General features: G+C 32.2%; 3 protein-coding genes across 3 annotated transcripts; 1 reads left to right on the forward strand and 2 right to left on the reverse strand.

The window, feature by feature from the left end:
- The first annotated feature begins 38,915 nt into the window (after positions 1–38,915).
- On the forward strand, positions 38,916–41,044 carry LOC112600315. The gene is made up of 2 exons (XM_025347512.1): positions 38,916–39,257; positions 40,463–41,044. The coding sequence occupies exons 1-2, from the start codon at positions 38,916–38,918 to the stop codon at positions 41,042–41,044; spliced, it is 924 nt and encodes a 307-aa protein (XP_025203297.1).
- A 4,475-nt stretch (positions 41,045–45,519) lies between these two features.
- Positions 45,520–45,945, reverse strand: LOC112600316. Its single transcript, XM_025347513.1, has one exon. The coding sequence runs from the start codon at positions 45,943–45,945 to the stop codon at positions 45,520–45,522; it is 426 nt and encodes a 141-aa protein (XP_025203298.1).
- A 6,376-nt stretch (positions 45,946–52,321) lies between these two features.
- LOC112600314 (zinc finger BED domain-containing protein 5-like) lies at positions 52,322–54,451 on the reverse strand. Its single transcript, XM_025347511.1, has 2 exons — positions 54,353–54,451; positions 52,322–54,271 (listed from the first exon to the last, which is right to left on the reverse strand). The coding sequence occupies exon 2, from the start codon at positions 54,268–54,270 to the stop codon at positions 52,357–52,359; it is 1,914 nt and encodes a 637-aa protein (XP_025203296.1). The 5' UTR covers position 54,271; positions 54,353–54,451; the 3' UTR covers positions 52,322–52,356.
- Between the last annotated feature and the right edge of the window lie 7,817 nt (positions 54,452–62,268).

Raw genomic sequence — 62,268 nt, forward strand, 5'->3', positions numbered from 1 at the left:
CCGATAACAAGTGTCGACGTAGAACGTGTGTTTTCGCAGTTAAAACACATATTAAGTGACAGAAGACATAATTTTAAAGAAAAAAATTTGGAAATGTACATGATTATAAATTTTAATCAAATATTGTAAAGTTAGTTATATACAAATTGTCAGTTTATTATTTTTTTAATTAAATATTGTAAAGTCAGTTACTTATTATAATTGAAATTAGAAGTACCTATAATGAAAATTTTGTTTTTTGCACGTTTTTGTACATTTTAACATTTTAATTGCACATTTTTTAGATTTTAGCTGCACAAAAATCCGGTCTTTAATGATGACTCTTAACTGATGGGATTGTATTTAGGTGGGGGTAAGTTTGTGTTTATAGCAGACCAGGCAGCAGTTTGTATTATTTTCGTTAAATTATTCACTGCGGAATCAATATCATCAGGCGTATTTAGTTTGATATTAAGTTTAATATTTTCATCAATAGATTCTTGGAATTTGACAATATCAGTGAAACAGTTGAAGAGATAAAGAGGAGCTTGGTGCAACGAAGGAGAAGCGTTAAGAGTAAATAAAACTGCTGAGTGATCAGAATTTAAGTCAAGAAGATTTGAAGCATGGCAGAGTATATGATTGGGTATTCTTGTTACAAAGATGTCCAGTATATCTGGGTTTTTTTGGGGGGAAGAGGGCCAGTATGTAGGCCCAGGAGGAGCAAATATTTTCAGTTTTTTTGTATTTATAAAATTATGCAGAGTGATACCACAGGGGTTATTTGTACGACAACGCCATGCTTGGTGCTTGGCGTTATAATCGCCGCCGATAATGAAATTGTTTTTGATTGTAATTAAGTATTCAGAGAACTTAGAAAATGTTATATCATGTTTTGGAGGAGCGTATACAGAAGCTATGGTAAAATGTTTATTATTTAACTTTATGTTAATTACACAAGATTGTATGAAGTCGTGAGAAAAACTAGGAAGGAGTTGGAAAGAAATAATTGACTTAATATAAATAGCTACATCTCCGTGAGCCGTGTTGTCAGGATGGTTAGTATGAACTAATTTATAATCAGAAATGAAGATTATAGAATATTTGGTGAAGTGGGTCTCTGTGATTAGTGCGATATCAATACGTTTATTATTTAAAAGTAATTCTAATTCATGATCATGATTTTTTATCCCATTCGTGTTAAACTGCAAGATTAAGAGAGAGCTGTTGGTGTCAGAGTTGGAATTTTTATGCGGGCTTATGAAAGATTCAAATTTTTCTAAGAAGATTGACAAGATTTTATTTACTTCAGATTCAAGAGATAGAGGAGTTGAAGGGTGCGGATGGGTATTGGATTGGTTTGATGTAGTATGAGCATAGGTTTTTGGTTGGACAGAGGATAGGTGTATGTTGGAAGAATAGTCATTTTGTGGGTGGCTACTTTGTACATTAGAAGACTTATATCTAGTATTATCAGCTACAATATTACTTTTTGAAGTTGGTTTTTTCCGACGTAGTAGATCTCTGTAGATTGAACAGCCTTTGTAATTCGCAGGATGGTTTTCAGAACAGAGTGCACATTTTGGTGGGGAGTTTCGTGAATTGGGACAGTCCGACGTTTGATGTCCAGCTCCACAGAATACGCAGCGAGGATGATAGCCACAATACGCACTTTTATGGTCGTATTTTTGGCAATTTAAACATTGACTGATTACTTCGGATTTGTAAGGTTTGTTACGTACCGTTTTATTTCAACACATATATATTATACGGAGAGGTGATGCGTATACCGATGGGATAATATATTCAAACAGTGTAGCACCAACGGATAGGGCGAACACCTGCATATCGTGATATTTAATATAATGAATAAGACATGATCACACGTCCTGGACTTCTCAGAAATGATGAGTAATTGATAGTGTTAACATTGTACTATTTAATATGACAATTAAGACTTGATCACACGTCTTGTAATTCTTAGAACCGATGAAATCGTAGGAAAGGCACCCAACTGAATAATAAATTTAATTTAGAGAGCTCCTTTAGGTCATCCGAAGTCGCCACCTCCCCAGTCACCACTCTTGACGGTTAACCATATATAAGGGAGACCAGGGCAAGAGCTCAGCAGACGGTTAGGGATATTCGAGACGCTCAGAGGCAGGTCGTAACACCACTCACACCATCTTGTGTTTATAAAATTGTATTCTTGTACGAGTTAATTGTATTAAATAAAGACTTAATCTTTTAACTTGAAAACATTTGTATTTCTATTTCTACGTTGATATATGAATCAACGTTGACATAAGGGACGCAACAGGTTCTTCAATTTTTATTTTTGTGTGAAAAAGAGACGATAATTCAAAGCTATCTTTAGATTTGGGTGTAGGTTCAAAATCAATGAAGAAAAGCGGAAGAGGATTTTTATTTATTTTATGAAGTACGTTTGTTACTTGTCTAACTTTAAAGAGTCAGACTTCTAATTCTTTCTTAATAATTTTAATTGGCGTTGAAGAGTGTAAGTTACGTATAATTATTCTTAAAAGTTTATTCTCTCTGAGTTGATAAGTGTGGTATACAGCATTCCCGTCTTTAAGAAAATTAATTAGAACTCTGTATGATTCCGGGTTTGAAATTTGTATTTTTAATTTGTCAGCAGACGATTTAAAAAAAAGTTGTCAACATCAATTAATTCGATTAATCTAGCGCACAGCTCAGGGAAATCAGCAACTCCTTTTACGAAAATTCCAGTAGGTTTTTTGTTTTGGACATTAACATTAGTATCAATGTCAATTTGCTTTGCAAGGAGAGTAGAGGAATTTTCTACTAGATTTTCGTCTTGAATGAGAACTTCTTAACGGTTTCTCGAAGTCAAAGTTTTTTTATTTTTACTTTTTTGAGCAGTTGTTTGAGAAGTAGGTGAGGTCGGAGGTTTAGAAGAAGAAGAGGTGGATAAATGTCTTTGATAATTAGATTTTGTAACATTCCAACCTGAATCGGATGAGTTGTTATTTTTTGCAAGTTTGATTAGAGTAATCGGAGTGACTTGACTGTTTTTATTATTATTCATTTCAATAACTAGTTAATGAGTTAGCGAGAGTAAGAAGATTTAGTCAAAGAAAAGGCGAGAATGAGAGCGGGCGATAGCGTGCGCAAGTAATTAGGCTTATCTTGACGACCCGCGGTCGCGGCGGCCAAGATAGGAGCAACGTAGATTACACCAGATATGTTTGGTGTGTAATAACAATAGTTAATGAAAATAGTTTAATTATTAAACCAGAGTAAATTATTTTTACAAGTTATTCACTATACTAAAAGCTTATTGTAGAACTGATTTTGAAACTGTTAAAAAACAAACAAAGATTTGAATATTGATCGTAATCGTACATATCATATATCTGGTGAGATAGGTAAAACAGTTAATTAGCGAGTTAATTAATTGGGAGAACAAAAACTCGTGCGTATTGAACGACACTGCTATCGCGAGACTGAAACTTTCATGAAGTAAAAATTAAAATAAAACAATTTCATAAATTGAACAGCAAAGAGATAGTGGTTTTGATGATTTAGGGCTGGAAATTTCAACTATGGCAAAGAAACTGATTATTAAGGAGTCAAATGATCAAAGACCTAACAAAACACCAAAAAGATTTATTCAACACAGCTAACAAGATTTACCTCCATCGGCTCTATCAGTTAAAGATAAATTTAAATTTATATATTATGAAATAATAGATGTTACTGCATGAACACTGAATGGTATATTTTAACAAAATGTAATCGATCACTAATGTACACTAGATAAATTTGTAATCGGCGAACACAGACATATCACTGTCGTAATTGAATTTTATGGAAATGTTTTTAACCGAGATAAATTGATATTATATCGAGATATGTACATAGATATTTCAAAATCTAGGGATGTATCTATATAAAGTTTACAAGACGTCGTAAATTTCATAAAATCTGATAATTTGTGTGATATGTTATTAGAATTTTCAAACAACTACAAATCATCTTAATTATTCCAGTACCTTCTTATATTGCAGAATAGTCTTTCTCAGCATTAGGAACGTTGAAGACATTTTTGAGATCAACTATTACACGGAATTGTCTCAATGATATCACTATTCCTCATGTTATCGAAACGAAGATGTGGAAATCGATAAAGTCACTAATACCTTTATAAATAAAGCCAAAGTTCATCAAAACACATTTGCGTTTAAAACATTTTTATTTTAATCGTTGGGCCTTATAGTATTTATGTTATTGAAAACTATTATTTTATTAAATACTCGTTTTTCATTATAAATTGTCTTATATTATATCATAAAATATATGTTTTTTTGTCAGCTTATAAACAATTTAGTATAGGTAATGAGAGGGAAAAAGCCTCTCACCAATACTTGACATCGGTAAGAGCACTCAATAGATTTTTGAAAATTTGGCGCCTATGGACACGACACTTTACGTTTCCATTAACATCGGATTTCTTCAAAACCACTAAGAACAGTGGGTTCGAAAGTGACTTGCTAGGCGTAACTACACCTTCCTCTTCAATGATTTCCACCTGTTCCCCGATTTCCTGACGATTTCGCCGTGGTAACGGTAAGGCTTCACGTGTATTGGTGTGGCAAACTCCGGCGTCTTGATCTCGAAGGCAACTACTGTCATTGCTATGAGTTTGTCGCCTTCTAAAAAGAATACGTCAGAATATTCATTACAGATCGTTTCCAATGACTCTTTTCTCTCAATGTTTAAGTGATCCCTGCGCAATGCTTTCACCAATTGATTTATTATTGCAGCGTCCATACGATTTTCTTCCTAAACTTCGTTGTATATTATATGTATCGACGCTTCCTGTAATTCTTCATGAATATGTTCCTTAAGATCCGACACCTTAATGTTAATTCAATTCTCTGTTGGTCTGATAAAAGATACCGAAAGGTTTCGAATTTTTACCTTCGTAACGGCATTACAACACATGAGCGAACTTATAATTTCTTGGTTTAATATTAGAATATTGTCCACTGCTCGATAGTCTGATTTAACTTCTACAAGAGTTTCTGCACAAAATTCTATAAAGATTTCTGGTTCGACTCGTCCGGAATATTAATTTTATTAGTCTGGTAATTCATAATAATTTCGATTTCAACCATGAACGGTTTCCCCAGAATTCTGTCTTTAGGAATTGGAGACTCAGTATGAACTAGTTGAAATTTTTATCTAATGGTGTTCTGCTCAAGAAAGTTACATATAGAAAGCCACACATTTGTTTTTTTTTATAAAAAAATTAGACGTTTCAATTATTAATGATATAAATAATAGCACTTACATTGTATACTAATTGGTTATGAAATTTAATGATGTACGTGTCAGTTCGTATATCAAGAGCTTCATCCCAAAGCTCTTCTATTGCTAAAAATAAAATAAAACACTGGTTTATATAATTGATAATTACATATTGAAAAAAGTGAAATTCGTTTTTCTATAGACTTTAAAAAAAAAAAACACAATAATTCATTTTTATTATTTTATTTTTAATTTTTTCGTTCATGTAAATGATGAATAAGATAACCGAATTAAAATTTCTTAAAAATCTCATTTTAAAAATTAAATAAATTAAAACAATAACTATAAGGTTTGGTAACAAAAAAAAAATTTATTTAATCATAGAACTAGTGTTATTATTCATCTTGACATTCAAGTTATATTCAAATAATATTTATTTATTGCTTCTTGATAAAACAGGCGTTAGCCTAAATTACATTAATGTTTTCAGCTTAGGCAGAGGAATTGTAAAGATCTCTCTGGAGATTGAGATAGTCACCGACAGTGTAAATCTTAAGAATGTCATTAGTCTAGATAACTTCCTTGAGGACATCAGAGGTAGAAAGAAATATATCAGACTTTAAGTTAATCATATCAAACCATTGTGATATATTTGATAAAAATGAATTCAACCAAGAAAGCATAGGATCGCCAAATTCAAAAGCACGGAATAAAAAATTGGTTTGCTTTCAAATTCAGTAATTGAAGCTCTTTATAATTTAGTAAAACCATTGAATATTGAATATAATTTAACGTGGTCCGTGGAAAGCATTAACAATGAAGTTCAAATAATCAGAACCTAAATAAAGTTGAGGCATAATTTCCAGATTTTGATCTGGCAGTCAGATTTAACTGTAGTAGTGCTACTAACACAAATATTGTTATAATGTGGACTAATAGTTTACATCAATAATTATTAAAAAAATGCACCAGTAAAATACCACCTAGAGAAATTTAATTAATTGTGTATTCCCAATGTATTTAAACCATTTTTATTTATTGCATCGAGATTTATACTACTGTCTCTCACCAATCCATGAATATACAAAAACACACATATGGAAATTCTAAAAACTCAAGTACATGGAAAGCATTGATTAGAATTGCTTCAAACTGAGTATTCACGTTTGTGAATAAATTATTCACTGGGTTAGTTTAGGTTAAGATTTCTGATAAAATGATAACATTAAAAGTTGGTCTTTTGGAACAATTAGTGCCAGATTATCTAATTCTGACACAAACACAGATAATTGAGCTTAGAGAACTCTTAGAGTGACGCGGGAACCCGTTTCGGCTTAGGCAGCATAATTTTAGTAGAAACTAGTTCGGGATATCTCCTAGTAATAGAAAGGAAAAGATTTCGAAGCAAGCCTGATGAACCTGGTAGAATTGATTCCGAGGTTGAGATGCGACAATCAGAGAATGACATCCTTTTTGCTGCTCTGTCCAGTAGGTGAAGTCGTAGCCCGACAATCCAGGATCTTTTCGAACTTTGAAAGATAGGAGAAACGACTATCTAAATTTCTCAAGTTTCATGTAACCCAGAAACTTACAGGACAGGGGTGTTTCAGGCAGTACCTGAACCGGATTAAGCGCGCCCCGACGTGGCATGGCTGTACTGTTTACATCCCTTGGATATCGCGTAACACACAATATTCGATTTTACGTATTGGGATCCACTCTAGATGAAAGTTAAAACGTTTGTCAGCAACATTAATGTAATCTCTAGGGAGTTTAAGATTGAATGTGTGCAATGTGGTCCAACCGATATCCCCAATCACGAAAATGACCTAGGAAGATTTATAGCTATACCATCCAACGTTCCTCTTGGTCTTTTTATGATATGGTCCAGTTCATATAAGGATATAAATTGCAAGGATCAAAGGACGGCTGAGGCGGATGAAATTTTATTATACCGATTCTTAAACTTAATGAATAAGATGAACTAATATTTTAAGAATTAAATTTCTCTGTAAATAATGCAGTTTTTTCTATAACAAATAAGTAAAATTAACGAAAAAGTTCTTTATGTTATAGATTTTTTTATAAAGTATGCAATCATAAAAATACTTACAAGCATTATCATCTAAGATTAAAGATTTTCCTGTAAGCACAAAAAAAAATTATTTAATCATCTTTAACTATATATTTTTTTTTTGTGTAGTTTTAGTATATTGTTAATTAGTTGTAATATTTTTCAGAGTAACTACGAAGTTATAGGCTCAACGATACATTAATTTTAGTCTCTCCAATATGTAATTTATACCAAGTTTTTGAGATAAAAGTCTTTTTTAAGCATTAAAGATAAATTATAATTAAATATTTTATTAATTAGCAATATTTATTATACAAAACAATAACTTTTAGATAATCTCAGAAACTCATTATCTAATAATTCAACCAGAATTTAATATAAATATTCCTTAAAGTATGTATGAGAGTGTTCATACTTTCAATTTTCAATTATTCTTGGTTAAAATAGTATAACTCAAAAGAATTTTTTGATCCAGATTAAATTTCTTCAATACACTTTTTTGATCACTATAAGTATTTCATAATTGACAATATTATTCTATCCTCATAATTTTTAAGTGCTGAAACATAGTGTCTTAAAAAAATCAATGAAAACATGAATCTTTATAATATTTCTTTATACTGATTAAAGTGCATAATACTTTTTTTTAAAACATTAAATATAATTTCAATCTCAATTATTTTTCTGGTAACAACAGTTACAAATGTGATATTTTCCTGATTTCTTAAAAGTGTTAAGAATTATTTAAGGTTCACTATGGGCGATGAATGATGACAGATGACAGTGGCGTACCCAGGGGGGGGCTTAGAGGGCTTCAGCCCCTCCCATTGGCCGTGTTATGGAATAAATTTTATATTATAAAATACAAAGTACAAACCATGATATCATGATATTCCTAAAAACAGTGTTGAGTACACAACATATTATCACAGATTAAATAATATATATATTTTTTATATAATCTGTGGTATTATCTTAAGTAACAACGACATAATATTAGCCAAAGAATAAACGTTCCGTATAAGGTACCGATATAATATTATTTGATCGGTAGGAACGTAGTAACAAACATTAAAATACGACAACGACTGTTATCTGTGGTGTACGGTGTACGGCATGACGCACGTGATGCGCGACCAACAACACTATCGCAGTGATAGTGTTGAGTATCACAAACGTCAATCCTTACTCCTTAGTCTTTACTAAATACTAGCTACTACTTTTTATATTTTCTGTACAGTTTTTTTGTGAATAATGTCTGAGAAAAGACCTAACGTGTTTTCTGTATTCAATTTTAAGAAAAGCAAAGTTGAGTCTGTCGTAAGTAAATATTATAATAAAAACTAAATTTGTATGTGGTAGGTAGCAAAATATAGATTAGTATAATTTTATTTTTTTTAGGATGGTTGTAGTAATATTGAAATAAAAACGGACAGCCTTTTGCCCGATAGTATAGAAGTTGACAATCCTAATTTATTAAAAATTAAGACCCTGAAAAGTTCAGTAAGTAATTTTAAATTATCTAATAATTATAGAATAATAGAGCATTGTAATTTATAATAGTTATATAATGCTTATCGTTGCATTACTAAGTACAATTCATTAGGTGCAAATTTTTATTAGATATAATTATTGATAAAATTAAAATTAACTATTATTTGCTTTGCTGTCTTAGTAAGTTTTATATCATAGACATTGTATATTTGTATTCTTAGTCCTTATCAATGCCTGCTATGACTGAAAATGAAATTTACAAGAATGATATTGCTTGCTTCATAATGAACCGAACGCTGAAAAAGTCTGAAATTGTTGATTGTTTAAAACACATTTGGATACCTCCATTAGATTTTAATTTTCCAGAGAACATAGAAGGCAAACAAAAAAGAAAATTTCAGCATAAGTATTTGACACAATATTCTTGGCTTGCTTATAGTGATATACATAAAGGAGCCTATTGTAAATTTTGCGTTTTGTTTGCTTTTTCTGGTGGTGGAATAGGCAGACAGGTAAATTTATGCTTATGTATTAAACCTATATAGGTACCTAATGATTTTTAGTTTACTTTTTAAAATACAACATATTAATTAAAACTTAATACATAATTTTAGAATTTGGGAAAATTAGTAACTGCACCTATGTTAAAGTTTAAAGATGCTAAGAATGACTTCAACAAACATTCAAAAACAGAATATCATCTTCTTTCTGTTCAAAGAGCAAACGACTTCCTAATCAATTTTGAAAGTGGGTTTGAAAAAACAGTTAATGTACTCTTTGATAAACATCTACAACAAACGATTGAGAGCAACAAAAAAAGGCTGATACCAATTGTTAAGACAATATTATTCTGTGCTAGAAATAATTTACCATTGCGTGGTCATCGAGAAACTGGTTCTTTATCATTAGAAAGTGTGAGAAGTTCTTGTATAGTTGGTGAACAAGGTGTTCTTCGTGCACTTCTGGCTTTTCGGGTAGACAGTGGTGATACAGAACTTCAAAGACACTTTGAAACTTCCCCTAAAAACTGCACAATGATCAGTCCCAAAGTCCAGAATGAGATAATTGATGTGATTGGTGATGTAATTATAGGGAAAATAGTTGAACGAGTCAAACAATTTCGATTTTTTTCATTACTATGTGATGAAACTACTGACATTAGCACTACTGAACAGATGACAGTATGTATACGATATGTAGATACGTCATCTTGGATACTTAGAGAAGATTTTCTGGGATTTGTAAAAATGACTTCAACTACTGGTTTAGCAATAAAAGATGCAATATTAATAAAACTTAAAGAAGTTGGTCTTAGCATAGATAATCTTAGAGGACAAGGTTATGATGGAGGAGCAAACATGTCTGGTAAACATAATGGTGTCCAAAGTCTGATTTTAAATGAGCAACCACTAGCATTCTATACGCATTGTTTTAGCCACTCTTTGAATCTTTGCTTATCCAAGGCCTGTAATGTTTCCTCGATCAAAAATATGATGGGAATTGTATCAAGTATTGCTGCTTTTTTTTCTGCTTCAGCTAAGAGATCTGATAAATTGAAATCAGTTATTTTAAGCGATAGCAATAATTCACAAAAAAAAGAAAAATTGAAAACACTGTGCGAGACACGTTGGATTGAGCGTCATGACGCATTGATTACATTTAAACAATTGTATGTTTATGTAGTGCATGCTCTTGAAGATATTTCACATGATCCTAATCCTGAAAGCTCATGCAAAGCAGCATTATATTTAAATTCAGTGACGAAAATTGATTTTCTCGTTGCACTTGAAGTTACAGTAACTTGTTTTGCCTACACTTTACAACTCAGTATTTCTCTTCAGAGCAAACAACAAGATATTTCTAAAGCCTTATCCGACGTAATGGTTATTCGCAGTGCACTAGAAGAGCTTCGAGAAGGTGCAGATGAACACTTTAAACAAATTTTTAAGGATGTTTCTGATATTGCAAATTTAGCAAATGTAGAAATATGCATGCCTCGGATATGTGGCAGGCAAACACAAAGAATAAATATAAATTCAAAAGATCCAGAGACATACTTCAAAGTATCAGTGTTTCTTCCTTTTCTTGATTTCATCCTTCAAGAATTGGATGCACGATTTAATCAACGACTTAGTGATATAATACCTTTACAGGGACTTATTCCATCAAATTTTAGTATGTACGATGATGAAACTATTTTGAAAGCGGCTTCTATCTATGCTCAAGATCTTTCAACTGATGATAATTCTATTCTTAAAGCAGAGTTGCGCATTTGGAGACACCAATGGAAAAATAAGCAAATTAAAACAGATTCAGCTATTGATACATTACCCCATTGCACAACTGTCGTACCAAATATAAAAATACTTTTACAATTGTTTGCGACATTGCCAGTCACCTCGGCGACGCCTGAACGTACATTTTCAACTCTAAAACGATTAAAAACATATCTACGTTCAACCATGTCGGAAGAACGACTCAATGGATTGGCATTAACAAATATTAACAAAAAAGAACTACTCTGTGAGGATGAAATAATTAAATTATTTTCCAAAAAGGCACCCAGAAGGATGCAATTAGAAGACTGGAGCAAATAATGTAAAAAATAAAATTTGTATTTTGAAGTTACCTATATAAAATAAAATAATTTATCGTATAACATATTTTGTATAATAAATCAGTCCCTACTTCCTAGTTCCTACTAATTAAATATATCACTAATATATTATGTATGTGTTATAAGACTTTATTGAAAATTGTTTGTTAAGATGATGTCAAATTTGAATTAACTTTGTTTAGCCCCCCCCCCATTTGAAAATCCTGGGTACGCCACTGACAGATGATGTAACCTTTTGGTTATTTATATTAAAAGCATTCTAAGCCTTTAAAAGAGATTTAAACAGAGTTGTTGATAAATTTTCATTTTTAAATAACGCTATTATATTTAAATAATTTAATCTAATGACTATATTTTACGTTATTAAAAAAGTTTAATAACCATAATCATTTAAGGAAGTCATATTTTTTCATTGAAAAACAAATAATATTTTTTTTTAAGTACACAATATTTTTTGTTTATTTGATGCTTTTTTATCTAACGAATTATATTATTATACTAGAAAAATTTCAATCCGTTTTCATTAACCGTTTTTTTATATTTACTTGCCGATCACATTAACAATAATATTTGAATAAAAAATTCTACATATCATAGTTCGAAAGCAAAATAAACAACCAATCACGGGCGAAGCTGTGCCGGGTCGGCTAATATTATTATATTATTAATTAAGGTCGCTTGTATATTTAATGTTATTTGAATACTGCTAACTGCGTGTAAATTTGTATTAAAAGGTACATATTACATATTTATTATTTTTTTATATATAGCTTAAGTTTATATTTCTGTTTGACTTTCTAATAATAATTTGACAAAATTTATTATATTTAATACTTCAGAATTTGTTTTGTGACGTTCAAATACTGGAAAATCTACCCATCATCAATTATTATGGCACTATACACGTATACGGGGCGCAATTGATTAAAGATATACAAAGCATAAAATGCAGCTCTGGTCTGATCACTCTGACAAAGACCTACATTATCACCCGAAAGGCCCACCTTGCGATTGGAGACTTGACAATCACAACGACCCTGATTAAGGGTTGCCCATAGGATTCAAAATTTGGACCAGACATCTGGAAATACGCGGTTAACCTTCTCTTATCAGGCTATCTTTCCGCTGAGACAGAAATCGCCGCATACGCGGACGATCTAGTGCTGCTCATCTCCGAGAAAGACTGACTGGAATTCACGAAACGCGCGAACGCGCTGCTAAAAATAGTGTCTAGATGGGCCGCCTCTGACAGGAAATTCACCTTCTCGGTGGTCAAGTAGCAGACCCTTTGAATGAAGGGCCAGCTTAGTAAGCCCTTTGACTTGCGTCGTGGGCGGCTAAGATCAAAATGACTTCTGAGTCGAAATACCTTGACGTCACGTTTGATACGGAGAGAAAATTTAGTAACCATCTAGCGAAGAAAGTTGCGTCCTCGGTAGCGCTATTCAGTCGATTAAAATCTGTGACTAAGGTAAGCTGGGGCCTTAGAAAGAAGATGACAAGGATCCTCTACAAATCGGTGTCCTGCCGCGTATGTGGTATGGGCTGAACGTTTCATGGTGCAGTACCGGTAAAGGACACGGGCAAACACCGACCAAGACGCCCGTTACTATAACACGCAGGTTTTACAGCTACTATTTTATTTCGTGTTACAAGGTTGGTTTTTACAGGGAAAAACGTATTTTTAGTGAAGAAAACAGTATTCATTTAGTTTTAAATATCCATAATTATACAAATACAGTAGACGCCGCTTATAAGACTCGCGGATATAAGGTTCAGTCGCTTATTAGACTCAAAATCGTTTGGAACGGTCCGAACGTATCCAAATACATTAAAAAAAAATCGGTTTTAAGACTCAACACTTCAGTTATAAGACTCAAATTTCGTAAAATAAATAGTAGAAAATAAACTTTTTTGGTTATAATTTAGAAATAAATTGGTTTTGAAAAATGAAATAATATTCGTGTTGATTATTTCTATAGTTTCTGTTGGTACCTTATAACGTATAATAATTTTTATCGCAGATAAAAGTTCACATTTATCGCAACGATAATTATAACAATTATAATTTTAGTTTTTTTTATCGGGATTATTAAATTTATTCAATAATAAAGTATGTAATATGTGTTAATGTATTAAAATCAAAGCAAAATATGTAGTAAAATAAAATTTATAAATACGTAAATAATTTTTTTTCCCACTTCGCCTATAAGATTCATTCGGTTATAAAACTCACTTTGTGCTGGTCCCAAAGTGAGTCTTTTAAGCGGCGTCTATTGTATATTATTTATAGGAGTATTTACCAAAGACAAATCAAAGCAAACAATATTTATAGAAATTATTGTTTAACGGAATGTTTAGTTTTTTAAAATAATAATTTCATATATCGAGCCTTTCGTACGCGTGTGTTGAAATAACACGTATTGTTGAGGTCAGGCATTTGTTTTTTGTTTTAAACTTGTATACCTATATATTTGTATTATTTGTATCCAGTAATTAAAGTCTTACAAAAAATATCAATAAGGCTAAAGATGTAAATTATTTTCAACAAAGTTAAATAAATGAATTAATTAAATTTATCTAACGTTATTAAATGAATTGTATTGAAAATGTATTAGATATTTTATTAAAAAGCCTAAGTACTTTTTATGCATTGGTATTGAAATATTCATTATATAATAAATACAATGTTTTCAACAAAAACTATAGAAATCTACCATAATACTTAAATTAAAAAAATACCTTAGTTGTTATAGACTATCATAATTTTTACGTATTTAGTTAAAAATCGAACTTTAAATGCTTGAAAATAAATTGTAGTTATAAATTTTAAATATTTTTCAACTACCATTGTAAAAATTAAGGACCGGATTTTGCATAAAACTCGTGTTGCTATTTTCAACATCATATGCAGTCAAGTGTGTCCACAAATCATTACTTGATTGATTAAATATCAAAATTTTATAGTGCATATTTTTGCATATTCTAACGTCAGTTTATGTTCTAAATTTTTTGCATATATAACAAAAAACCGTACAAATATACACCTAACAATCCAAAAAGGAAAAAAAAATAGAATATAGGTACGTTTATACAATATTAATATAAAATATTTCACGTCTCAAAGGATATTCGGACGCCAAAAATAGGTTAGGTTATTGTTATTACAAATAAAACACTATATTTAATTGTTCTTCGTACTTATTTCCCATATATTTCAGTATATCAACAATATATCTACTATTTAATTTTAATAAAGTATTTTTTATTATGTATCAATGATTAAAAATTAAATTACAATTTAACAAATTACATTTTTGTATTCCACATTTTCGATTTTAAACGAAGTGATGAATGTATTGATTTAACAATGATGTGTTTTTATTTTTGTGTCTGTGTACACTGTACAGCATTTTTAGTTACAATAGTAATGAACAGGGTTTAATTAGCCCAGTATCAAGTATTGTGTAAAAAAATTAATTTGAAGATTTAAGTTATAAACTTCCTTAAAATTCATTGTATATTAAATTTTATGAGGATCGACATGAATGGAAATCTAGATTGATTAAATTACTTGAATTTGAAGATCATGTGAAAAATCCTATAAAAATAGAACAATGTTCCTTTTCAAATACAGAATTTTCATTGGAATCTAATAAAGATGAATTTAAATACAATCATTGATATATTTTTAAAATAACATAGGCTTCCATGTAATTTCATATATAAAAGACAAGAATTAATTGTGATTCTCGGAATAATGAACATTTTATTTGGTACTGTGCTAAGTGTATAGATTGTGATTCTGAAATGGAAGAATGGTCAGACATGGAGCCTAAAGGTAGTGATCACTCATCCTATTCTATGTACTAATGACACTAGAAGTACCGAAACATTGCATGACACTAAGCGTCCATTAAAAGATTTTAAATGAAAAATGGTTGAGGAACAATTGTCATTAGATTTTGGATCTAATTAGAAGAGAAAAAATATCAGTGATTTGGAATTTGGATGTACTTTTTCACTTAATCTTTATATTCTTAATACTTTTAAGTAAAAAATTATTGCATATTAGTTATAGATTCTACAGGTAGCTTAGTACAAAAAAATTAAAAGAATAAATATGAACAATTATCAAATAGTATTTTTCTTTAGGAAGGAATAATAAATACGGGTTTTAGACAAATTACAGTAGTACAAAAGATGTCTGAAAGTTTTGATACAGACAATATAATCAAATGGTTATGGCATTGGAAAAAGAAATAGTTATTCGATGTCCCTACGAAACAATGAGTGATTATTCATTACCAATACTTGGTGCTATGTCTCTTTTTTTTGTAATACATCCTTAAGTAAATATGTTGACAAATGTTTTTTATGCTTAAATAAATAACATAGTAAGTTATCATGCTGCATAAGAATAGATATTGCCCACGTGGTAAAAATATTTTCTATACTTAAATTTTTGAATGGATAAATAAACATTTAATAAAGTTCTGTTAGTTATCTCAGTTTCCTTTTAGTATCAAAAGACATTGATGGTTTTCGTGAAATTTTAACAAACATACTAACTGTTTTATTAAGTAAAACTGATGGATGACTAGATAAGTTTTGTACAAAACCTAATCCTTCATAACAAAGTAGAGACTATTTAGTAAATCGTATAAACTATATACCAATTCAAGACGAAGTACATGGAATAAATTTCGATTTGTAAGAAACATTTAACAGAGACTCTGAAAAAAATTTTGTTTCTGGTTTTGATGAACGTCCTAACCAGATTACAATATTTTTAGAAGATGTATTAAAAACAAGTAAAGATAATTCTTAACATAAAGGTAACCGTTTGTCTGCCCATTTACGTTCATACTAACCACTGATGCTATACATTTATGTAAGCATTCCCTCTTTGAACATTTATCAAGCAATTATTGTTTAATTCCCTATATGATATTGCAACTTCTGCAATTTGTCAAAAGAGACTTTAAAGAACTAAAATGTCATATTATTTGTTTTGAACGTAAGCCAGTGACAGCTATGACAGCCAAGACAGTAGATAGATTTGTTATAGATCATTTAAATACCATAAATAGTAATGCTCCACTATTCAAGAGTTCCCAAGTTTGAAACTTAGAAAAAATAAATAAGCAAGAAATATTCGTTAAAGACTAGGATACAAAAAATACATTATTAATTCAGAAAACTAAACCACTTGATATCATTGAGATTCAAAATGATTATAGTATTCAACATGACAAAGATGTCATGATACTCAGACCTTCAAAGCGAATATTGGATATTAATGACTCGTATGATAAAGAATTTGACAAAGAAATAAATGACATGCTACCAAATGTAGTTTCTGACAAAAAACTGGTTCTGCGCCCGTAATTATTTTAAGAGAGTATATTTGATAATGATGTATATAACCATTTTATTGATGAAAGTTCTGATCAATTTTTGAATTTTTGCAAACCAGTGGCCTGTGGAAATGTTCCCAAATTATATATAAAGTACGAGTTAAATTAATAAGGAAAACATTTAACGAAGATGACGGAGTATCTGGTTTGAAAGTTATAAACTGTGAATATAACGTAACATTCAGAATTTATAAATTATTACAAGAATTTCTTTCAGCTAAAGAACACATCAAATGTTCTAATCGTAAAAATGCCAATAACTTCAAAATTTATAGCACAATTTTATTATTGGATAGTGAACAATTTTAGAAAATATCAAATTTGGAAGGGTTGCTAAAAACATATACAGGTAAAAGAAATTATGACTGTCGTCAACCATCATGCAGCAGAATAGTTTCAGCAAGCAAAAAAATAAATCATCATATATTTATTAAAATGGACCAAGTCGTAGGAACTAAAAATTTTACTATGGCTCATTTTCCATTAGAATTAAGTGTCAATAACGAGAGATACGTATCATTTATTAATTAATTAATTGATGAAAAAAAATTAAATTATTCTACATTATACTTTTTTACTCAGCATTTTAATAAATTAATTTATCAATTATACAAATGGACTGTATATAAATCGTGTAAGCCGTTTGGAAACAAACCCAATATGGGAAATCTACAACGATTTAGTTTAAAAAAACGTCAGATGTAAGAAACCAGTACAGAAGAAAGGGAATTCACATTGATTATTTTATACAAAAAAGTAATTTTTTTATTTAACTATTTTACAGTTTTATTTTATATTTTGATTATTAAAGATACGAATTAACACTTGTTTTACCAGTCATATTTTTTTTTATTTTAAAATTTGTAAAAATGAAAAGAAATAAACCATATTTTCAAGGCAGCTAATTGTATATTAGCATGAATGATTTCCACAAAGGTGATTTCAGTAGGTAGTTATTAAATACTAATATATAAAAAGTTTTAAAAACTATAAGCGTTTGTTTTCAAAGAAATTATTGAGATAGTTGAGCTTGTTTCTGTTGGCGCAGTTTATTAATATTAAGTTCTAATTTAGTTTAATACAAACTTAAATCATCTTCAACATTAAATGTATCTCTACAATTACATTTAACATAAATTAAACTTGGAAAAACCTCTTTCACATAAATAAGTGGTGGAAAATCTAATAAGAAATTTTACAACAGTACTAGACAGTTATTTTTGTTCCTTTCTAACACAGATCCAAAAATCTAACAATATACTACCAGAATTTAAGAATTATTTTTCATCATGGGATCACGTGAGACTTCAATGAGCTGTTCCTCATCAAAAGTAGTCAGGTTAGTGTCCGTAGCGTCAACATCAAAGGGATCACATATACATCTTTCCGTGTGTTGCGGGGTCCAACCAGCTCTTCCGGGTTGCCCCGGAGACACTCGACCCCTTTATGTAGTCCCGTGATTATCTCTTCTGGGCGGGAGAACCGAATGTTTATCTAGGAAACCCTTCCGTGGCGCCGCCACTCATAAGGCGTCATAATGAGTCACCGCCGCAACCAGGGGCCGACGGATACCGTCCGAATCAGACCCCTTCTACTAAAGTGGTACTCCCACAACCACCATTAGTCTTTAATCAAGTGTGACGGACATGCTGCGGATGAGCGGGAGTTCTCTGTGAGTCTCCGCGGTCGCGCGCTCCATGGCTATCACCCCCGGAGCGTCGGGGTGCTATTAGCAAGCCAACCCGACGGGGCTTACTTCGAGTCCCGTGGTACGAGGTTCGAACCCGGTGTTCAAGCCCTCACAACTGCCTTGTCTTTAAGCAGGTTGTCGGGGCACCTCTCCGTATACCACGACGACCCCCTTTTTGTGCTTACTTTTTATCTTTTAGCAGATTGCCGTTTCTGCTTGGAGCCTCTTTCGTATCAAGCCCTGAGCCGGCTGAATACGCGCGCTCACGTGTTTCGCCCGAATGGTGGTCTGGCCCCTATCGCTCGAGCTCTCGATCTAGACAAGAATTCATTCATAAGAGAGAGAGGGCGCCTAATTCGCCCCGCGAGGTATCACGTACCTCACTCCCGGCTAAGCGGGTCTTAGTACGGAGGGCGTTCAACGATCTTGTGGTGGCATCGACTTAGTTCTCTGGTTCCGGCTACTGGGTTCCGCTTCGCCTGCCACTATCCGGTATTTCACAGGTTTCAAGTGCTGGATCATTTAAGTCTTAAGTTCAGTAAAATCAGATACATTTTTCTTATTATCTTGCAAATATATGTTCAATCTTTCAAAAATCTCATCTCATTTCTTTTTTTGTATTTCTTTTTCCCAGAGAGTGATCTTTTTAGTCATTGCATTGGTTTTCATTTCTACGTGAAAAATATCAGAAACACTGCCGTGCATGGACAAATTCCAGATGTTGAGTTTTTCAAAAATATCACTAAAATAAGCCAACTTCAAAAGCCAATTAAATTCATTAATTACTATGTACAAATGCGATTGGTGTTCAGTTAAATAAATATTCAATTCTTTGCGAAGTTCAAACACACAGAAAAAAACATTTCCCGTGATAGCCATCGTACTTTAGTGTGAAACAATACATTTTTACGAAGGATCCCTATATCCTGACATAAAATTTTAAAAGGACGGTTCATGAATTTTACGACAGGGGTGAGTATCCTACATCACAATTAATAAAACAAAATTAATTACTCAGGAGGTCTAAAATCAATCAAAAGATTCCTTAGGAACTTAAAATTTTCTTATAAAAAGTGTTGTGACGGTCATCAATTTTTGATGGAGCGTAACGGTAAGTTGCGTTCGAATGTACATTTTTAAGACAAATTAGTAAAATTTGCCAAAATAAAAATTCTCGACCAGTTGTGAATGTTGATGAAACATAGCTGAATCAAAATCATTCGAAGAGCATTGCATGGCAACATGATAATATGGTGGGTCCAAAATCCCTACTGGAAACGGTGGACGTTTTATAGTTGTTCATTCAAGATGTGCTAAATATGGGTTCATTCGAAATTCAAAATTGGTTTTCCGTAGTAATACTATCAATTCTACGAATTACCACAGCCAAATTAATTTTGAAGTATTCAAATCTTGGTCCATACATATGTTGAACAACCTTGTAGAACTGCCTGTGATTGTTATGGATAATGCATCCTATCATTCAACTCTCATCGATAACTTTTTCAAAAATAATACGCGAAAAGCAGATATGCAGGCTTGGTTGACCAAAAAAAAAATGTCAAGTTTACAGCAATAGAAAGTCTAGATAAACTTAGAATGAGAGTTAAAGCATTAAAACTATTTGATAAAAAATATGAATTGGATGTATTGGCATTGGAAATAGGCTACAAAGTATTTAGATTTCTACCGAACCATTGTCAATACAAATCAATTAAGCTAACATGGGCCTAGGTAAAAAATCAAGTGGCAAAAAACAATACAACATTTAAAATGGTTGATGTTAAAAAGTTGACTCACAAAGCATTGGATTCGGTAATTCAACAATGTAGTAAACCCAAAATTATAATTTATAAATATGAATAACGTAACGTAATAAATTATACCTAGTATAATTTATAATGAGTTATTACAGGTATTATTACGAAAGATTTGAAAAAGCCTAAATATTGATCAAAGGTGAAAACAACAAGTTAATTTTACACCAATATACGTCATTAGTAGAACCCGCATAAATACGGGTAAAGCACTTATTAACATTTAGAAGATAGTCAGCATTGGTCGACAGCATAACACGCTTACGACAGTGCATTTTGTGAAGTAATTGTGCTTTACATATAGTAATAAATTATTTAATATTAATACTTGTGAGTGTTAATTTCTTCTACCTATTTTTCTCAAACCACAACATCTCAAGACTGACGTCGTTTAAATAATTAATTGTACTGTGTTCAACGTGTCCTGCACGGCGATCATTACAACAAGATTGGGAGAAGTGTGTGAGACATGCCGAAGCATTGCAAAACCAAGATAACGACAAAGAGTTTATAAGAGACAGTATGTTGGATCAAATAATTTTGATTTTGTTACAAGATGACAGCGATTGGAAGTTCAGTGACGATGAAGTAAATTCTGAATAACATTCGCAAATTCGCAATTATATATTATAATTATATTCATTTGTATAGTTATTTTTTTATTCTGCTATTATATTGTGCTGTATGTGTTATATTTGTTTTGTTATTATTATAATTTTTTTAATATAATATTTTAAAATATATACAAGTGTATTTGAAAAAGCGCTGTAAATTATATTGTTATTTGATAACCACTACAACAAATGGTCTATTTGGATCGTGGCGGTCAGCCGCCATTTTTCAATATAGACTCCACATTAGATATAAATATCCAACTTCCTTAAAATTCATTTACTTAATTAAATAGAGTTATGACTAATTTTCTCGGAAATAACGAAAAAAATTTAGAATATGATAAATAAACATTTGTCGTGTGTGCTCTATAATGTATGATTGGTATTACGTTTTTGATATCACAAACGCTAACTTAATTCACTCAATAATAATAAATAAGGAAAAACCGAAGATATAATACGTACGGCAGAAAAACTAACAAGTAAGGAGAAAGATATTAGACTACAAGTTAATGAGCAAAAAACGAAATATTTAATAATGTTACGAAGAGAACATGTACAAGATTCGTTAATAGTTGGAGACTTTACCTTCGAAATGGTATCAAACTTTAAATACCTAGAAGTATATATCAACCAACAAGCAAATAGCTATGAAAAAATTAACAGAACAATACGGCAGGAAATAAGAGCTATTCTGCACTTGTACCATTATTTAAGTCAAGATTACTTTCCAGAAATACAAAACTAAGATAATATTAAGTGCTTATTAGACCTATAGTCCTATATACCTGTGAAGCGTGAGAATCAACAAAGTCGGATAAAAAAAGACTACTACTATTTGAATGAAAAATATTGCGTAAAATCTACGGGCCCAAAAGAAACGAGGATAACACGTATGAAGAAAGAACTAATGCAGAGTTGAGGACAATATTCAATGAAAAAAATATAGTAGGGATTCTTAAAATCAGACGGATAAGCTGGGCTAGACACGTTTGGAGAGCGGAGGGCCAAACAGTGCATAACATCATATTATTATGGAAATCAGACAAGAAACGATGATCTGACCGAGTCAGAGATGACCTCAAGCTCCTAAGAATACGAGGGAGAACAACTGGCGAAGAACAGGGAAGTATGGAGAGGTGTAGTAGAAGTGGCGATGAACCTACAAGGCCCGGAATAAGCCAAAAAAAAAAAAAAAACTTAATTCACTAAATAACACATTTTTTGTAAGTTAATTTTATCATAAAATTTTTTTTTTTCACATCAAATGACAAATTGTTAAAAATGACAGGATCCAGTTAATTAATAAACTTCTGGCCAAAACTTGTATTGGTAAATTACAATTTGCTATTACATAATATATCTTCCACAATTAGCTTGCCATTTTGTTTACTAAAGAAAAAGCTAGACTTTTTATTAACAAACATTATAGTAATTAGAGTTTTTGTAGAACAATTTTAACAAAAGTATGTTTAACTGAAAAAGGTAGACCCAAGGGAATTATCCTTTTTCAAACATATACGAATTATACTGTTTTGTTGAACCCTCAATGGATCTAGAACATTTTTAGAGGCACCTCCCCAAATTACCTTGCAATATTGCATTTTATATTTTTTACTCAATTTAACAATCGAATGTTAATCCTAAATATTTTATTCTATTGACAATACTGAAATTTAGGCAATTACAGTTTGATCCATTTGAACATTCGTAATTTATTCAATAGGTGGTAAAAAATAATTTATTGAAAAAATATGAACATTTGTATTCGTTGAAGTTTAAAGACAATTTTTTAATATTTAACCACTTTATTACTTTCTTAAAATTTAATTTCGTCATTTTTCTTAGACTTTCCTTATTAGAACCAGATAATAAAAAACATGTATCATCCGCATATACAACAATTTTTCCGTCAACATTCATAGCACATAACCTATTTATATACATTATAAACAAAATTGGACCTAGAATAATTCCCTGAGGTACACCACACACAACTTAATTTTCCTGTACTAAAACCTCATTTGTATTTGTAATTTGTTTCCTTTTATTAAGATAACATTTAATCCAGATTAAACAAACACTACTAAACAAAATTAAATCTTTGAAATTTCCACAAAACCATTTCACTTTGTTTAAAGCACTCATTTTTCTTAAATTGACTTCTCTAATACCAGCGCACGCAAAAGGTAAAAACATTTTAAATCTATTGCATTTGATAACTTCACTATCGTACATTTCGTCGTTTAAACAGAGCACATCAACATAATTACTTAAGTTTTAATTATTTAAAATATCACAACTACGAAATTCAGATAAGACAACCATTAACGATCAACGTCCATTTTGCAACGAATACCAACTGTTAACTAAAATAAACGAACATTATTTATTTTGATTTTGATTATAATATAAGTGTGTACTTACTAAATATCTTATAGTACCGAAATTGAGAATTAACTGTTCATAATTAATGGTTAATCATTATAATATAACATAAAATATAATCCATGTTATAATATTTAACTCGATAAATTTATCACTCATCATAAAAATAATCAAAAAGTATTATTGAATGAACCGTTGATTTGAATTCCATCGGATCCGGACATTTTGGCGTGGCCTTTCGGCGTAGTCTCTTTAAATTACTTCACGAAATTATTTTAATAAAATTAATTTAGATAATAAATGTTAACAATAATTATATTGTACCTACATTATTTATCAGTTTTTATCTCACTGTAATCGGTTACCTGCAGGTGTACAATATCAACTCTATACTATTGCAGAACATTATCTTTATTACAGTCTAGGTAAATATAGATATATGTATATAATTAACCTATACACTGTATCGATAGACAATCATTGAGTAATAATAAAAGAAATAAGATAGTCAGTAGTTAGTAGTCACCATGGCGCAAACAATGGAAACTTTCCGAGGACGTGAAATGTTTGTACATGACGAGTATATGTATATTTTTGATGCAGTTAGTGCAAATAAATTAAAAAAGTTTTGGCGATGTTGTTACAAAGATTCGTGTAAGACGAGAATTCATACAACAGTTGAAACTTTAGAGGTAAATTAATATTTCATTAATTTTATTATCAGGAGACATTGAGTACATATTTTATTATGGTTTTAATTATTAGGTTTTAAAACAAATAAATGAACATTTGACCCATGACTCAGAGGTGGCTAAGATTGAAATTAATTTTGCAGTCACTAAGACGAAAAATGGTATACGTGAGAAATGAAACCAATATCAAATAGCATTAATGAATGTGTGAGTGAATTATCACAAGTAGGAAAGGTAAATATAATAATTTTAATAACTTGCTTGAGAATTAATTTTAAGTTAATATTAAAATACTTAGGGAGCTTTGGCGGCCGATGGAACTTTAAAAAACAAATAAAATTCATAAGACGAGAAATTCAAGAACAACTGATTCTCCAAAAGATTTGACTACACTTATAATACCAGATAATTACCAGTTATATTCGCCATCTGAAGGTGTAACTGAACAATTTTTACTACACGGTAGAGGACTTGGAGCCGATATAATTATAATTTTTTTTCTTCCTCAAAATTTAAATATTATATCAGAGTCTTCTAATTGGTATGTCAATGACACTTTTAAGGTACCACTTTATTTATTTTCACAAGTATACGTAATATTAAGTAAATACCTCGATGGCCCTATTTATGCTATTTTATTCGATAAAAAAATCAAACGTATGAACGACTGTTTAAAATACTACTCGAATAAAAGCCCGGGTTAAAACAAAAATTAATTGCCTGCGATTTTGAGCAAGCTGCGATTAAAGCAGTTAAAAACAATTTTCCTGAAGTTCAAATTCATGGATATTTATTTTATTTGACAAAAAAGTTTAGACTTAGAACGGGTGACCTGGATTTATTTTTAAAGTATAATAATTGTTATGCTCGTGTTACATGATAGGTATTCATGCAACAAATTTAAGTTTTTGGGATATGAGTTAATTTATTTAGTAATGCAAATTATAATATTAACATTAAATTTAGTATAATTCGTAAAACTTGGTGATACTTTTTAGAAGCACGACACTAGCACGACTGACTATATACAATATACTTATATTAAAGGTAACGTCGCGCTTACGCCCAGGTCGAATATCGGTGCGATTAGACCGATAAGGCGATAACAATAATATTAAATAGACAGTGCGCCGGAACAATAATGATGCAGAATTTTCAATTTATATTAAAATTATTTTGGCTTTAGCTTTTGTTAAAATTGACGACCTTTACTATAGTATAAACTTATTATATGATGAGCTACCTAAAGAAATATTCCCTCTCTTAGAATGGTTTGAAGAAAACTACATCGGTACAGTTATAAGAAATCGTCGTCGAAGTCCACGTTTCCCCCCTTATAATTTGGAACATTCATGATCGCGTACTTATTAAAGAAGATCGAACAAATAATCAAGCCGAAGTTGCAAATTTTCGGCTTAATCTTCGAATGGCAGTTGACCACCCGACACTATGAGCATTTATATCATGTTTGAGTAGAATACAAAGGATCCGAGATACCTTCTTTCGCCAATTAGAAAATGGGAAAAGTCCACCAAAAAAAAAAAAAAAAAAAAACATAAACGTCGATGAACGGATTTTAAAATTAGTCAGCGATTATGATAATCGTTATATTATATACTTTTTAAAAGGAATAGCACATAATTTAAGCATGATGAACTGAATATTTATTACTTCTTATTTTAATTAAATTTCTATTTCATTTTAATTATAATCTAGAAAAATATAAAATGAGATGTACAAATTTAAACAAGAAGTTTACTGGCAATTTCTTGAAATGACTACGCCAAAACGACCCTACGCCGAAACAGCCTTACGCCAAAATGTTCTTAATCGGACCTCCGCGTATTGATTTTAGGAAGTTAATCTCAATATTAGATTGTTCAATTTATTAATTTTAAACATATTTTATGAATAGAAAAAGTATTCCCAAAAACAGTGTTTTAAAAATTTCGACTATTTTTAAAATAATGTAGGTATTCAAGATTTGTTCAAAATCAATCGATAATAATCAATGAATTTGATTTTAATATCAATATGTATTCATATTAATGAATAAAATAGATCGTTTGCAATCTTTATAACTCTATATTATAAAAAAAACATTGTAAATAACATAAAAAATAATGTAAAAGAAATTTATTGATTTATACTTACATCCTTGAAACATTTTTAATATTCCCCCACTACCACTATCTGCATTGGATTTTTCTTCTGAAGAATGAATAAAAAAACAAGTCATTAAAAAAATCAATCTAAAATTATGGAGTGATACTTTAAATATAATCATTATTTATAGTTTTATTGTGACATTAAAACAATAAAAAAAAAAAAAAATGTTCAAAATTCTAATTGAGTGGTGCGCAACACTCCATCATTTCCTACATCAGCCTGATAAATTGCAACACAACACTTACAGAATTAATTTAATAAGTATAATTGAACATTTTTAACTGTAAAATATATCCAAATAATGATATTCAGAGTAGAAGCGGAACGGCGCACATATCTTAGCTAATTTTATGTAAATCTATATATAATTATATTGCCATATTGAGTATTGTATTTGTACTTACTGTATGGAATATCTAATGCTTCAAACCTATTTTCTGTAGTAAAATTAACAACAATGTTAGGTATTTAATTATTCTAAAATAATTTATAAATAGTTTACGCCTTTGAATTTAGGTTAAAAAAATGATTAAAGTTATTATCCATCAACTAAGTATTCATTATTATTGTATATTAACTAAAATGTTTATTAAACATTCGCGTACTGTTTTTTCGACATATCCTTGTATTATCTTATTATTACCAATATTTCTTTTTTAATAATAATTAGATTTTTTAATTATTACGAACGATTCAAGTTTCTTATGAAATATAAATATTAACTGTAAAATAAAGTACTATTATTTTTTTTATAAACATTAATACATATTTTATTATTTTTTTTTTAATGATATTTTCTTCGAATTTTAATGACTATAATAACGATAGGTATTTTAACACTCACTTGGGTTTACGGCTTTAAAATACAAAACAATATTTTTAAAATAGTAAATTTTGCATTAATGACATTATTTAAATTGTCTCAGGTTCTTTTATATTTTAATAATGTAAAATAAAAAAAATAAAAGTTATGGGTATAATTTATTCATGTTTACGTTTAAGTAAATTAATTTTTTTTTTTTTTTTGATTCAACTGAATTTACGAATACACTACTTTGTCTAGTTAATAATAAAAAATTGCAAATCCATTAAGAAAAAAAAAACTTAAACTATTAACGATAAAAGCAATCTATCAAAAATTAATGAACAAATCAATGGTATAGTATTCAAAGCAAACAAAAAAGTATAAATAACATTATCCATTGTTGGGAAATGCATTGATTATACTAACATTTCAACATAAATATACACAATATCACTTACTTATTGATTTATTGAAACTTCCTAAAATTTGAATAATATTTCTTAATTATAAATTTTGATATTACCGAAATCAACGTTCGCAATAACAAACAATTTGAAATTTTTAAACCATTTCTTTTCATAACAATAGCAACAATTTATTTGTATAATAAAATCATCCTATTATCAAAATTCATTAACATATTATAATTTTTATATCTTTCACCTCTTTCACTACCTATATGCTAATAGAATGAACAAATAACAATATCTCGCAATAAATACTACAATAATAATAATAATAATAATAATTTTATAAGCTAAAAGCGATAACTAATAATTAATAGTTCGAAAAATATGGTTCGGAAGATAAAATATATGCCATGAATTCCGATTATTAATTAATAGAAATAAGACTTGAAAACTAAATGCTAGATTATCTAAAAAAAAAAAAAAACAATTTGAAACAAACAAATAATTTTTATAGTAGACTCTATATTTGTATTTTTATAATATTAATCAATTAGACCACAAAGAATAATAGGTAGCTGAGAATAGTGAGAATGTAAAACTATGTTACTTCTAATTAATAATTAATATAACAATCTTCTTCTTCTTATAATATAAAACGAAGAATAGTTGCTACACGGGCCGATAGGTTTAGTGTCCCGACCAATCGAAAAATTAAAATTTTTTTTTCCAGGCGTTATCCGATATCTCCCGTCGTCGTCGTTATCGTTATCTCCCGCCGTCGTCGTTATCGGTCGGTATTACTTATTATTATTGTTTTTATGTACTGTTTTTTCCGCTTTTCGCCCGGTTTTCCGGCCTTTTGAGACCTTTTTCCGTCGCGTTCTCGACGCTATATTCCGGAGCGGGTCTTTTTCGTCCCGTCGGTGCGTCCCCGAATTCTGTTCGCGGCCGTCGCTGTCGCCGTCGCGTCCGGAAAACGCGTACTCGCGGCGCGTTCTCCGGTCGGTCGTCGTATCGTCACTACTGTTTTTTTTTTTTACGATACGATAAATCGTTTATCCGTATCGAATACGCGTCGTTTTGTTTTCGGTCTCTCCACCCTCGGACGCCTTTGCGCGACCTCATCGGTACTGTTTCGACGGCGTACGAAATACGATTTATTTTACTATGTGTATAAAAAAGAAACGCGCGTCGTGTTTAACAGATTCTCATGTGTATCACAAAACCAGAACGCGAGAGTCTTGCTCTCGAGTCGTCTTAATGCTTTTATTCGCATACATTTGAGGCGATATCGTGATATGTGTCTGTGATAATAAATTTGGTACGTCGTTAAGACGTATACGATTAAAAAATGTAAACGAATACGTCGGAAACACTCTAAACGACAATTAATATGCGATTTACGGTTTCCTGACACTCGAATCGTAAAAATTGTATCGGTTAAACGACGTATAATGTAGTATTCGTCGCATCTCTAAAACGGTTTAAGTACTCGAGATTTGACCGTTGATTACAACTCAAACTGTAGTCGATATGTGTTAGGATAGGTCCCCTGACGTTAGGTAGGCAGGTTCGAATCCCGCTCCGGCGTATTCCGGGCGGCCCCGTAAGAACAGCGTATTTGTATTTTTTGCATTTTTTTTCTCATTTAATTCGATCATTGTTAATTGCTATTTTCGTTTTGATATCCAGTCTTATACAACTACTCATGAAATATTTTTCAAATTTTAAAAATGATTTTTGATCTCACACATGTAATTTTATATTGCTTGATTGATGATGACAAAATATATTATATTATAATATACTTTACACGAACATTAAATCACACAATAGTATTCAATTATTCATTGTTTAAATAGATTAAAGATAGATTATTGTATTCAATTAAACCAATTATAGTTATTGCTAACAGTCTGCACAATTCAAATGTACATATGTGATATACAATTTATATTATAGCCAGAGGATATTCTATTGATGACAATACAGTTGTTTCACTTAGTTTTGACCGTGAATTCACTATTTTATATGTTAAGCCTTTTAGTTGTTTATATTTGAAAGATACAGGGGAAAAACAGTAGCACATTAAATATTTTGTCATCACAGAAAGTGCATAATATTTCTTTTCGATATCTAACCATCTATAAAATATCAAAAAAAATATTAATTATGTATAGGTTTTTGATCTTCAACTCGCTAACGTTTGACATACATTTTCCATAATACGTTTAACATCTCTCCTTTATGCCCACATCGTCCGCTAATAATAATATCACACCTAACCATACCTGGGAGGTTCAAACGCGTTTAACTGGATTTTCAGTGGTGATCGCTTGATTCGACTTAAACATTTTTGCGTACTGAACAGCACAAGCACAATGCCTTCGACGTCAGGAGGTATGACAATCCGCCGCAGGCGGATTGCCCTGTCAGTAATCGATATTCATTGGACGATGACTGATAACTGGACACTTGATAACCGTTTCGGTGTGTATTTATTTATTTTCCATACTCAAAAGCATCGGGCGAGCCACGGGAAATTCATCCAATCCGCCGAAATCGGATTTCCCTTTCAGGTATCGACTTTCACCGTACCAGGCGATGACTGATACCTAGACACTCAATTGCCGTTTTCGTAACAAGCTACGGGACGAGGTTCTTCGACGTTAGTTAGGCAGGTTCGAAACACGTTCCGGCGAAATCCGTGCTGTACGATCTTCTTCTTCTTGTCGTGTCCGATAATAAAAAATGCCAATAACAATTTTATAAAATAATTACATCAAATAAAATACTAATAATAATAATAATACAAAAAAAAAAAAAGGAAATATACAATAAATTAATTTGGTACGTCTAATAAATCACATTTTTTGGTAACGTTCTATATGTTGTGTTGCGACCAGTAAGCGGCCACCTCTATTGCAATTGTGTTTGTCAGAATCAGATCTTCCCTGGTGGCTTGTATATCGATGTGATTGTACATTTTTTAGTTTCAATGGTTAGAATTTCAATGTTTTTTGTGTGGCTGAATGCAGCGCTGTCAATGACTAGGCCGGCCTAGCAAATATTGCACTTCCGTAGAGTGCGTTAGGTATTTCGATTATTAGGTTCATTCCCGGGATTCTTGGACGGATACTAGTTTCGTCACGGTGCGTCTCTTGTAAACACAAAACATCACATTGGGTTTCCGTGCATAAGGTAGCAAGTAGTTCGCTTTTACACGCTGAGAAACCCTCGATATTTTGTGTTAGCACTGTAAATGCCGAGACATTAACAGAGGTTGGTCCTGATAAGGACCGTTTCGAGGAGCTATATGGCATTTTTTAGCACCGGTGTTGGCAGAATTAGTTAGCTGTGAGGATACAGCATTAACAGGGGCACCACGTGAAGGTTTCTGTCAAGCCCCCTGCTGTACGATAACTGACCAAGTATTCGGATTTTTTGCATTTTTTTTTTTTATTTTTAAATTTTGTGTTAATTAATTGTAATTTCTGTTATCAAAAAAATGATTAAATATATATAGTTTTTTGATCTTCGACTCACTATTTACCGCGACTCGCTAACGTTTGACATGTATTTTTATTAATACGTTTAAAATCTCCACTTTGCGCTCACATCGTCCGCGATCCGACGCAGTCGGATTGCCTACCTGGGAGGTTTAAACGCGTTTAACTGGATTTTCAATGGTGATCGCTTGAGAAATCAAGCGCTCGATTCGACTTAAACTTTTTTGCGTACTAAACAGCACAACGCCTTCGACGTCAGGAGGTATGCCCTGTCAGGAATCGATATTCACTGGACGATGACTGATAACTAGACACTTAATTACCTTTTCGGAATGTATTTATTTATTTTCCATGCACAAAAGCACAGGGCAAGCTACGGGACAAGGTGTATTACACTTGTAAATTTAATGAAATAACCCACCACTAAACGTTCGAATTGGACTTTTATAAACTTTTATTGTATTATAAGATTATTATTTACGCGTTTAAAACGACACCGCCAAAGTGTAAAACCACTAAATCAGAGGTACCAACGTCTCAAACATCGTTATCATTGGTTTCGCCTACTAGACTTTTCTAACTGCGGTATTCATAAGTCCTGTCTCCGACCTAGGAAATTCACTACAAATGATTTTCAGCTACCAAGGGTATTCACATACAGCAAGTTTTACCAACCTAGGGTATTCACTTACAGCGAGTTTCACCGGTGCTCGTCTTCTTATAATATAAAACGAAGAATAGTTGCTACATGGGCCGATAGGTTTAGTGTCTCGACCAATCGAAAAATTAAAATTTTTTTTTCCAAGCGTAATCGTTATCTCCCGCCGTCGTCGTTATCGGTTAGATTATTACTTATTCCTTATTACTTATTATTATTGTTTTTATATACCGTTTTTTCCACTCTTCGCCCGGTTTTCCGGCCTTTCGAGACCTCTTTCCGTCGCGTTTCCGACGCTATAGCCCAGAGCGGGTCTTTTTCGTCCCGTTCGCGCGTTTTCCCATCGCGCGGAACGCATCTCTCGCGAGCCGCGCGTCCCCGAATTCCGTTCGCGGCGTGTTCTCCGGTCCGTCGTCGTATCGTCACTACTGTTTTTTTTTTTACGATACAAGAAATCGTTTATCCGTATCGATTACGCGTTTTTTTTGTTTTCGGTGTCTCCGCCCTCGGACGCCTCCGTGACCTTATCGTCTCGATAGCATACGAAATCCGATTATATGTGTATATATATATAATAATAATATTATATAAAAAAAGAAACGTGCGTACCATTGTTGACGTACGTCAGATTATGTTTATTATATACAAAAAAATCGAAAAATCGTTGCTCTTCAGTCGTTGTAATGCCTTTAATCGCATACCTTTGGGGGATATCGTGATATGTGTATGTGATAATAAACTCGGTACGCCGTTAAGACGTATACGATTAAAAAATGTAAACGAATACGTCGGAAACACTCTAAACGACAATTAATATGTAATTTACGGTTTCGTGACACGCGAATCGTAAAAATTGTATCGGTTAAACGACGTATACTATAGTATTCGTCGAATCTCTAAAACGGTTTAAGTGCTCGAAATTCCGTTACGGTTTTCAACTCAAACGGTAATCGATAGGTTTTTGGATAAGTCCCCCAACGTTAGGTAGGCAGGTTTGAAACCCGTTTCGACGAAATCCGGGCGGTTCCATAAGAAACTGCATATTCGGTTTTTTTGCATTAATTTTTTCATTTAATTCGATCATTTTAAATGTTTGTGTTAATTAATTGCTATTTTCGTTTTGATATCCAATCTTACACTACTACTCATAAAATATTTTTCAAATTTTAAAAATGATTTGATCTCACACATTTAATTTTATATTGCTTGATTGATGATGACAAAATATATTATATTATTATATTATTATATTATTATAATATACACAATAGTATTCAATTATTCAAAGATAGATTATTATATTCAATAAATATATATATTTATTTGTATATATGTTACACATTTTAACTTATTATATTATAGTATATACTTAATTAAAAATAAAAACCAATTATAGTTATTACTAACAGTCTGCACAATTCAAATGTACATTAATAATATGTGATATACAACTTATATTATAGCCTGAGAACATTTTATTGATAACAATACAGTTGTTTTGTCATCACAGAAAGTGTATAATATTTGTTTACGATATCTAACTATCTATAAAATATCAAAAAAAAATATTAAATACTATGTACAGCTTTTTGATCTTTAACTCGCTAACGTTTGACATACATTTTCCATAATACTTTTAAAATCTTTCCTTTGCGCCCACAACGTCAGCGATCTGACGCAGTCGGATCGCCTACCTTGGAGGTTTAAATGCGTTTAACTGGATTTTCAATGGTGATAGCTCGAAGATCAAGAACTCGATTCGACTTCAACTTTTTTACGTACTGATCAGTGTAACGGCTTCGACGTCAGGAGGTATAACAATCCGCCGTAGGTAGATTGCCCTGTCATGTATCGATATTCACTGGGTGATGACTGATAGCTAGACACTTAATCACCGTTTCGGAGTGTATTTATTTATTTTTCATACTCAAACGCACCAGGCAACCTACGGGACAAGCCGGTAAAGGTGTATTACACATGTTAATTTAATGAAATGACCGATCACTAGACACTCGAATTGGACTTTAATATACTTTTATTATTATTTACGCGTTTAAAATAACACCGCCATAGTGTAGAGCCACCAAATCAGAAGTACCAACGTCTCAAACGTTATTATCACTGGTTCCGGTCTACTAGATTTTTCTAAATTCGGTATTCTTAAGTCCTGTCTCCGACCTAGAAAATTCACTTCAAACGATTTTCAGCTACCTAAGGTACATACAGCGAGTTTCACCGGTTCTAGTTACAATATAAATAAGAAAACAATATAGTGATATAATAAAGACACTACACACAGTTATAAAACAGTAGTCAGTGTTAACAAATATTAAATACTGAATAATGGTGTGATACGTTTGACCTGAGACGAGTCCGAAAAGGTGATATGATGTGCCTTTATTCGTACACTACAAAAAGACACGTTGCCCGAAAGCCAGCGGCATGCTACGAATATGACAAAATATAATTATGTTGCCTCCTACGCAATGGCGACAAAAACGCGGCACAAAACATAACACGAAATACGGTTTTCTAACCGCAACATTTTTGTTTAATGTTGCTCATTCGCCGTGCGGAAGAGAATAGAGCGAGTTAGGAAAATTTATGAACCGTCAACGGACCGTTAGCATTGTCGCGGACTCACGCTTACGCCTAATACCCAACCGAAATTAAAATTGCGTCCAAAAAATATACACTTAACCCGGCATGAATGGCTTCGGACCTTTTTGACCAACAGATTTCTAATTTCTTAAATAATTTATAATTGGAATCATATTCGTCTTTTTTCTACTCGGTACCTTTTCTTCGACCAATAGAGTTTTGTTGTTTTGTGTTTTGATGTAAGTTTATATCGTTAACATGAACTTATATCGGTTATTGATAAAATTACAATCAAAATAACCGATACCACTATTTTCGTTCAAATAATTTCTTCATTGTTTTCTTGATTTTATAATTATTTTTATTTATTTATAGTATATACAATTTTGACGTCAACATTATATTGACGTTAACGCTTTCCCACATTATATTCACATTTAACTGTTCAATACCGCTTAAAATTTTAGCCGCTAAGTGTTTGAATGTAAATCAAAAGTAAATAAATAAATAATTGTGTATGGGTACTTCATATTTTATTTTATTCATTTTATTATTATATGCAATGAGTTCATGGGACGACAATTATATCCGTGCGTATGTTTTTAGACGAAATAGACGATTATAATGAAAACGGATCAGATGTTTCCGATATTGACTATGAACTTGAAAGTGATCACGACATGATACTACTCAGTCTTATGACAGTGCCGATGAAGCTATTACAAATGTAAGTAGACATGAAGTTACTGTAGAAAATATCGATCTACCGATTTATGTTGGAAAAGATAAATCTATTTGGTATATGTATCCATCGCCTCGTAATGTACGTACTCGAACCCGTAACATACTGAATATACGCCATGGACCAATTGGTTACGTAAAACATGTAAAAACTCCTTATTAGTCCTGGAGCTTATTTTTTCCAGATAGGTACTGTTATTATGGAAATAGTAAAGTGTACGAATATAAATATTTCACGAATGCGACAAAATTATAATATACCAAGAGCTGCTTTAAATACAAATATTGAAGAAATGAAAGCTGTATTTGGACTTTTTAGATGGCAGGAGTGATGTAGTCATCTCATCAAAATCTCAGGGATTTGTGAGTACTGGTATTGATTTTTTTCGGTGAACAATGTGCTTGATTAGATTCCAGTTTATTCTTCATGCTTTACGGTTTGACGATATTACTACGAGAAATGAAAGACGAAGCGTGGATAAATTAGCTCCAATTGGAAACATTTTCAATGATTTTTATACAAAAATGTCAAGAAAATTATGTGGTAGATAAATATACTACGATAGATGAAATGTTGGAGTCATTTCGCGGGAGATGCAACTTTCGTCAATATATTAGAAATAAACCCGCAAAACATGGAATAAAAATTTTTCCACTTCGCGATGCTCGAAAATTTTATACTCTAAACATGGAGGTGTATGCGGGAAAACAACCCGATGAGCCATCTTAAATAGATAACAAGCCCCAAAAAATGGTGGAAAGGTTCGTTCCAACCACACAATGTAGGCGCAATGTTACGATAGATTTGGTTCTTTTCGATTCCACTAGTTCAAACCTTATTTTAAAGTCATCGTCTTACAGTCGTCGGAACTATTAGAAAAAATAAACGTGAAATTCCTCCAATTTTTGTGCAAACCAAAATTAGGCCTGTAAATAGCAGTTTATTTGGATACGGAAAAACTTTTAAAAACACTACTCTGCTGTTATATGTCCCTAAAAAAAAAAAACAAAGTTGTAACTCTCGTATCAACAATGCATCATAGTGTCGATATTGATGATAGTCCAGGAAAGGCAATGAAACCAGAAATACTAACATTTTACACATTTGATCCGCAAAGGAAGTTAAGCTTCCATCTGGCGGAAAAGGCTGCGTCCTCGGTAGCGTTATTCAGTCGACTAATATCAGTGGCTAAGGCAAGCTGGGGCCTTAAAGAAAGGACGACAAGGATCCTGTAAAAATCAGTGTTCCTGAAGCGTATGGGGTATGTGGCCTCGGTATGGGCCGAGCACATGCATGGCTCAGTACCGGCATCGAACACGGGCAAACACCGCCCAAAGACGCCCGTTACAAGCAATGACGGACGCGTATAAGACCACGTCGACGATGACGCTCCAGGTCATAGCCGGAGTACCTTCCCTCGACTTAGAACTAGTACGGCTGGCTAAGATCAAACGGGATAAGAACGCCGTGAGGAGAGGAAACAAGTCGGCGTCAGACGTTGCTGGAAAGGCGAAACAGTATTACGACACAACCATACGCCTCTGGCAGGAGAGATGGGTCGCCAGTGAAAAAGGCAGGCGGAAGGCGATTTGGTTCCCGGACGTCCGGCGCAGACTGGAGAGGCCGTGGTTCGTTCCGGACCACTACATCTCGCAGTTCGTGTCCGGACACGGAACTTCAATTTGTCGCTCCGTCGTTTCAACCTTCAAGGCGAAGCTCGTTGCCGATGCGGTCTCCCAGAAGAAACCGCGGAGCATGTGCTATTCGATTGCCCAGTATATAGCCAGGAAAGAAACAAGTTCGCAGCCGCGACGCAAGCGGTTGGTGTGGACTGGCCGTGCGACTGCGATAACATGACCTCTACGAAGGCCATGTTCCTTGCGTTCAAAACTTTCTCCCGGGAAGTCCTAAAGATGCAGAGCGATCCCGTAGGCACGACCCAGACCCCTAATTTTAAAAATAAAGCGGAAAAGGCGTGTGGCTAGAGGAGGGCGTACGTGCCGGGCACAGCGCACTGCTTGAGACATGGGGACCGTCTTCCTTCTTCCACACGGGCAAAAATCGTCCGAGTGGGCTTAGCCAAAACGACCGTCGGCCGTCAGAAACGACGGTGGGGCGAAAGCCTGCGAAGAACTGGATAGTAGCAGGCGAAGCGGGACTCGATAGTCGGACCCAGGGAACTTAGACGACGCCCCCACAGGTTTGTCGAACGCCTTCCGTACTAAGACCCGCCTAGTCGGGAGTGATGGACGGGACACTGCGCGGGACGAATTGGGTGCCCGCCTTCTAACGGAGGTGGGACAGGATATCTCGTGAGGCGAATTGGGTGCCCTCTCTCCCATATGAATGAATTCTTGTCTAGACCGAGAGCCCAAATCAAAGGGGCCAGACCACGCTTCGAGCGAAACATGTGCACGTATTCAGCCGGCTTATACGAAAGAGGCACCAGGCAGAAACGGTTATCCATCAAAAGGCAAACCGTACGCATCAGAAGGGAGTCATCGAGGTACACACAGTGGTGCCCCGATCGACCTGCTTGCGGACAAGGCAGTTGCAAGGGCCCGAACGCCGGGTTCGAACCTCGTACCACGGAACTCGGAGTAAGCCCCGTCGATTTGGCTTGCTAATAGCACCCTGACGCTCCGGGGGTGGCGGACTCGAGGCGCGCGCCCGCGTGGACTCGCCGAAGTCAGGCGCTCGTCCTCACCGGTGAAGTCACATTTGAGAAAAGACTCGTGGTGGCCGTGGTAGTACTGCCTTAGTAAAAGGGGTTTGACTCAGGTGATAATCCGTCGGGCCCTGGCCGCGGCGGTCACTCTATATGGTCCCTAAGGAGAGGTGACACCTCTGGAGGGTCTCCCGGATAATCATCCGGGCTTCCTACCCGGAAGAGATAGCCACGCGGCTACATAAAGAGGTCGAGTGTCTCCGGGGCAACTCGAAAGAACTCGTCGGACCCCGTTACACACGGAATGATGTACTGGAAGATGTATGTATTAATTTTCAACAAAGAAGAATTGTAAAACAAATACTCGCTATATTCATTTTAACTCACCCATCTGCCGAGAACATACTGTACCAGAATATCCCGAATGTTCTAGAAGCATGGCATTAGATGAAATAGAGTTTTAATTTCAAATAAATGTATCGATGAATTAAATTATTTAATATAATTTTTTATTTATTAATATTATTAAATATTTGGTTATTTTTGGGATTTTAAAAACTTATTTTATTACTTGAAAATTATAAAAAACGAAATGCAAAAAATTAGATGTATGTAAAATATATATCATATTAAGTAAATATTGTGTTTACATGAAGAATAACAATATTAATAATTTTAGTTGACGGATAATAGATCAAAATGTATAATTTTGTATTGTTTAGTCAAAAAGATCAATGCCTCCTCTCACGTGTTTTTAAACAATGCCACTGATGCTGCGTTAACATGTTGTTATCTGCTCATACATTCTTTGATACTTAATGGGCTAACAAATTGTTTTCAATTACAAGTGCTTTAGATCAGAGTTATAATCGCGATTTTGTTTGTAATAACTGGAAGTCGTTGGATTGAAGGCATTATAATCATATGGGCCTACACAAATTGCATTTCCAAAATGTAAAAACACAGTCAAGACCAAGTCTTATGCTAGCTCTACACTCTCGCCGAGGCGACACGAGGCAACGCGAGCATGAGAGTGTAGTCGGTTCACTCGTGTCGTCTCGTCTTGCCTCGCCTCGTACGCGCTCCATTCAGTGTCGGTATTTTGGTCACGAGTCAAAGGACACGTGGCGAAGAGCACCAACTACACTCTCGAATAGTCTCGAGCATGCTTTGCAACCACGTGCTTTTCATAACCGTGCTTGCAACTTGTCAGCTAGTTAGTGTAATTAACCATTATTTTTTTTTGATATTTGAATAATATTTTATTTTAAAAATGTATGACTGGACAAACGAACTGTCAATAAAATTTATAGAGAATTATCAATCTCAACCCGTTTCATGGAACCCAAAGCTCCGGGGTCATAAAGATAAGGCAAAAACAAATGATGCCTGGACCAAAATCAGTAAAGAATTAAATATACCGATTGAAGAGCTGAAGAATAAAAAAAATTCAATAATAGCAACATTTCGCGGACATTTAAGAAAAAAAAAGGCGTCCATTAGATCAGGAGCTGGACTAAATGAGGTTTATCAGCCAATATGGTTTTTATTCAACCAGATTGAGAGTTTTTTAGGGACTATTAATGATTGTAACGCTACGATTAATACTGAACAGGTACGTACATTGTGCAAATAAATAAGGAGGGGTGACATTTCAAAGTTGTATAGTCTTGTTCAGTAAATACATAATACACGTTGAGTCAGTGCTGTACAATTATTTAATGTGTTCTTATACAACAATTTATATAAATACATACCATATGTCCTATTTAAAATTCAAATTATTTTAGTTCTTAAAATCATTTTTTTTTTTTATTATAAATGTTTGATAATTACAAAATTAAGTATTTTAGTTTTAAATTAATTAAAATTATTTTAAGGTTAGTCTACTCTGTTAACTTGACCATGGTACTGCCTGTTATTAAAAAAATATGTTGTAAATTCTTCTCTTATCTGGTTTGCGTCCATTGATGATCTTCGCGGTATTTGATTTAAAGGCCTTAATGCACAATTTCCAACAACTTCGTTTCTCCATGAACCTGGTTGAATTATAGAACCGAAATTATCGCATGAATCTATCGTTCCTGGAGGAGTATATATTGATGCTGAAGTTTCGCTTCTTCTCAAAAAATTATGCAACAGTATACATGTCATGGTAATAATTGAAACTTTTTCTTGGGCTAATGAAATTGGTTTTTTAAAAATTCTGTATCTTGCAGCTAATATTCCAAACACATTTTCTACCACAACTCGGGAGCCTGATAATGTTTGGTTGAAAATAAGTTGTGGTGATCCGGATGTATGTTTTCCAGGATATGATTTCATTAGGTTCGTATCAAGAGCAAATGCTCCATCCCCTAAAAAAACGTATAGAGTGTCTTTATTTGAACCAGGAAGGGGTGATGGCATTGGTAAATTAAGGCTATCTGAACTCATTTTTTGCCACAACGATGAATTTCTAAGTACACCGCCATCACTAATTCGTCCTTGACTTCCAATGTCTGCATACATGAAACGATAGTCTCTACTGACCAATGCCATCAAAACAATACTAAAGGAGTTTTTATAATTATAGTGGTCCGATCCAGTATGGGCCGGGCTTTGTATAACGATATGCTTCCCATCTATCGCTCCAATACAATGAGGAAATTTTGTTCTAAACCCATTTTCTACCGCTAACCTCTCTTCAGGGGAAGACGGCAACTGAAAACAAAATTTAACTGAGTTTTGCGGTTCAAAATATTTCACTTATGTTTAAGCTATTTATAGGCATTCGAAATATTCTATATTTTGAAATATTTATTTTAATTTTAATGTTAGGAGTATAACTCAGGAATTATCCGTGAGATTGGAGAAGATGAAAATAATGATGGTAACGAAACAACCTTCTTAAACACCCTTAATCATGAAACCCTAATAGAAAACCAAATCATAAGAGAAAACCAAACTCCGTCCAAACCTCGACGACGAGGTACTTCTATTGAATTAGATGAAGCTGGAAAACAGATGAAACGGGCATTTAGTACATTAGAAAATTGTATCAATAATAGAAAAGGGGAGGACGAGTACGATTATTATGCAAAGATACTAGCAAAAAAAATACGTAAACTACCAGAAAACGAACGTGAAGTATTCATGTATGAAGTTGATGGACTGTATATTAATTTCTTACGTCGTTCAAACAATCAACCATCAACTTCACGCTCCACAACGCCAATATTTCGAACAAATATTCAAAGCCGACCACTAACTTCACTCGCTTCTTATTCTGAAACTGAAATTATAACTTCAAGTTATCCGCAAAGTGCTGAGTACTCTATTTCTAATCCTTCTTCACCTGCAGTAATACTGCATAGAACACACTCTAATCCTCAGTACTCTAATCCACTCTATTCAGAATAACTGTCCAGCTCTAGTCATGTAACTGATATAAATCTATCAACTAACACAAACATAATAAGTCAAGCATTTTACATTGCTCATGAAGGTGAAGAATATTGATTTATTAATAAGATATGTTATTTTGTTTTTTAATTATATATACAAAAAAGTTGTTTTTATTTTAAGTGATTTTTTTAAAGTTTTTTTTTCCTTAAAACGTCTATACTATTAAATAAATAATGTTCTCGTTATATATTATTGACTAGTTTAATTTTATTTATTTATTATTAGGAAACAATTTTACCTTTATTTCATCTTTCAGGAGGTCGTTAATTGCATTACATACTTCAGGCATGATCTGTGAAATTAGTTGACTAGACATTTTGAATAAAAAATGTAAGCTTTTATAGCTAGCTCCAGTTGCTAAGAATCTTAGAGTGATAGCAAGTCTTGTTTTGGCAGGTATCGCTTCTCTAAATTGAGTGTCGTTTTTTAGATATTATAGGTGATATTTTGACTAATATATATTCAAAGTCCGATGAGGACATTCGTATAAAATTTTCAAATTCACCTGATGGTTCAAAAAGCAACTCTGTAAATACACGATCCATAGTTGGTCTGAAAAACAGCCGTAAATGTCAATATGTATATAATACAATGTTGAACATGTCGATAATAATCAACTTTAAAGTTTAATGTACTTACTTTGTTCTGTTTCGGTGTATTTTAGTCATCCACCATCTCCTTTTTTTCCAAGGCTTTTTAAATATTTTTTTATCAGAAATATTAACATAATTATAATATGCAAAGGCGTACAATGCTGCTGCAGCACTTACTTCAACCACATCCATTCTGCACGGCCAGGTACGAATACGAACAACTGAATAAAACGAGAATGTAATGGTTGACTCGCGTCGATTCGGCGAGTGTATAGAGCTAGTGCCTTGCTTCACCTCGCCTCGTTCAACCTCGCGACGAGGCGAGCTCGCGAGAGTGTGGAGGAAGCATTAGATCTTTTGATGCAGAAGGAATATAGGAGTGGGGTAGCTACATACGTATACAAAAACTCCAGGTACAGCAAATTTACCAGGTCTATTTAGTCCAAAACACTATTGTTAACGCCGTCAATAATAACAGAGCCAAATATTAAATAATACACGAATTCACGGTCACCGCCACCGATTCACACACACACACACAAACATATATTTTTGCCATTTTGTTTATTCTATTTTCATATTTTAATTGTGTCTATGCATTTTATAACATCGTTAATTGTTAATATTGGGTCAAAAGGGCTAAATGCTATTATTTTTTAATATTTACATTAATTCAACCCAAAGGGCACATATTGTATTTAAATTTATATTCATACGAGTTACAGCTCAAATAGTTAACTATATATTTTTACATTCTGTTGGGCCAGAAGGGTCATATATTAAAATACACTGTTCTGTCTAGCTATAAGGGCCTTGCATGCACAATTTTTGTGTATTACCTATTTTTTATATTGTAGCTCTAATAGCTCCATATATTGTTTTCATATTTATATTATTATTCTATTTTTACATATTGGGCCAAAAGGGCCGTAATTATTATTAGTATTATTATTTATTATTATTATATATCTAATATATATTACCGTAGCATAGAGTTACCTATTTGTCCCTAGCTTTAAGTAACACACAAACACATATACATACAGTTACACATCCAACGCACACTAACATTCAATAATCTTGTATTTGGAGATTATGATGGAGTTCGTCGTTTATCACTGTTTACAATAATAGTTATGATAACACAACGATTATTAATTTACAATCAAGTTTTTACTGGCCCTTAAAAATTGTTTTTCTAATTTTCTATACCGCCATAGAATTAAATTTCCTACCCCTAGTTTATCGTATATTTATAATCATATTACTTACGTATATAGAATTTATTCATCACACTTTCTGTAAAAAATAATATATTAATAACGAAATACTATCGTAGTAAATTAATAAACATTTTACAAATTGATTTTGTAAGTTTCTGTTCCCCAAATTCAGTTCAGATGTTTCAGCCATATGACTCCTTAGATAATGAATACCACATGAAATAAATATGTACAATACAATAATACCCCAAGTACTAACTATAATTAAATATTATATTATTAAAAAAAATTATATTCAATGGAGAGATGTATTTATGGACCTAAAAAAATATTGTCAATATTTATAATATAATAGCTTCAATATTATATTGGAGTTTATAGATATCCGTATTAAGCGGCCCATACACGATCAATATTATTACTCAATATTTAAATCAATAAATATTTCAATAAATGTTTCAATTTCTTTTGCACCCACACGATCAATATTATTGCTCAATATTTACATCAATAAATGTTTCAATTCAATATATTGTTCAGTTTCGGTCAAAATGTCTAGCGAAGAGAACGCGATAATTGCTATTGCTCTTGTCTTGTCACTTGATGAAAAAAAAAAAACCAAAAAAGGTAAAAAAACAACGAAGAACCTGGTCAAAAGAGTGGTTGAAAAATAGACAACAATATACTCACGAAAAGCTATTAACAGAGTTGCGCAATTTTGAAAGAAATGATTTCAAAAATTTTTTAAGAATGGATGATGAATGTTTCGATGAAATTTTAACTTTGGTGAATCCATTTATTAAAAAACAAAATACGTCAATGCGAGAAGCTATACCAGCAAGTCAAAGACTGTCTATAACTCTACGTTATTTGGCTACCGGAAACACATTCGAGGACCTGAAATTTATCAGTGCGATATCTCCTCAATCCATTGGAAAAATTGTGATTGAAACTTGTGAAGCTTTAATATATTGTCTTCGAAACTATATAAAGGTAAGCTGCATATTATATATGTTGGTAAAATTACATAACTAGTTGTTGCGTTAGAGATTGCTTTTATTCATAAATATATTTATTATAAATGAATATTATTATTAGTAGGTAGTAGATATTATAAGTATCGTAAATATATAAATTTATAGAACAAAATAACAATGAAATTAAAATTAAAAAAATTATGGTTGAAATGAATTGATAAACGCAGTTGCCGTATTTATGTTCCCAAATGGTTCAATTTGTGTTTGAATAGAGTAGTTTTGATCTGCTACACTTGTCATAACCCACGAAGACGGACTTGGCGTAGGAACTGGTGTATAACTGTATGGAGTACTTACTCTGCTTGAAATAGTATTGATTTGAATGGAATCACGGTTCAATGTACCCAATTGTCCTTCAAATAAAATGTCAGCTATCGCTTTTTTGGCGAAAATTTGTTAAGATTTATTCATTTTTAATAATTCATTAGCCCATGTTTTAGCTATTTGTAATTCTTCACATTCCGGTTCGCACAAACGTTTACAGGCTAATAATATAAGTTCATCACGTTGATCTGTACTTCGTTTAGCTGGTTTATTTTTAACAGTTTGAAAATTTGTATCATTATCCTAAAATAACAAATTCAAAAATAAAATAAAATCTAAATGATGTATGATCTTGTATAAAGCTAATTAAGTATTTTTTATTTGAGAACCTAATTAATTATTATTAATTTTTAGTTGCCAAAAACTTCACATGAATGGAAAACAATCGCTGATGAATTTGAAGAAAAGTGGGATTTCCCACACTGTCTGGGATCTATAGATGGAAAACATGTGACAATAAAAAAACCACCAGACTCTGGATCATTTTATTATAACTACAAAAATACATTTAGTATTGTGTTATTAGCTTTAGTAAACGCTAATTATGAGTTTTTGATGGTAGACGTAGGATTAAACGGAAGAATATCTGACGGCGGAGTATTAGGCCACTCAGATTTTGGAAAAATGATGGAAAATCAATTAACATTCCTGAACCTCAACAAGTGCGACGCAGTAATAAGATTCTTCCATACGTTTTTGTCGCCGATGGCGCTTTTGCTATGACTCAAAATTTGTTAAAGCCTTATAGCCGTGTAGGAAATAATTTAACTGAAGAACAACGATTATTTAATTATAGACTTAGTCGAGCGCGGCGTATTGTTGAAAATGCGTTTGGTATACTTGTATCTAGATTTGGTGTATTACAAAAGGATATACTTTTATCTCCAGAAAAAGCTCAAACTATTGTTTTAACTTTTTGTCATATACATAATTATTTAAGATCAAAAAACTCAAAAACATATATTGGTCAAGGTTCTGTAGAATTCGATAATCACGAGACAGGTGAAATGCATAACGGAGCATGGCGGAATTCAAATCATCAATTATTAACATTACAAACTACTACTAGCAGAAATACTTCGGATAGAGCTAAAGAAATCAGAGACATGTATTCTATGTATTTTAGTAACGAAGGGGCTGTACCGTGGCAAAATAATTATGTTTAAAATAAAATGTAAATAAAAAAATTAATAATAAATAATAATAATAAAAAATGTAATTCAAATAATTAAATATTATAATATTAATAATTTTCATACCTCTCCTAGATCATCAACATTGCTTGTATTTGCGACTTTTGGTGGTAGACGGATTTGTAAAGTGCTTCGTGATTTTGCTGGTGTTTCTTGGTCCCGGAGAAAATGCATTTCATTAAAATACCACAAGTGTGACTGATAGATGTCTTCTAAACCAGCTCCAGATTTATACGAATCATTTACTTTTTTTAATTCTTTTCTATAATTTGTGCGTAAAGAATTAAATTTTTTTTTAACATCATCTAATGTCGCTGTCGGAAAACATTCTTGATATTTCTTTAATAAAACATCATACGCGTGATTTTTCTTATTTCTGTCCATGTAATCATCAGATTTGATTTCCCATAATGCTGAATGATTACGATAAACTTGAATACATTCTAATATAAAGTTTCGTTCCTCATTTCTTTCGGAAGAAGACATTTTACATACGGTTTTAAAACTATTTCCGTACAGAACACGTGTTCACGCACTTGTTATCGTGACAAAAACAAAAACCATACAGACGGAATATTGTCAATAGTATTGATAAGTGCCACAAATAGCACAATAATATTGACAATACATCAATAAATATCAAAATAATTTTGATTGTTTCAATATATTGAACACGTCTTCAATATGATCCATAAACTGTCAATATTATTGTCAATATCAAATATTGAGCAATAATATTGATCGTGTATGGAGCACTTTAGTGACATTGTTATTACAATTTTATCTAATAACATGTTATTGAGCTCATCAGTGGTGTTGTTGGGTGGGTGTGTGTGGTGGGGGGGGGGGTGTAAGGGGTTCCCCCCATCATCAAAACAAAATATTTTTTTACATTGGTTATAATTTTAAATAATAGTTATACTAAATAATACTAGTACAAATTAACATGTATATTTATATTATTAGTTATTACTATTTATAATAATATAGTTTTAGAAATTATCCGAGTGTTAATACTTCTATTTTAAGAAAACCAATAATTATAAAATCGATTAAAACAGCGATAACGGCCTCCGACGTTCATTACGCTTACGCCGGTCGATAATATATACGAAATTAGTATATTACGATCTGTCGACCGACATAATATTTCATTTGATTGTTAGATTTTGAAACATTAGTAAAATTACACATTTACACGATATGCGTATCAACTATGGATAAATTTGTTATAAAGGTAAGCATATTAAACAATATTGCAAATTAATATAATAAACTACGCATAGCTTAAACTCTGAAAACATCATTATTTTATTTATTCTAATAAAATAATAATTCAATTATTGCGTATTTAACAGTTTTAGTATTTATTATTTATTTTTGTTGATATTACTATTTAGTATTTAATGTTTATTTTATACTACATAGTTACATAGTACATAATACTAGATTTTATTAAAGTATATTTGTTTTTTTAAATTTTTATAATATTACTTAACGAATACAAACAAATGATCAAAATATTAATTTTGTATTTTAGAAATCTAAACCTAAAGATTCTACCATAGAAAATTCTTTAGCACCTAAAAATGATCTAAACATTAAGACTCCTGAAACCTGTGTACCTTCTTCATCTTTTACTTCAATTAATTTAAGAATTAATGACATAATATATTTTGTTAACCGTGTGTTATCTCATAGTGAAATGCATACAGTTATAAATAATATATGGACACCAGATATAACGTTTAATTTTCCCATGCATAAAAACTTCGATAAAAATAAAAAAGGACAAACGAGCAAATTTCAATTTAATTGGTTATTAAGATGGCGATGGTAAACATACTCTGAATAAGAAGACGGTGCATTTTGTAAACTTTGTGTTGCTTTTTCCAAATCTGAAGGTGGAATAAATGGCCAGAAACTTGGTGCTTTGGTTATAAATACATTTGATAATTGGAAACACGCTATAGAAACATTTACTAAACATGATAAACTAAATTATCATATTAAAAGTGTAATAGATACCGATAATTTTTTAAAAACGAGGAATAATCCAAGCATATCCATTGAAAATCAATTAGATACAGCACTTAGTAAACAAGCAAATGAAAATAGAATAAATATTTTACCTATAATTGAAGTTATTATTTTATGTGGTCGTCAAGAGCTTTCAATACGAGGACATAGAGATTTTGGTAAAATTAATGTAGATACAATACAAACTTCAAATGAAGGAAACTTTAGGGAACTATTGCGGTATTGAGCTCGTGGTGATCTAAAGCTTAAAACATTTCTTGAAGGTCCAGGTGAACGAAATAAATATATTAGTCCTATTAGCCAAAATGCTATTATTGATTGTTGCAACACGGTAATACTTAATAAAATTGTAGCTAAAATAAATAAAGCAAAATGTTTCACTGTCCTTGCTGATGAAACTGCCGATGTATCTGGTATAAAACAAGTGTCTTTATGTGCTAAATATGTTGATGTAGATGAATTAGTTGTCAGAGAAGATTTTTTGCAATTTGTTCCCACAAACGATTTAACTGGCAAAGGCTTAGCAACCCTAATTATTGAAAATTTGATGGCGTTCGGGATAGAACTTAAGTATTTACGTGGACAGGGGTACGATGGGGCTGCAGCTATGTCTGGACAATTTAACACGTTCAACGCCGGTGACGACGCGTAGTCGTCATACGATGTCGGGCGCGCCCAGCCGATGACGACCCGTAGTCGTCATATCACAATTGTTTCTGTGTGTCCTATAAAATCGTCGGCTGATGGCGAACGATTATTATATTTAGCACGGCCATCCTGTATAAGTATTAGAACAACAACAAACAGCTGGTTTCGGTTTCCCGGCATTTCTATGGTTATAAAACGTGTTATCAATATGATATGATATAACTGATAGACAATTGTTATTTTTCTATGAAATAAATCATAATTTTCTTATTGTTTTCATTTATTCAATCGTTTTATATAAATCATTATTATTAGTATAATATGAATCCCGAAGTTGGTTCAACTAGGAGTGTTAACACTCGAAAAACTATGAAAACAAATATTTTGTCTGATAGCGAGTTACTCGATCTTTTAGAAAATGATATGTTGTCATCCGACGAAGATTTTGGTTTTGATTCTGATGATGATATTTTTGATGTTGAATTTAATGATAGTGACTCTGAGACAGGTAATTTATCAGATAATGATAATAATAACTTAGATTGTAACAGTTTTGATAATAATTCGTTGAGTTATAATGTAAATGAATACAATTGGTTCACTGACCCTCCAATTGTAGAGAATATTCCTTTTATGAGTACGGCTAATCTAAAATGTATACCAGAGGGAAACCAACCGATTGATTATTTTAATTTTTTATTTTCGGACGAATTGTTAGACCATCTTGTAAAAGAAACAAATGCGTATGCAGTTGATATTTTTCTAACTACTGCTTCTGTAAATGCGCGAATTTGTCATTGGACTGATACTAATAGATCAGAAATAAAGATATTTTTTTCATTACTTTTTCATATGGGTACAATTAAACTTAGTAGAATAGAAGATTATTGGAAGACAAGCGTTTTATTCAGCATCCCATTTTTCCGTGAACACATGAGTCGAAATAGATTCATGTTGATACTTAGGGCTTTACACTTTTCTCGAAACACTCAAGAAGGGGAACTAGCTCCTAGAAATAGATTACATAAAATTCAGCCAATTGTAGACTATTTTAATTCAAAAATGAATGAAATTTATGAGCCATCAAAAAATTTATCGATTGACGAGTCAATGGTGTTATGGCGTGGGCGACTGATTTTTCGCCAATATATTAAAAATAAAAGGCACAAGTATGGTGTAAAGATGTACATGCTAACTGAACCGTGGGGGCTTATTCATAGAATTATGGTGTATTCTGGGCAAGGACAAGACGTATCTGAAAATTCCACTCATACAGAGTTTGTGGTAGAAAAACTTATGGATGGTTTATTGTACAAAGGTAGATCATTATTCATGGACAACTTTTATAATAGTGTGCAATTATCTAGGAAATTATTGTCTAAGAAAACATACGTAACAGGGACTTTACGGTCCAATCGAAAAAATAATCCTAAAGATGTCATTGAAAAAAAACTAAAAAAAGGTGAAAGTATATGTAGATATACAAATGATGGTATTTGTGTAGCAAAATGGAGGGACAAACGAGACGTATTAATGATAAGTTCAGAGTTTCCACATGAAATGAACGAAATTACTACAAAAAAAAAAGAAGTAAAGATAAAGCCTATTTCAGTAAAAAAATATAACGAAAACATGTCCGGCGTAGATAGGCAAGATCAAATGTCCGCATACTATCCTTTCGAGAGAAAAACATTAAGATGGTATAAGAAAATTGGTTTACATTTTATACACTTATTACTGATAAACTCATATTTTTTATATAACAAACATGTAAAAAAAACATCATTGTATGACTACAGGCTTTCAGTTATACAAGGGCTATTACCTAAACAACAAAATATTCAAATAAATACTAAAAAAAGAAATTCTGAAACTCATTTACCAAAAAAAGTTCCAAAAAATAATAAAAATAGGTATATGTACAAAAGGTGCAAATATTGTTATGCACAGGGAATTCGAAAGGATACAATCTATTTTTGCAATAATTGTCAAGACCAGCCTGGATTTTGTTTGGATAGTTGTTTTGAAGATTTTCACAAGTCAATTTAAGTTTATTTGTTCAATTGTTTTAATTATTTCATTTATATTTTTATTATTATGATTTTTTTTTTTTGAAGGATTTTTTATTTTGAATGTATTGAAGTTAGAATACTATTGTGTTATTATTACATTATTAAAGTTTTTAAAGATTTTTATAAGTCAATTTAAGTTTATTTGTTCAATTGTTTTAATTATTATTATGATTTTTTTTTGAAGGATTTTTATTTTTTATGTATTGAAGGTACAATACTATTGTGTTATTATATTATTAAAGTTTTCGAAGTTTCGGAGATAGTTGTTTTTATATAATAAAATATTTTAAAAGTCAATAAAGTATTATTATAATATCGTATTATATTTTATTAGTTTTTATGAAATTTACGAAACATGACGACACGTAATCGTCATCGGCCATTAGGTAATATAGTATATGACACATGGCCGATGACGACGCGTGGTCGTCACGAGTGTAATGTTATCAATATTTACGCGGCTGGGTGCGCTTGACCTCTGAAATTGACGCGGACGTGAACGTGTTAATGGTGTTAGATCACATATTTCTCAATTATATCTGATGGCAACTTATGTACACTGTACAGCACATAGCTTAAACTTAGCAGTATCTAAATCCTGTACAATACAACCAATTAGAAACTCCTTGGGTACAATTGGAAAACACGAGATTTCTTTGTATACCCCAAACGAAAAAATATACTTTCACAAGCGATCGAAGACTTTAATGGAACAATTAATACAAAAATATTAAAACGCAACTGTGCTACAAGATGGATCGAACGTTTTCATTCAGTTCATGATTTTATTGAACTTTTAGAATGTGTCATTGATTCCTTAGACACTATTAGTAGTTGGGTCGATGGTGATACCTCAAGTCAAGCAAATAATTTAAAAAAATTCAATCTTACAAGGAGAGTTTATCATATCACTTTTGGTTTTATCTAAAATATTTGCAATTGGATTGCCACTGTCTAAACAATTCCAAAACGTTGCTATTGATTTAAGAGAAGCTATGGTTTTAGCTAATGCGACACTGTCTGAATTAAAAACAATTCGAAGTAACGTTGATGAATATTTTCATGATATCTACACAAAAGCATCTGCTCTAGCTCAGGAGTTGTGTTTTTCAATAACATTACCTCGAACTGCACGTAAACAAAAAAACAGAGATAACTATTCAGTGAATACACCTGAAGAATATTTTAAAATAACAATATTCATACCCTATTTAGACTTGTTTATTAACGAAATTGAATCAAGATTTATTGAACATCAGAAAATATTAAAAGGATTTCAAAACTTATTTCCAAAAACGTCAGAAATGTCAACACTTGAAAAAGATGAATTTATTAGTTTGATAGATTTTTATAATAATGATTTGGCAGATAACAATAAAGATATTTTGATATCTGAGTTAAAACATTGGCAACGTAAAATACTTGCATTAGATAAACAACCCAAAAATGCTATGGATGCTTTAAATTTCTGCAATGACATGTATCCAAATATATACAAATTACTACAAATATTAGCAACACTACCTGTTTCAACAGCTTCATTCGAAAGGTCTTTTTCGTCATTGAAGAGAATTAAAACGTACCTAAGAAATACAATGTCGGAGGTATTTATATAATAAATTATATTATAAGAACTGTATATTTAATTAACAAAAATATGAATGATATTTTAAATTTTTAGAAAATATTAAATGGATTAGCAATGCTGTCTATTCATCATTCAATATCAGTGGATGCAAAGGAAGTGTTGGACGAATTATCTACAAACAAACGACGGGTGGATTTTATTTTATGAACTTCCTATTATAATAAACTAATATAACAATATAAAAACTATAACTTATACCAATTTGAAAAAAATAAAAATGACGTTTAGTTTAACTCAGTGGTTCTCAACCTTTTTAGATTCGTGTCACCCTCATCCACGATAACCCAACACTACGTCTCCCTAACATCAAAATATTAGTTGTATAAAAAACAAGCGCTATAAAAAATATAGTACGCAGAAAAATAATAACTGAAAATTTTATTTTTGCTTTACTGTTAAATTAACATTGAAATTTAAAATTTAAAAAAAAATTAAGATTTTTTAAAATATATATTATATAATAATTGAATAAACTATAAAATCTAAAAATTAATGAGAAATTTGACCCTGGTGATTTTTGCATAGTTGTGGAATTCGAGGGTTGATGGTTGATAGAGCGAGTCTCATATCGTCTTCTAGTGTTGTTTTTGTAAATCTTTGGCGTTTTTTTGTTTTAATATTTGTGAGCGCGCTGAATCCATGTTCGCATAGCCAGGACGTCGAAAATTGAAGTAGCACTTCAATAGCTTTCGTTGATAGTCGGGGGTATTCACTGTGGAGACTCACCCAAAAGCTGTTGAGCGACATTTCTTTAAATTTTAGTTGCAGCGTACGGTCGTTTTTTAGTTCCACAGCTTCCTGTTGTAATTCACAGTCATCTGTTTGCACCAAGGATGTAAATGGGTTGCGAACCCAGTCATACTGTTTCACATTCAAGTCTGGAAAATAATATTTCAATGACATTTGCAAGGCCTGCAAGTGACTTCTTATGGCTCCCAGAACTTCAGGATTAGAGTTTTCTTGACTTGTAAAAAGTGGAAACATAGCTGTGTTTCCTTGATCCAAGTTTGTACACCAAATGGAGATTTTTTCTTGAAAAGCTGAAAGTTTGTCGGTGGAAGTTAAAACATTTTCTAATGGCCCTTGCAAACTAGAATTAACTAGGTTAAGATGCTGAAAAATGTCAGCCAAGTACGCAAATTTTGATATCCAATCGTGATCTTCCAAAAAACTTGTAAATTCTTCATTGCCCTCTTCCATGAAAAACAGTAAAAGTTCCTCTTTAAGTTCATAGAGACGTGCTAAGACCTTTCCTCTTGATAACCACCTCACTTCGGTATGGTACAACAAATTTGTAAAACCAGCATCCATTGAATTACAAATTTCGGCAAAAATCCTACTTTTCAAGGGCTTTCCTTTAATGTAGTTGACAATACGAACAGCATTAATCAAAATAGAATTGAGATCACTACCCAACGTTTTTGTCATCAGCGCTTCTCTGTGGATGAAACAATGAGTTTTAACGATTAATGGGTTTTTCATTTTAGCGAGTGTAACAAACCCTTTGATATTCCCGGTCATATTTGGAGCTCCATCAGTGCAAATTCCAACACAGTCACTCCACGATATTCCATTATTTTCAAAAAAAACATTGATTGTTTTAAAAATGTCTTTGCCTCTTGTACTTGTTTTTAACTCTTTCAAACACAAAAACTGGTTTATAATATCATAACCAACAACAAAACGAACAAATCCTATCATGTAACATTTTCCGTCGCTAACAGTTGAATCGTCAACTTGAAGTGTGAACCGAGAAAGTTTCATCTTTTCTACGGTGTGTTGTTTTATATCTACAGACATATCATTTATGCGACGAGTAATAGTGTCATTAGACATCGGTATCTTATCTATTTCAAGAGCCGCTTCATCTCCAATCATTATTCGCACCATTTCCTTACACGCAGGTTTGATTAAATTTTCTCCAATAGTATGTGCTTTCATGTTGTTAGCAATCATTTGAGAAACAACAAAACTAGCTTCGAGAGCCCTCTCAGAAATTTTAACTTTTTTTGTGAACTTGATTGCTTCTTTTTTTTGGCTACTTAAAAGTCTTTTGAAATAGTGAATATCTTTGCACTTCAAGTGAAAATGTTGTTTAATAAAATGTCTGTTTAATTTGTTGGGCACCATCGATTCGTTGGTAAATGTTTTTCCACATATGATACACTCGGGAATAGGTTCATCTTCTGGACCACACCATGTGAAACCAATGGATATATAAGATTCATCGTATAACCGACACTTACCTTTACTCTGTTTTGACGGCCGAGCAGTTGATGGTGAATTCCCACTCATTTTTAAAGTCCCGGAAGTTGATGGTGAGTCTTTACTCTGTTTTGACGTTCCAGAAGTTGATGGTGAGCTTTCAATCAGTTTCGAGGTCCGAGTAATAAATCTATCCATACTTATAGCAAAATAATAATAATAATATTAAATAATATTTAATAATAATATTTTCGATTTTCCACAAATAAATTATTATTACCTGCACTCGCTAACGAAAAATACAACACTGTCAAGGTTAAGTATAATAAAATATATACTAAAAATACTTAAAAAAGTTTATAGTATTTAATAGGTACAATTTAAAATAAAGAATTACAATTTTAACTAAAATAATAAACACTTTATACTAGCTTGAAATAATAATTCACAATAATCAGTAAAGTATATAATAGTCGTGACTGTAGAAAAACTGACCCGTTTCAGATAACGTAGCGTTGTCGCACGTCGAACGAACGTATTTATCGGATTAGATCTAGATATTAGTGTTAACTATAAATAGAAATAAATAATACAAAGATAAGAATTTTTTCGGTATCTGTGCCGTTTAGTGTAAACAATTATTGCGTTATTTGACTGCGGTAGCAATCACATGATTACCGTTACAATAATACGATTTTTTTTCGAAAAAAATTCTATATTTTTAAACTTTTCCCCAAGGTTTTCTTGTCACCCCTACATTGAATCCATGTCACCCAAGGGTGACATGTCACCCAAGGGTGACATGTCACCCCGGTTGAGAACCACTGGTTTAACTGATAACTTGTAAATTTGATCATAAATATATTTTAACCCCCCTCCCCCCCAGAAAAAATCTTATCTACGCCGCTGGACCTCACTACAGTATGTATATTACAGGGATTGGAACTGAACAGAAAATAACCGGTTTTGTAACCCAAAAACCCTTAAAATATTGGGAACTGGAACCGAATTTAAATATTTTCAAATAACCGGCACCGGAACCGGAACCCATATTTTTTAATTAAAAAAAGGGTTTTTAATGTTAAATTATTTAATTTTTTTTCTCCGTAACTTATGCTCAATTTATCGTCATAATGATTTTACAGTTTTACCACAGATTAAAATACGTTTGTTTTGATAAATTATTTTTATTTCTCTTTAGATCTGTTTATTTCTTGTGAAATAATAATAAGTAATATTATTGTTTATTAACTTTATTTTTCTATAATCTATATTAATGTTAAAATTAAAATAATCCGTATATATTAATAAATTACAACAGTATATTATTATTTTATCGACTGTTAACACGTTGAGTTCTGACGTTGATGCGTCGTCGACAAATTATATTTGTTCTATTCGCATTGTAGATATCCTGTACATAACTTTCTGATTCTCCCAATAATACCAGCCTATAACAAGCTTTTTATACTTAAGCATCCACACTGATAAGAGGTTGAAATTGTTTAATTCTTCGTGGTTTGAGATCCCGAGTATTTTTATACTATTAATAGTCGATTTTCGGAGTATATAAAAAAGATAACCAATTCATAATATTATATTATTAAATTATATATTATTAAACTATTATTTTAAATTATAAATGGGTTCCAAGTGGAGCCTCACTGATAACTTTCTTCACATTAGTCAATGAAATAATAATATTATGTATATTTGTATCGTTTTTCTTGGATAGTCACCGACTCCACCATCCTGTACGGTACAAAAATGTGCCGCACAAGACGGTCACCCGGTTCAACTCGAAGCGCTAACATCAACGTAATTATATGTTTATATTGGTTATATTATATGTTATACGTAAATGTATGTTAAAAATAAGTTTTCTTTTCTTCCAAGATATTGAGTATATATTTAGAAATCCAAACAAAATAATATAGATTACCATACTGATCACTGTCTATTACCCGAATTCACGATTAACAGTTTGACTACTATTGCCTATTGGTGTGTTCAGTGTACTTGTCAACTAACTATTTAAATCATATTTATTATATTTCAAGTCACTACTTAAGTTATTGACCATACAAAAAAAATTGTTACCATGCCTCGATTATCTAAATCTATTGTTGGTAACTATTTTGATAATAACAAAGTGGAAAAAGTTTCTACGTGCAAAAAATGTTTGAACAAAATTAAAGTAAGTACAACTAAGTTTATTTATTAGCATATTAATGAAATTATTTTGAACTTAAATTTTTAAAGACTAACCTACTGGTACTTTTTTTTTATATAATAAATTTAAGTTCATAATAATTTTTACCTAGTAGTTAGTAGTACATTACTGCTTGTACCTAAGTATTAATATAATATAATATAATAAACTTAAATATTATAAATGTTTATAATTTTTAAATAATTTCAACAAATTGAGCATTAATTAAATATCATAAAAGGGTTCAATATATGTATACCTGTAGTTTATAAAAAACATTTTTCTTGAATTACAGGGTAATCATGGAACAAATTTAAAGAAACGTTTAAGTACTCATGGTGAGTTGTATGATGAGTATGAATCTAAAGAAAAAAAAATACAGTTTTAAGAACTCAAGTTGTTGAAAAAAATAAGTACATATAAACCATCAGAGAAAGTGACAATGTTACAATTTCTCTAGCCCACTATAAAAGATAACATTGATAGTAAGACAATTATAAACGGGTGCATAGAACTTGTAACGGTTAATGGAAGACCTTATAGTATAATAGATGATTCCGGATTTAAGAAAATATTAAATCCTGTTTTAAATGGATTAAGAAAGAAAATCACTATGAACAGAGCCGTAGCAAGGTATATTAGCGCTCCAGGCCATTTAACATAATTCCGCCCTTGTAAATTTCTTACCCCCCCTCCCCGAGCACATATTTACTAAATAATTATATATACAAAATTCAATGTTTATAGTTTATTAAGGATAAAAAAAAACAATCGAAACTTATAATAACCTTAGAATATAAAAAAATTTACTGATGAAAAATTTAAGTGGGTGGTGCTCTTACACTTGACATATACTCCCAGTCTCTATTTTATAAACAGGATTGAACAACAAAGAAGTGTATGTGAGACTTTGCTCGGCTTTTAAATTTTTCATTATTTTGCTCTTACACTTGACATATACTCCCAATCTCTATTTTATAAACAGGATTGAACAAAGAAGTGTATATGAGACTTTGCTCGGCTTTAAATGTTTTGTATGATGCACCACACACTTTTAAATTTTTCATTATTTTTAAGTACAGACAATTATTTTTGTCTTTTTAGTGCAATTTTAAAATATGTTTTTATAAAAAAGTGTTTTTAAAAATTTATTTTTTTATTTTTTTTTTTATTTTCTACTTTTTAGTTGAAAGTAAATTTTACTGATGATATTTTTTTTTAAAAGATTTTTAATTGATATTTTTTTTGCAATTGATATTTTTCAGTCTTTCGATTTTATCGAATGGTCCTGCTTGTAAATCTGACCTCTGCGGAAGCCACCAGCCCATTTCAGTTTCGTTACAATACCTATTGCAATAACCTATTTCGTTGAACGTCCGCGTCCGTCCGATGACAGGGCTAGGTGTGGGGGGCGCGCATAACAGGTGCGACTCTCCTCTCTTCATTTTTTTTTTTTGACCAAGCATAAATTAGCGGTCATTTGACATAGAGACCCCGGACAGAGGGGGATCTCAGCTTTTAAGGCCCCAGATGAATTTCCACCATTAGGGAACCAAACCCCCCCACACTATATTTTGAGTTAAGTATAAATTGGCAGGAATTCAAGTTAAAGACCTCGGACCAAGGGGAACCCCTCCTTAAGTTAAGAACTACAGTTTTCCGCTTTAGGGAGCGGGGGAACCCCCTCCCCCATTTTGGATTTTTTTTTTTTTTTTTTTTTGCTGGATTTAGGTCCGGGAGGCCACTACAACCTACCCCGCCAAGGGAAAACTCTGGGTTTTGAGTTTTTGATAGGATTTAATGGGATTTTGTTATACACTGGCTGTTCGAGGTACAGATATATTTTGTTTTTTAAATAAATAAAATGGTTATGATTCACGTAGATCTTCAATGACTTATGATCGCTTACGTTTATATACAAAACGATAAACGGAGTATGAATCAAATAGTAGTTAGTTCACAGTAGTAGTTGCTGATCCCGTCCAATAATAATGGATCGTTCAGCGACGTCGACTGCTTCGTAGACATAAACAAATAGTTATGCGACGATATATACTGCGTACGATAATTAAAATATTGATATCGTCCGGCGGGAGGTTTCGCGACGGAAGCGCGGACAACGGCGACGATGGCAACGAACTCGACGATCAGCGGCGGTGATACGAGCGCGCGTGACGGCGAGTTTGGTAGCAAAATACTGTGCGTACCGGTGATGATACTCGGCGGCGTAAATGCGGACGACTGTTCGCTACTGTGTGAGGTTCTTCAGCTTCAACAATACAGTCGTGAGCTGTATCACTGCAGAAGCACACAGTGGAAACGGTGTTTTTACGGCGACGTCGTGGGGACAATCTGTTGCTATACGGGGATCTGCGGCTTGAGCTGTACAGTTTTATTCTGCTGTACCACTGCAGAATCCGTGTAAGGGGATGCCGGGATTTCCTCTGCAACGCTGATTTTTTTTTTCGGCGAGTAATGGTTAGGTTAACCCGCCTTGACCCAGAGAAACCCTTCGTACCTTTACTTCCTCGGAGATGACTTTGCACACCCGTCATCGCCTACCTGGAGGTCCGTGTCCTAAAATGACAGCGGATTATTGTATTATCATCCAAGACCAAGGTCTATACCAATTTTCAGAATTTTTTATCTTCAGAAAGTGCCTCAAATCGAGCGCGCAAGATTTAATTACATACAAACAGACGTGAAAGCGAACTCAAGAAAAGTGTGTAATAATAATAAAAAAAATAGTATTGGCATTTTTGAACATTTTCAAAATTTTACTTTTCGAGCTTTTTTTTGTTGCAAATTCATCTATGACATGTTCAAAGTTGATTTTTTAAGCTAATTCACGTTCAATAGATGTTATTCCCATATTTGTCAGTTTTTCTTGTGTCATTGTAGATCTCAGATAGTTCTTAATAATTTTTAATTTGCTAAAACTTCTTTCACAATTTGCAGTTGTCACCGGTATAGTCAAAAATATCCGAAGTGCAATTAGGATAAAAATCTTTTAAAGAATATATATGAATAAACTTTTATAATTCTAAAGGAGTAGCTGATTTAAAACTATTCATCAAGCTATGCGCTTGATTTTTAACTCTGAATATAAATCAAATCCATTGAGGTCTTCTGAGAACTTCATAGCCAAGTCTTTTGAACATTTACACACTTCTTCTGATTTGATATTAAACAAATTATTTCCAGTTAAAAATCCAAAGTCTGGTACAACTTTTTTCATTTATTCATATCTCCAGCTAAAATTAGAAATTATCGAGTCAATGGCTAAATAATATTCTCTTTTATTTTCAGCTTTTAATTTTTGTTCATTATTCGGCAAATCATCAAAATGTCGCTTGACCATTTTTGAACGTTTTTCTTCAAATTGTGGAGGGATATTTAAAAATGAAGCTGTTGTTTTTGCCTTGTTTATTGCTGTTTCAAATACATTATTTCTCATTTTCATTATAGATGATGCTAATCCTTTTAACATAAGTGACGCTGTATCTATTGTTTGATTTTTTGATTGCAAGGAACAATTTACTAAATCAATTTGTGTTAGTATTAAGTCCCAAATATTCAAAAAAATAAACATTTTGAAGTTTAATAAACGTAGAAGAGATTTAGTTCCATGGATTGTGTCCACACTCAATGTTTCATCATTTGATATACAGAGTGTTCCAAAATGATTCATCCGATTACGAACTGATATAGTTCGGTAACGGTTAATCGCAGGTTAATGACCAATGTATTAATGGAAAGATTAGATAACTAAGTTTATTTTAAGTTATCTAGTTGTTAAATTGGGCACCGTTATCGTTAGTGACGTAACTTAATTAGTTGTTATCGAAATGTCGACCGAGCAACAAAAAGCGTTTTGTGTGCTCCGCTTTGAGAAGTGCGAGTCTGTTATTACCGTGCAGCGTGATTTTCGTCGAAAGTTTAAAATTGAACCTCCAACAGCCCAGAGTATTCGAAGATGGCATAAAACCTTCCAAGAAACTGGTTGCTTATGTAAAGGGAAGTCATCAGGTAGACCAAGAACTTCGGATGAAAATGTTGAACAAATTCGAGAAAGTTTTGTAAGAAGTCCACAGAAATCAGTTCGTCAAGCATCCAGAGAACTTGCAATACCACCGACAACAGTTTGGCGTGTATTGCGGAGACGCCTGAGACTTAAACCATACAGAATTCAATTGTTGCAGGCTCTCCATGACGGTGATATGCAAAAGAGAATTGAGTTTTGTACATTTGTTCTTGAGAAGAGTGAAGAGGTAGAAAAGTTTTTCTATCGTATCATTTTCAGTGATGAGGCCACTTTTCATTTGAATGGGAAGGTAAATCGTCACAATGTGCGAATTTGGGGATTAGAGAATCCACGGGTAGTTGTCGAACATGAAAGGAATTCGCCCAAACTTAACGTTTTCTGCGCTGTTTCCAGAAAGAAAGTGTATGGACCATTTTTCTTTGGTGGGAACACAATAACAGGAACTTCATACCTACAAATGATTAAGGATTGGCTATTCCCACTACTGCAAGCCGATGGAGATGATTTCATTTTACAACAAGATGGAGCACCACCACATTGGTCCTTAGAAGTACGCGAATTTCTTAACGATCAGCTACCACAGAAATGGATCGGTCGCTGTAGTGCTAATGACGCTACATTTTGTCCATGGCCGCCCCGTTCGCCGGATCTTACATATGTGATTTTTTTCTCTGGGGTTACATAAAAAGCATTGTTTATGTACCTCCCCTTCCAAAAGATCTTGACGAATTGAAAAGTCGCATTACAGACGTCATCAACTTCAACTTGGTTACAGTCGACATGCTTCAACAGGTTTATGAGGAATTTGAATATCGCTTAGATGTGTGTCGTGCAAGTAAGGAGGGTCACATTGAATATTTATAAGCATTGTACCTAAAACTTAAAATAATCCATCAAAATGTAAAATTAATTCTAACATGATTAATCAAATTTTACAATAAATATGATTTTTTTAAATCGGATGAATCATTTTGGAACACTCTGTACATTGCAATATTTCATAAATTTGTGTAATATGTTGATTTATTGTAGAAACAGCTCGTTTTTTTAATGACCAACGAGTACCTATCTGAATGGGATTTTAGTGTAACTTTTAAAACACCTGTTAATTTTTCAAACCTTGATACAGAACTAGAAAAAAAATTAAATACCTTTTGAATAATTCCAAAAAATGAAATCATTGTGGGCGATGTTTCTGCTGCGTGAACTCCAATTATATTCAAACTATGTGCCGCACATGGAATAAATGTAGCCAACTCATTTTTTTTACAAATTACTGCTTGCACACCATTATATTTTCCGGCCATATTGGCCCCATTATCATATCTTTGTGTTTGACAATTTTTTAATTCTATTCTATCTTCTTCTTGTTTTTTTAATATTTCACTTGCCAATCCAGTACCTGTTTTCTCTTTTGAATGGATAAAATCGACAAAGCTTTCTTCGATTAAAATCTCAGAATCGGCTATCTTAACATATCTGATAATTTGCAACATTTGTACTTTATGTGACACATCAGGTGTGCAATCAAACATAATACCATAATATTTTGCTTCTTTAATACTTGTTATTATTTTATTTCTAATTGTTTGTCCAAGTAAAACTATAATTTTATTTTGAATTGTTGATGAAAAATAAATAGTATGAAAATTATATTGCCTTACTTCTTGGACATGTTGAGCTAGTACAGGAGAATATTGACTAATAAGTTCTATTGACTGTAAAAAAATACCAGAGTTCAAGTCACCAATTTTTTCAGTTGTACCTCCAAGGGCCAAATTCTTTTTTTGAGCAAAAAAGTATAACATCATTTATAATTTTCAATATGTTACGCTATTTTCTTTTTCTTTAGAAATGGACTTTTCAAATTCAGAGTCGATGGATACTCCCATCAGGGCCGGCGCGAACAATTATTCATGGGGGGGGTGTCAAAATAATA

The sequence above is a fragment of the Melanaphis sacchari genome, unplaced genomic scaffold, assembly GCF_002803265.2.
Source record: "Melanaphis sacchari strain LSU unplaced genomic scaffold, SCAv2.0 Contig639_pilon_pilon, whole genome shotgun sequence".
Lineage (NCBI taxonomy): Eukaryota > Metazoa > Arthropoda > Insecta > Hemiptera > Aphididae > Melanaphis > Melanaphis sacchari.

What these genes read in the sequence shown, in the direction of transcription:
- LOC112600315 (XM_025347512.1), top strand. Translation starts at nt 38,916, where the DNA reads ATGTATGACTGGACAAACGAACTGTCAATAAAATTTATAGAGAATTAT. An exon ending in CTACGATTAATACTGAACAG is followed by an intron (nt 39,258 to 40,462) that starts GTACGTACATTG and finishes TTTTAATGTTAG; the next exon opens with GAGTATAACTCAGGAATTAT.
- LOC112600316 (XM_025347513.1), bottom strand. Translation starts at nt 45,945, where the DNA reads ATGTCTTCTTCCGAAAGAAATGAGGAACGAAACTTTATATTAGAATGT.
- LOC112600314 (XM_025347511.1), bottom strand. Translation starts at nt 54,270, where the DNA reads ATGGATAGATTTATTACTCGGACCTCGAAACTGATTGAAAGCTCACCA.